This window comes from Beta vulgaris, chromosome 2 (genome assembly GCF_026745355.1).
Source record: "Beta vulgaris subsp. vulgaris cultivar EL10 chromosome 2, EL10.2, whole genome shotgun sequence".
NCBI lineage: Eukaryota > Viridiplantae > Streptophyta > Magnoliopsida > Caryophyllales > Amaranthaceae > Beta > Beta vulgaris.
Genome location: NC_079203.1, coordinates 45,670,181 through 45,732,151, shown reverse-complemented (window position 1 = coordinate 45,732,151; position 61,971 = coordinate 45,670,181). Strand labels below are relative to the sequence as shown.

At 35.1% G+C, this 61,971-nt stretch overlaps 5 protein-coding genes across 10 annotated transcripts; 3 read left to right on the top strand and 2 right to left on the bottom strand.

Moving 5' to 3' along the window:
* Positions 1–6,164: 6,164 nt before the first annotated feature.
* Positions 6,165–17,049, top strand: LOC104885240 (uncharacterized). Of its 2 annotated transcripts, XM_010669945.4 has the most exons (12): positions 6,165–6,462; positions 6,571–6,623; positions 6,723–6,756; positions 13,191–13,289; positions 13,386–13,534; positions 13,831–13,869; positions 13,953–14,045; positions 14,155–14,253; positions 14,631–14,732; positions 15,629–15,718; positions 15,830–15,895; positions 16,748–17,049. In XM_010669945.4, exons 1-12 carry the CDS (start codon positions 6,381–6,383, stop codon positions 16,799–16,801), a joined length of 960 nt encoding a protein of 319 aa, XP_010668247.2. In that variant the 5' UTR covers positions 6,165–6,380; the 3' UTR covers positions 16,802–17,049. The 2 variants fall into 2 exon arrangements, with proteins under 2 accessions (XP_010668247.2, XP_048495700.2); XM_048639743.2 differs by lacking the exons at positions 6,165–6,462; positions 6,571–6,623; positions 6,723–6,756 and adding an exon at positions 7,330–8,617.
* A 1,102-nt stretch (positions 17,050–18,151) lies between these two features.
* On the bottom strand, positions 18,152–28,093 carry LOC104885248 (protein NRT1/ PTR FAMILY 1.2). Of its 3 annotated transcripts, none has more exons than XM_048639764.1 (5): positions 27,957–28,093; positions 22,209–22,326; positions 21,855–22,072; positions 19,998–20,539; positions 18,152–19,253 (listed from the first exon to the last, which is right to left on the bottom strand). In XM_048639764.1, exons 1-5 carry the CDS (start codon positions 27,966–27,968, stop codon positions 18,380–18,382), a joined length of 1,764 nt encoding a protein of 587 aa, XP_048495721.1. In that variant the 5' UTR covers positions 27,969–28,093; the 3' UTR covers positions 18,152–18,379. The 3 variants fall into 3 exon arrangements, with proteins under 3 accessions (XP_048495721.1, XP_048495722.1, XP_048495723.1); XM_048639765.1 differs by having other exon boundaries at positions 19,998–20,514; positions 21,998–22,072; XM_048639766.1 differs by lacking the exon at positions 27,957–28,093 and having other exon boundaries at positions 21,998–22,072; positions 22,209–22,223.
* Positions 28,094–28,385: 292 nt separating this feature from the next.
* Positions 28,386–31,419, top strand: LOC104885270 (VAN3-binding protein). Of its 3 annotated transcripts, none has more exons than XM_048639787.1 (8): positions 28,386–28,525; positions 28,702–29,153; positions 29,806–29,874; positions 29,966–30,338; positions 30,544–30,708; positions 30,788–30,837; positions 30,978–31,035; positions 31,132–31,419. In XM_048639787.1, exons 1-8 carry the CDS (start codon positions 28,519–28,521, stop codon positions 31,323–31,325), a joined length of 1,368 nt encoding a protein of 455 aa, XP_048495744.1. In that variant the 5' UTR covers positions 28,386–28,518; the 3' UTR covers positions 31,326–31,419. The 3 variants fall into 3 exon arrangements, with proteins under 3 accessions (XP_048495744.1, XP_019102753.2, XP_048495743.1); XM_019247208.2 differs by lacking the exon at positions 28,386–28,525 and having other exon boundaries at positions 28,668–28,973; positions 29,088–29,153; XM_048639786.1 differs by lacking the exon at positions 28,386–28,525 and having other exon boundaries at positions 28,668–29,153.
* Positions 31,267–36,797, bottom strand: LOC104885259 (putative lactoylglutathione lyase). The gene is made up of 9 exons (XM_010669960.4): positions 36,516–36,797; positions 35,233–35,437; positions 35,025–35,149; positions 34,800–34,864; positions 34,081–34,293; positions 33,916–33,963; positions 32,872–32,979; positions 32,620–32,760; positions 31,267–31,601 (listed from the first exon to the last, which is right to left on the bottom strand). The coding sequence occupies exons 1-9, from the start codon at positions 36,673–36,675 to the stop codon at positions 31,560–31,562; spliced, it is 1,107 nt and encodes a 368-aa protein (XP_010668262.2). The 5' UTR covers positions 36,676–36,797; the 3' UTR covers positions 31,267–31,559.
* A 16,882-nt stretch (positions 36,798–53,679) lies between these two features.
* LOC104885290 (aquaporin TIP4-1) lies at positions 53,680–56,544 on the top strand. Its single transcript, XM_010669986.4, has 3 exons — positions 53,680–53,934; positions 54,453–54,694; positions 56,129–56,544. Exons 1-3 carry the CDS (start codon positions 53,808–53,810, stop codon positions 56,501–56,503), a joined length of 744 nt encoding a protein of 247 aa, XP_010668288.1. The 5' UTR covers positions 53,680–53,807; the 3' UTR covers positions 56,504–56,544.
* Positions 56,545–61,971: the final 5,427 nt, after the last annotated feature.

Sequence of the window (61,971 nt, the reverse complement as noted above, 5' to 3'; positions counted from 1 at the left end):
GTAACACATATAAAAAGGATACATTTTACTAGTAACACATACATTCAATATATGTGTGACCCACGTACACCGAGTATACGTGTATCATCTCTCACCATAAATAAGACGATATCCTAAAATATGTTTCCTAACAAAATGACAAACATGTTCCGTCACAGCATTTGACACCCGAAGAAAAACAACCAACTACCGAAAAACCATGGCATCGAAGCATGCACCACAGAATAAAATGCAAAAACAGCATGCACCAATAAGATATAAAGAAGAAGTTGAATCTAAAGCTCGCGGAACTCGTGCACAAAAGAAACACAAAACCACTTTGAAGTTCGATACAAACTCGCGGCACTCGCGGAACAACGTCCACGGTCCATCCATACTCAACTCTGATAAAATGTTTAAAAGGCTACAACAGAGACTTCAGGGACATTGATACACCTGTTCACCGAATAGACTATACGAAAACTGTTTTATAATTCCTCCGTTTTTTTCTACTTGCAACGGTTTGATTTTTACACTATTCACCAACTCTACTTCGTTTATGTTTGGTGATTTATAGTTAAGGAAAAACATATTCATGTGGGATCTTGTTAGATTCGTCTGAATGTATATCTTCCGAATATATACTTTTTATAATTTTTATTTATCGGTAATTAAATTTATTGATGATTGAAATTATACATTGGCAAGCGTGAAAGTCAAACTGTTGCAAGTAAAAAGAAATAAAGAAAGTATAATTTAGGGCCCTATGCTCAATGAAATTATAAGAATTGAAAATTTTTAGTGAAGAGGAAAAGACGAAAGAGTAATTATGGTTTCTTTTAAGAATAGGAAGAGACTAAGTAAAACATTAGATTATAATTAACCTCTTTTAATCTACATCTAATATTACACTCGATAAATTTAAAAAAAAACATTTAATTAGAATTAGTTTTTTTTTATATTTATTTTGAGCGAACAACTAACCTCATATTTTGGGGTCCTGGGCAGTTGTTCATCCTGCACATGACATTAGCCGCCTCTGTACGACCCAATACTAATAAAATACTAAAAGATAATTATTATGTTGAGTTGGATTCCATTACCACAACCCTCAACAAGTCTTTATCAATGGTGGGTAGTCTACCCGATGGATAGACAATTTTTTTTCCAAAAACTTCATATATTGGCTCTGTTTAGGGGAAGCACCTTTTTAAAATTTGAATGTCAACTAATTTTACTAAAATAATTTATTAACTTAACCAACTAATTTTGTCAAATAGTTAAGCTAACCAGCTATCTTATCTGTTCCACCACCTTATTAGATTCAGCTTTATGTTATCAGTTTCAGTTTATTTTCTGTTAATATTGCCAAACACAAACATTGTATTTTGGAAAAATTTCAAAAAGCTACATTTTATAACCAACTTTTTCAAAAAACTACCTTTTTAAAATTTTCTTTCAAAAAATTACCTTATATAACATATTCCTTTCAATATACTATCATGATACGTTTATATTTAATACTAATCAATAAATGACAATCGCCCTAAGTATTGTTGCCGATGGAGTAGCGAGAAAAGAAGAGCGAAACGATAGGGGAGGAAATAATAGCAATTTACGGTGAATCAATTATTAGTGATTAAATCCTATTTTATGGTAAAGTGGTAGTAGATTGAAACAAATTTGTTATATGAGGTAATTTTTTGAAAAAAATAATTTAAAAGGTAGTTTTTTGAAAAAAAAAATTGATTATAAAAGGTAGTTTTATTAAATTTTCTCTTGTATTTTTAGTTAAGGTAATGAAAGGTAGAGAATGGAATGAGGGAAAAAGAGAGGAAAAGAAAGGAGAGTTTTTTTTTTATATAAAGGAAAATTGTTAGAGACTATCTTTTACAATTTTTTACAGACACTTTTTTAGAAAAAAAACTACCTTATATCATGTTTTTTTTATAAAACTATCTTATAAGTGAAAAAACTTTAGAGAGCATTATCAAATTTAGAACTCCTAACCATGATTAACTATTTCCTCAAATCCATCCACTGTGAGATTTCAAAAGTACCTCCTTCATATTACCCCAACCACCCTCTCTCTTCTCTCTGACCTCATCCAACGAATTTATTCATTTGCTTGCATTCAAACTCATAAACAATGAAAAAAGCATTATATTTAATTTTGCAGCAAAAAAGATTTCATTTTAAAGCACACAAGAGGCAAACTTGGTGCAATTATGCTAGAAAATCATGTAACCCAAACTCAGTTGTATGCATTTTACCCCCAAATTAGATACTCAATTCTGAAAATAAGATGAACCCTAGGTAAGAATTACCTGATTTTGAGGGAACAATTAACCATGATTAGGAAATTCGAAATTTGGTAGTGCTTTTAAAAAAAATTACAGTTGCAATTTAGTCTTGTAAAACAAACGTGATATAATTAAGGTAGTTTTTTTTTTTAACAAAAAAGTGCTTTTAAAAGGTAGTTTATGACAATTGTACCAAAAAAATATTACTAGTTTTTATGATGCTATTTCTAATAAACTTTAGTCTATCTCTCTAATGAAAAGTTTTACTACTCATATATTGGGTTTTATCTCTCTTCAGGTGAATATGAAGACTTTATTTTTGACTTTTTTGTATGATTCTAAAACTTGATTGGTTGATCGAAATTTGTAGGGGTTGCAACATATCTGCATATGTCAGTACTTTAATTACAATCACTTGAATTAAATCCAATTCTACTTTAAAATTATAAAAGTTTGATGAGCCCTTGTACAAAGATGCATCAGACATCAATGTAAAAGACAAGGGTTTTCAGAAGTGTAAGATCTCCTCAACAATCGTGATTTTTCCATATTATTAAAATTGTATTTATTTCAATTTGATATGCAAACGTACTGTTGGTGTTGACTTCTGTTATAGATGTCATAGGACTTTAAATTAATGAACGAATATTCAGGGGTGAAACCAAAACATAATTTGCATTTTTAAAGGGGGTCAAGTATAAAAATGAATCTATTTTATTAAAAAATTTACAATTTCAACCTTAATTTTAAGATAAATATAAACGTTAGTCGAGGTCGCAACTCCCACCCGCCCTCGTGATGTTCCGCAACTTTGAATGTTGTATTCAAAAAAATAATTACTCGAGTAATTATTAGTTTTAAGTTTCTAATTAGTATATGATCATGTTTTATGAACTGACCTTGGATTTTTTTAAACAGATAGTAGCATGTTTAGGTTCTGTTTAGTATATTAGGATCACGGGATCATGTTTATCGTTGTGAATTTATATGTGGAGCATGTGAGGCTTTAGTTTTATTTACCGGAGTAGGGATGTGTGTTTACATGTTTTGTTATGTGTTATTCTTAAGAAATAACTTGAAACATTTGAAACTCATTGTTGGATTTGGGGGATGCAATGAGATGAGACAACTCGCGAGCTACTTGAAATCGACTCGGTCAAAACTCGGTTAAAGCTCGACTCGAGATGTTGGTGAGTCGAGTTGAGCAACTCGATACTCAACTCGAAAACTCGTGAAAAGCTTGAATACCTAATTATCAATAGCAAAATACCTAAATTCAACATTTTTCTACCTTATTGTTGCTTGTAACATGAGATACTTGCAAGCTACTCGAAATCTACTCGGTCAAAGCCCGACTAGGTCAATGCTCGATCAAAACTCGACTCGAGTGAGCTTGACTCAACTCAAACTCGACTCGAAATGCTAACGAGTCGAGTCGAGCTAGCTCAAACTCGAAATCAACTCGTATCATTGCCACCCCTAGTTGGATCTTCTTAAGCAAGCATATGACGGGAGTTCCCAATTGTTGTATTTTGTCTTCTAATTGTAAAGTACAACAGAGGTGCCACGTGACGTGTATACATTTTTATGCACGCCTTTTAATATATTTGTATAGATATAGATTGTTAATAGTTGGTAACACCTTTCATCTTTCATACAAGTTGATTAAAATTAAAGCTCTTTCATTTTTTTTGTATTTCTAAACTAATAATAAATGTTTCATCATACTCCCTCCATCCCAAAATATAGTTCACATTTTTCTTTTTTCATGGTAATTTATGCAAGTGGAATCTAAGAGGGTAGTAAAGATTTTTTGTTTATTTAAATAAATGTTGTATGGGAAAAGATGATTTTAAGAGAGAGAGTGGAGAATAATTGGTGAAAGAGCATTAATTGTAACATTTTGGTTGAATAAACAAAGGAAAAAACAAATTTCAAGAAGAAAATAAATGATGGAACACGGTTTTTCTAGACAAATTACGGAAAAATGTGAAACTAAATATGAAAATGGGAACTATATTTTGGAACACCCAAAATGAAAATGAGAACTATATTTTGGGACGGAGAAAGAACGTGATTAGAGTTGGTAAACAAGTGACATCGAATCTTGTCAAGTTTCGCAACAATGTTAAATCCCTCTCTAACTCAGTTGGTTTATTAAATGGGTCAACTACCATCAACACCAACTCAATTCATTTATTGAATGAGTCGTCCAACTCATTAATTAAGCGCAAAGTGACATAATCACACATGCATAAACTAAACCAAATCAACTTGGTAAGTTTTGTGACCTACTTGCCTACACATATATCATGCTAATTAATTAATACTCCCTCCGTCCTAAAATATAGTTCCCATTTCTTTTTACGCAGTTTCCGAGACGTATCTTTGACTTATTATATCTTCTATTTCGTATTAGTAAAAAATATAAAACATTGATATTATGAACGTACACGTTGAGAGGAATCCAACAAGACCCCACATGAATATGTTTTCTTATATACATTAATGAGAATATTTGGTCAAAGATTTTAAATGTTGACTTCCAAAATATAAATGGAAACTATATTTTGGGACGGAGGGAGTATGAACTAAACACAACAACCTAAGAACAAATCAAAACAAGAACTAAAATCCTCACTAAATATATTGACAACCCTCTTCCTATTAAACAAATTATCGTGTCTAATTCTTGTTAAAAGTTCATCCCTAAACGGTCAACTCATTCAACATATAAGGCGTGTGGCGTGTCAGATCAACCTTCAAACTGGATGAAAACTTTAAATCAAAATACACCAATTACTTTCTCGGTTTACTTTAATTGCTACATTGTGTGTTACACAATTACGCAATGTCACTTTCAAGATTTTTTTTTGAGGGAACACCTTCAAGATTTTTAAATGATACTTTAAACTCACTTAATGTACAATAAAGAGAAAAAGTGAAAATAGTACATTTTGGTAGAAGAAGTGAAAAACAAAAAAATGTTACTTTTTGGTGGGTTTAAGTACTTGAAAGTTGAAAGTTTGAATGACATGGTAATAGAGTGAAATAACCATTTTAAGAAAATGTAGCTTTATAAAAGAACCGAAAGAGTATATATTTAGTCTAAGTCGAGTTAACAAGTTGTGTCAAGGCGATCTCCACCAACTAAGTTGCCTGGCTTACACATACAATTTCAAACATAAAATAATGAAGGGAAATTCCACTTGGTACCACTGTATTTTGGATTTTTCCATTTGGTACCCAAATTTAATTTAGATTTCATATGGTACCACTGTAATACGGGCTTATCCTATACCATAACATTTCGTTAAACAAAACATTAGTTTGGGTTAAATAGGGTTAGTAGTTTGCCTTGTTTACATTCATTATGCATCGAGAATAGTTCAGCTATGTTTGGGTGTTATTTTATCTCTTATGGGTCAAAATTGATGTCGAATTGGAGAAAAAGACTAGAACGTCGTTTTACATATTAGGAAATGCCTACTTGCTATTTTTTTTTTGTTTACGAAGTTAGACCTTAAATTTAGTTGTTAAGGGCAAAAATGACTCCCAAAACCTTAATTACACAAAATTATATAAATCCCTAACCTTATTCAACCGCAAAACTAATATATTGTTCATTACAATGTTACGATATAAAATAAGTCTAAACTACATTGATACTGTTTGAAATAAAAAAATAGATATCAAATGAAAAAGCGCAGAATACAGTAGTATCAAGTGAAATTTCCCGATGAGTAAATCACCAATGGCTGAATCCAAGTATCCAATTATCCAACAACCTCGTGGTGTCCCCTCAAAAAAAACAACCTCGTGGTGGCTCGTGGTACCTCGTGTCACAAATGGAACAAATATAATCTGCAAAAATAATTGAGTATGAGTTTAAGACCATAATTCATAATACTACTAATTGAAGATTTAGCAATTAGCATGCTTCTGTTCTACCAACTTCCTTAAATTTCATTTTTCGAAAATCTCCCTCTTCTTCTTCTTCCCTGCTTATTAGTTATACTTTTATTCAAATATGCTAAAACTTGAAGGGAAAAAAAGCTCGTCTAATTAGAGATTTTCCCACGTTTACAACTCCAAAAAATGCTGTCTTTCTCTCTCCTCTTCATACTAGGCATCATACTCTCAATTTTTTACACCCTCTTCAAATTTTTCAGGGCTGATGGTATTCTAATTTTACAAACACTTGATTTTTTTTAATTATTATTATTATTATTATGGAAAATTTCTTGCTTTTTGAATTTCCCACTAATTTTTTTGTGTTATTTTGAAGGGGATTTTACTCTACTCTCGAAGAAACTTAAACGCGAGGAATTTGAAAACAGGGTATTTTTTTTTTTTTGGTTAATTGGCTTCTTTTTTCAACAATTTTATTGCACATTTGTAATTTCTTGAATATTAATTTTAGTTTTTCATTATATGTAGGTTGTTTGGATTAGTGGAGCCAGCCGTGGAATCGGTATTTATTTCCTCACCTTTCTTTTTTTACACTCTTATTTCATTGCTGTTAAGACTACATCTTCTACTACTGCTCACACTAATGACTCAGCACCACAAAAGATATTATTAGTGTCCAGCTCAGATTAGTAGTTTGTTATAGCTACAAATAATTCTGTTAGCAATCAGTTAACAGAAATTTAGTTTGTTATAGTTAGTTAACAAACTTGTTTTACAAGCAACAACTCTTAGCTTCTATTCTATAAATACTAGAAGCTACATTCTCATTGTATTCATTCACAAATAATGAAAGCTGAATACTAAACTTTCTCTCTCTATTCTTTTCTATTCTTCTGAATATGATCTGATTAACATGCATCAATTAACATGGTATCAGAGCAACTGAACCACGATCCTGACGCTTCCTGGTTTGCAATTCTGAACTTCTCTCTCTAAAATTCATTCTCTAAATTCTGAAATTCTTCTCTGAAATTCTTGATTGATCATTACTCAAATTGTCTGAAATCTGCAAATGCTCATATAATCTTTCTCTGATTGAACCTTAAATGTTTCTGATGATCATTCCTCTCTGAAAATCACAAAATTGATTCTGAAATTCTTGTCTGATTACTCTTATTTGATTGATTTGTCTTGTTTCTGAAATCTCTAAATCCTCATATCTCTGAAATTGTCATTCTGAAAATCATTCTGAAAATCTATCTAAACCTCTGAATTTCTGATCAAAATGCCTGAAACAATCAACACTTCATCTAGTAACAATCTTGAATTAACTCAAGATCCTACTAGTGTGTATTTTCTTCATCCATCTGATAACACTTCAGTTCAATTGGTTTCTCCTACATTTGATGGCACTGGTTATGCTGACTGGAAAAGAATGATGATCATTAGCTTATCAGCTAAAAATAAAACATGTTTTGTTGATGGAAGCCTTGATAAACCTACTGAAGTTAAAACACTCAAAGCATGGCAACGATGCAATAACATGGTTACAGGATGGATTTTACGATCTCTAGATGCTATGACTGCTAAGAGTGTTTTACATCTAATGACTGCTAGAGAGATCTGGAAAGATCTTGAAGAAAGATTTGGCCAATCTTCTACTGCTCAACTATATTCAATTCAACAAGATCTAGCAACTATTTCTCAAGAAAATGATGATGTTGGTGTCTTCTTTACTAAGATGAAAGTTTTATGGGATGAACTGGATAATTCTAACCCCTTACCTTGCTGTGAATGTACTGGTTGCACTTGTAATTTGACTCAAAAGTTCCTCAAGATCCAACAGGATCAGAGGTTAGTGCAATTTTTAATGAAACTAAAAGAAGGATATCAGCAAGTTAGAACCAATATCCTCATGATGCCACAACTTCCACCCTTATCTCAAGCCTACAGATTAGTTCTTCAAGAACAAAGGCATAAAGAGCTGAGTTCTCTTCATACTTCTTCCTCTGAACCAATGGCTTTTGCTGCAGACAGACAAAACTTCTCTATGACTCGAAACAATTACAAACAACCAAATTTTTCCAACTCTGGCTTTCATTCTTCTAAACCTCCTTATTCTTCTGGAAACAAACCTGTTATTGGCAACAAAAGAGGCTCTTATTACTACTGTTCTCACTGTAAAATTCCAGGACATAGCCTTGAAAGGTGCTTTAAAGTCCATGGATATCCAGCTGACTATAAACCACCTCAGAAAAGGTTTGCTGCTGCTATTCAAGGAGAAGATCTTACTGATGATCTTCCATCTTCTTCTTCAGAAGTAATTCAACCTGTCTTGACTATGGATCAATATCAGAAACTCCTTGATATGCTGGGCCAATCAGGAACTCAGAAACAAGATCTCAGCAAAGAACCTGGTGATGGTAAGACTAATGTTTGTTTTGCAAGCAAATTTTGTCTAACTACTCAATACAAATCAGGTTGGGTTCTTGATAGTGGTGCAACAGACCACATTTGCCATGATCTTTCTCTTTTTCATTCTTACAAAGTCATTGATAATCCTGACAACACTATTACAGTACCTGATGGCAGAAAGATACAGATCACTCATATTGGCACTATCATCCTCAATGATATTATTACACTCTCCAAGTGTTATATGTTCCTGGCTTTCATTTCAATCTTATTTCTGTGCCTAAGCTGTGTCATGACTTCTCTGGTATTGTTACCTTCTCTGCTAATCAATGCACTCTACAGGGCCCTTCTTTGACAAGGCCAATAGCTCTTGGTAAGCTGTACTCAGGTCTTTACTATGTTCAAGATCCTTCTTCCACCTCTGATGATATTGCTGCTGTTGCACCTGATGCTGCTGTTGTTAATACATGTGAAACATCACAACCTGGTTTCATGACATGTATTCCTACCTCTCTTACTTCTTCCTATACTGTTGATGATATCAAACTCTGGCACTTGAGGCTAGGCCATATGCCATTTTCACAAATGGCTGTTCTGTTTCCAGAATTCAACTTCAAGCTTGTTAGTGATTCATTGTGTCAAATTTGTCCTAAGGCTAGACAAACTAGATTGACTTTTCATTCTAGTATTTCTACTACTTGTAAGCCTTTTCAACTCATTCATGTTGATACTTGGGGACCTTATGTTCATCCTACTAATAATGGCTGCAGATTCTTTCTTACTCTTGTTGATGATTACACAAGAACCACTTGGGTTCATCTAATCAAATTTAAATCTGATGCTGTGGATATTATCATCAATTTTGCTGCTTATGTGAAGACTCAGTTTCAATCTACAATTCAAACTATTAGAACTGATAATGCTAAAGAATTATGTGAAGGTTCTATTCTTCAGTTTTACACAACAAATGGTATTATTCATCAGAGAAGTTGTGCTGATTCACCTCAACAGAATGGCATTGTTGAGAGGAAGCACAGACATTTGCTAGAAACTGCTCGAGCTCTTTTCTTTCAAGCCAAATTGCCATTTCATTTGTGGGGAGAATGTTTTTATGTGCTGCTTATCTCATAAACAGAATGCCACTTTCATCTCTTAACAAGTTTTCTCCACATCAGAAGTTGTATGGTGTTGTTCCTGACAAATCACACTTCAGAAGCTTTGGTTGTTTATGCTTTGCTTCTACATTGAAATCTGGCAGATCAAAGTTTGATTCCAGAGCTGATACTTGTGTATTCCTGGGTTATCCTCCTAATCAGAAAGCATATAAGTTATATCATCTGGCTACCAAGAAAATAATTATATCTAGGGATGTTGTTTTCCATGAACAACATTTCCCATTTCATATGTCTCCCTCTCCTTCTAATTCTACTTCTTCTTTTCAATTCTTTCTTCCCACAATAAATCATGACTACATCTTTTCTGATCCATTTGTCTTGCTCATGATCCACACAACAACAACAACACTACTTCTCCACCTTCTCCTTCTTCTTCTACTCTATTCTTTCTTCAGATTCACCTCTTTCACCTTCTCTTCTCCTCCTACTGCTGATCAGTCTTTCACTTCTCCTGCTACCCTCCATAATTTATCTATCACCCCTTCTGTCCAACCTAGACACACTTCAGATCTCACCACCCACCTTCTTACTTAAATGACTATGTTTGCAATACTACTTCTTCTTTCTCTTCTCATTGGTGTAACTTAATAAGTTATAATTCTCTTCCTTCTGCTCACAAAGTTCTTCTTTCTCACACTTCTTCTCTCATTGAACCACTACTTATTCTCAGGCTGCCAAAGATCCTCTTTGGCTTGCAGCAATGGACAAAGAATTGCAGGCTTTGGCTTCCAACAATACCTGGGACATTGTTCACCTTCCTCCTGGTAAAACTCCTATTGGCTGTAAGTGGGTGTTCAAGATCAAACTCAAATCCACAGGAGAGATTGAAAGATATAAGGCACGATTAGTTGCTAAAGGTTATACACAGCAACATGGCATTGATTTCCAGGAAACTTTTTCACCAGTTGTAAAACTATCTACTGTGAGATGTGTTGTTGCATTGGCAGCTTACAGAGGCTGGAAACTTTATCAACTTGATGTTAATAATGCCTTCCTTCATGGTGATCTCCATGAGGAAGTGTATATGAAACTCCCAGAAGGCTATCCTAATCCCAAGAATCAAGTTTGCAAACTCAAAAAGTCCTTATATGGCTTGAAACAAGCCTCAAGGCAGTGGTTTGCTAAGCTAACCTTTGAGCTTACTCAACAAGGTTTTCAGCAATCAAAGAATGATATTCTTTGTTTTTAAAGTCTAATGGCTCTCTCTTCACTATCCTAGCTGTTTATGTAGATGACATTATCTTAACTGGGAGTGATTCATCTACCATTCTTCACATCAAGCAACATTTAGACAGAGTCTTCAGCATCAAAGACCTGGGCATTCTCAGTTTCTTCCTAGGGATTGAAGTTTCCTATCTTTCACAAGGCATTGCTCTTACTCAAAGTAAGTTCACCAAGGAACTCCTGTCTACTTGTGATCTTGACATAACCAAGCCTGCAGTTACTCCTCTACCTATTAACCTTAAACTTGCTGCTACTGATGGTGTTCCCTTGGATGATCCCACAACATTCAGATGCCTAGTTGGGAAGCTTAATTTCCTTACACATACTAGGCCTGACTTGGCTTACTGTGTTCAGACTCTTTCTCAGTTTATGAACTCTCCTACTTCAGCTCATATGCTTGCCTTGACTCATGTGCTACGCTACATCAATCACACTGCTGGTCAAGGCATTCTCATGAAAGGTGCTGACAAACTCACTCTTCAAGCCTTCACAGACTCAGATTGGGGAGCTTGCCCTGACTCAAGAAGGTCTATTTCAGGCTATGTTGTTCTATTTGGTTCTTCTCCTATCAGTTGGAAGTCCAAGAAACAGGCAACAGTATCCAAGTCCTCTTCAGAGGCTGAATATAGAGCCATGGCACATGCTACTGCAGAAGTTACTTGGTTGATCAGGCTCTTGGATGAGCTGGGTGTTTCTCATTTGCAGCCTGTTGCTATTCATTGTGACAATCAGTCTGCTTTACACATTGCAAGGAACCCTGTGTTCCATGAACGCACAAAGCATATAGACATTGATTGCCACTTCACACGCGAGAAGCTCATGGAAGGCTTAATCTCTTTAACCTATCTTCCTACTAGTGCTCAACTAGCAGATGTTTTTACCAAGATTATTCCTTCAGCTCAGTTTAATCAGTTGCTGTCCAAGCTTGGCATGTTTACTCCTATGCCTAGCTTGAGGGGGGATGTTAAGACTACATCTTCTACTACTGCTCACACTAATGACTCAGCACCACAAAAGATATTATTAGTGTCCAGCTCAGATTAGTAGTTTGTTATAGCTACAAATAATTCTGTTAGCAATCAGTTAACAGAAATTTAGTTTGTTATAGTTAGTTAACAAACTTGTTTTACAAGCAACAACTCTTAGCTTCTATTCTATAAATACTAGAAGCTACATTCTCATTGTATTCATTCACAAATAATGAAAGCTGAATACTAAACTTTCTCTCTCTATTCTTTTCTATTCACTCTGAATATGATCTGATTAACACTGCATCAAATAACAATTGCATATTTGGATTGATTGTTGTTTCGTTAAAATTAAGTTTTGATACTCATTGGGTATCCGGGTTCGAGGGAGAGGTGGTAGCTTAATGGAGTACCATCCTGAATTCCATGACACTGTCGAAGGTTTAAATCTTTATCCTATCAATATGTTGGAGAATTCACTTGTGGTGTTTAGCCTTGTAAGTGCACTCTGCAAGCTAGTAGCCTAGCAGGGGTTGGTCTTCGGACCAATTATCTCTCCTAATTAAAAAAAATTGGGTATATGGGTTCATATCTTTAGATTGTGATACTTAATTTGGATAACAAATAAATCCTGTAAAGAATAATGTACTCTCATTTTTATTTTCATTAGCTAAAATATGCCTTGAATTATCTAAGCACACGTCTCTAGATGTAATGTAATTGACATATTGTTAGTGATACGATGTGAAAAATATAGCCACTACTCCACCAACTCAACCTTGTATTGCTGCACATTGAATAAAAATTGATTGATTTTTCATTTCAGTGCGCTCATATATAGTTTTAGACAAGTTAATGTAGAAAGTTTGTGAATTGTAATATTGTATTCCCTTCGTCCAAAATTTATTGTTAGATCATCTCAATATTTTAGTAAATAATTTACCATGATTATACAAGAAAATCCTTACACAATAGTAATTTTTCTTTTGTTTAGTCTTTTATAATCATTATCTGTAGTATTTTTGTTCTTGGAACAAATATTTACTCTATTTTTCCAGACATTCCAAAAATAGAAGTAAAATTTTATTGCTTAGGTTAGGTTCTAGTGAATTTATGGCTTCTCCATTAATTGCTTCTATGTGATATTAGTGATCAAAGAGGAAACTAGAATAATGAGCATGGCTTTGACTAACATCTCCAATTTGAATGTGAAGGGGAAGCTCAAGCCAAGTATTTTGCGAGCTTAGGGGCCAAGATCATATTGTCTGCTAGAAATGAAGCTGAATTGGAGCGAGTTAGAAATGAACTTATTGGTATACTCTTAACTTGATACGTCATTTCGAACCATCTTTAATGGACTTTTACTTATTCTCTATGTTCTACTATCAATAATTTTCATTTGATTCTAGGTAAATATGCTTCAAGTGAAGTCAAGATTTTACCCCTTGACTTGGCATCTGGAGAAGAATCTCTTAGGGAGGCTGTCGAAAGAGCTGAAGCCTTCTTCCCTGGTGTTGGTGTTGATTATATGATCCACAATGCGGCATATGAACGTCCTGTATGTGAATTGCTAAATTTGATGCTAGCTATTTTATAGTCTTGTTGTGTTCAATTCAATTGATTTTGTCTTGTCTGAACTTATACGACTATTTTGTCTACTGATGAGTTATCTAAACTGAACACTACCTCCATCTCCGCTCTCTAGATGCTTATGAAACTGAAGTCGATCACATGAATGAATATGAAACTTGGTTGCTACTTGCTTTGGAGGATTAAACAAACTAATATATTCGATTTATCAAATTATCAGCAATGAGATCTTGTTCTAACCAATTATTGGTTAAATTTTTGCAGAAATCTACAGCTCTAGATGTTTCTGAAGAAAGTCTTAAGGTATTTGCTAGTTTATTTTCTCAAATAAGTGCCATCTACACGCATTCCTTTGATAGATAACCTAACCATAAGTTTGCTAATAGGCTACGTTCGATGTAAATGTTTTGGGGCCAATAACTCTGAGCAAGCTGCTTGCACCTTATATGGTGAAGAGAGGGAGGGGTCATTTTGTGGTGGTACGAGCCTCAACCAGTTTATTTCCAATATCTCTAGTTGCAGTATGTCTTTTTATTAGATTTCTCTTAAGTGGTTTGTGTTTGACTCTATAACTGATTTTATGTCTAGATGAGTAGTACTGCAGGGAAGGTACCTTCACCAAGTAAAGCAGTGTATTCCGCTTCTAAATTTGCCTTGCATGGATACTTCCACTGCTTGCGCTCAGAGGTACTCTTTTCTTCCTTTCTTGGCCTAAAACCTTCTCTTATCAAACCGTCTGACATAAGCATCATTTAATTAGACCAGGTATTAGTTACACAGAGCGCATCAAAAGTTATGCAAAAAGTTGTCTTTTTGTTAATACATGGCAAGTTTTACGCAATTTGCATAACTATTAATGTTTTTTTGTGTAACTAATAGACCGTCTGACACAAAATATTGTGAAACTGAGTTACACACTTTCAGGAGTCTTGCAGCCCCAAGAACTTGTTTCCTGTTTCTTCCTTTTTCTTGGCATCTGTTTTTTCACTGATTGGTTGATTATCATTGTGCATACACACTCAGTTTTCTTGAGATCTTGAACTTGGCTTGTTTTGCACGTACAGCTCTTTCAGAAAGGAATTAGGGTCACTGTTGTTTGTCCTGGACCAACAGCCCCCCCAAAAAATGGTCAAGTAGGGAGCACAGCGCAAGCAAAGACCTCCAAGGTTAGTGCTATTATTAATTCTGTTATGCATTTAGTACTGTCCTATGCATTGAGAAATCTTGTTGTTATGCAATAGGTTGGCAACTACATTAGCAAGTTGATGTTATTGCTACTATGCTAGGAAATGAGCTTGGTTATTTTGTAGGGGTGAAGCAAATATCCTACCGAGGTGCTTGATGTGTGAACTTATACTTCTATTTGCTCTTCTGACTGTGTATATACACAATTTGTTAGTGTAATGCGTAATGATCGTTCTTAGTTAGTTGAAAGTGAAACCTTGTATACATGATGCTTGTGTTTCCATTGCCACGATCATTAATTAGTCACTCTTCTCCCCTCGCCGTTATGGTGTATGAATTGGGTTACTTAACGCCTTATGCGCTACTGCCCTTACCCCTTTTAGTTTTAATGCAATGATGGTACATTCCTTGTATTTCTTTTACAGCCCTTGTGGTAGTCGGTAATATATTGTGGTTATGATAGTAAATTTTTATGCAATTTTATAAGAAAAGAAGTCTCATGCCAATGTCCATGGCTATAGAACTTCATCCCAAGCATATGTTTTCCTTCTCAAATTTCTATTACTATGCAAGAACACCTCTAAAGTGGTAGTGAATGATAATGAAAATTTATGATGAAAAACAAGTACTTCATGATGGACAAGCATTACCATGCACATTTGCATGAGACTTTCTTCATGATTTACATGCAGGTTTGTTATAATTACTACTGCTATTACAACTAGCTACTAAACGAGCCATTAGTGTATTGATGATACATTCATCTATCTCTAATCCGCGTTCCATTTACGGCAGCACCTTGGTTGTATTTATCGATTTTTCATATGATATAATATGTTGATATTCTGATTTGGAATTCTTTTTCTTTTCTAAACAGCTGCAGAAGAGTGTTTCTGGAGAAAGGTGTGCACAGTTGATAGCAATTGCTGCTAGTAACGGTTTGAAGGAAGTATGGATATGTTATCAAGTAAGTCCCTCCTAAGTAGAGAATCATCTAAATTCATCCAACATATTCATGATTGTTCATTTAATTGGCACTTCTTCGCAATGGATGCTAAATTTCCGTTTACATTGTCAGCCCGCGCTTGCTGTGATGTATGTGGCCCAGTACATGCCAACAATTTGCTATTGGCTCATGGATAAGGTATTGTATTCCTCTTCTTTTGTAATTGGTTTCCCCTTTGAACCTAGAAAAGTATGCCTGCATTGTCTTTTCTGTTTGGATTTAGTTGCTTGCTCATCGTCTTTCAGTAAATCAAAGCTGTGAGCCTTGCATGTCAGAAGTTTATCTTTGAGTGTGAGCCTTGCGTGTCAAGAAGTTTTTGTCGAGATTAATCGCTAATGATCACAACACTCGGAATAATAATTTTCTTTGAACTTGTTATGCATTTGGATGAGAGGTCATGAAGAAAAGTGAATACTAACCCCCTCACCATCCATGCACCATTGTTACCCAAATACACTTCTATACATCTGGTCAACGACCCCTATCACTCCATTTGAACCACTCTTCCGTAGTTTTTTTTGTTAGCTGCAACATGTGCAAACACCGTTATTAGATTTTGCACGATGAGTATGATTTGCGACAACCTTCCCTTCCCCTTCCCTCCCCATCCGTCCACTGTTATTATCCAAATACACTATTATGTTGTTGGATGTGCTCAGCAGTCAGCAGTCCTTCACCCCACCTTATCCACATACAAGATCTTGCACGATATGTCTGATTTGCAACAACCTCCTCTCCTACTTGTGTCATAAAGATTATGTTTGCCTAGATAAATGTCAGTAGGTCAGCTTGTTAATTGTTATGCACTTATCATAATACATATCTTATAAATAATTTTCGACAGTTATAGTTGAACTGCTTTTATTTTACTACGTTCATTTGATTATTTCTCTCTCATTTCCTGACCCTCATTTCTCATACTCTTTCTTCCCACCTATCTTCGTGTTATCTTTCTCTATTGTTTACTGATTTGATCATTATCGATGCAAGATTGGCGGGAAACGAGTTGAAGAAGCTGCACAAGACAAGCCAAAGAGGATGTGAAATCATTTGATTGAATCTTCGCATTGCCTATTAGTGTAGCTTTGAGAAACGTTATGGAGTAATCTGTGAATTGACTCTGCTTCTTATGATTACCTCAGTGCTGGACATGATCAGTTTCTGCAACGGGGAAACTACATTGTGTTTGTATTTGGTAGTTTAAGATGTGCACTTCTACTTGGTTGTACAAACGCTACGATGAAAACTTGGATGATAGAATTGAATCTCAAAATAAAACCGTTAACGCCAAACTTCTTTGTACTTTTACAAATATCTAGGAAGAACCGATTCGAGGAACACGATAGAGAGCAGTAGTAGAACATACACAAGGCTAAATTCTAATTTATTATAGTTGTTAATTGAACTTTCAATGACCTGATTAAATGTTTATACTTATGAAATAAGGTTTGAATCCGTTGAGTATTCAACTTTGTTAGACTTTCAATAGGACTTAATTAAACTTGAACTTCAATCGATTTCATGATGAACGCTCATGTTATTTGTCGTTCGTATTTACAATATATCGTCCGTATTTATACGGCAATTTTTCTTTTTTCTCCCCCTACTTCTTCTTCCACAACCTAACCACCACTACCCATCCCCTTGCCAACCAACCCACCCCTGCTAGCCCTAGTCGACCCCCCTCCGCCAGCCGACCCCCACCCTGCTAGCCTACAGCCTCCCAACCCAGCACTAACCCTAAGTGTTGTTGGTTCACTTCCCTGCCAGCCACCCCACCCCCGCAAGCCACTAGCCACCCCCACCCCCCTCCGCCCCACCATCACCTTGACGCCTCCTTCCTCTCCCCCTTCCCACCACCCCCTCGCCCCTCTCCTCTACCTTTGTCTCTGCAGTCCCCCCACCCCGCAACCGCCCAACACCCCAACCCCCACAACCGCCCAACCCTCACAACCCCCCTCTCCGCGTACTTCCCCTGCATCCCCCACCTTTTCTTCTTCTCCCTCTTTCTCCAATATTGTGAAAATTCGAAAATTTTCTTTTTTTTCACTTTCAATGGTGGAACCAGAATGAAATTTCGTTTCCACGAAGGTGAAACCGAAACATTTTTTCAGTTCTACCAAGGTAGAATTAAAAAAAATCCGATTCCTCATTGGTTAAACCAAATATTTTATTTTTGCAACCACGGTGGAACCAAAAAAAATGGTCGTTTCCATTATGGTGGAATAAAAAATCGATTAGGTTCATGCTAAAAAAATAATTAAATTTTAATAATTTTGAAAAAACATACAAATTTCGTATAAAAATACGAACAATATTTAGTAAATACGGACGACATTTAGTAAATCCCAAATTATTGTTTATCAACATGAAAATATAACCTAAATCTCACAATTTAAAATGAAAATTTACCTTTTAAAGAGTGTAGATTAAACACTAATATATTTATACAACACATGTATATCAACATATATAGAAGTGTACGCTATATTTGACCTTAGCACTAAATCACAATCAATTCATTTTCATCTGTTATGTGAAAGGGTCTCAAGCTTATAGGAGGTCACAACTCTCATTAATTCTCATGTGAGAGGAGATGGGCCTAAAATTTCTATCTAACCATCATTCATTTACAATCTCCTCGTCATCCCAAAATCTGTTCTGCTCGCCTAAAGACGGGCCATAAGCTCTACTGCAGAGAAGATAGTAAAAGAAATTCACTATGCTCAAACCAGCAAGGAACCAATAATAGTAATCAAAATGAGCCTTGTTTATGTTGCTTGATACCCAACTCTCTTTTCCATCTCTGCTCGTAATGCTGTCGATGCTACTCATGATCAAACTTGCAATCAGACTTGCCACAGACATGCCCACACCATAAAGATTTGTTGCCACACTCGCCATGCTCTTTGGAAATTCTGAATAGAAAAATTCATTTTGCCCAACTGCAAAAAGAGCCTCAGCCATGCCAGAAACCATATGATGAATCAGCAACCAGTAAGCTGACATGTCCGTCACCCCTTTTGGATCATCTGAAAATCCTTCCTTAATAGCTGTCTCACGCCGGACACCCTCTATTATGGCACACACAACCATTGACATGGACGAGAGAATGAGGCCAATCCCCATACGTTTTCTGACACTCAGTCGAGCTGGCTTTCCCATTATTCTTGCGGCTAAAGGTATAATAATGCGATCATAAGTGCCAATCCATAATAATATTGAGATGATTGTGAATGTTGCGAAGGAGCCAGCTGGAACTTCAAAGTATGAGATGATGTGACGATCCATAGATCCTGCTTGTAGGACAGGAAATGTAGTCTGGCTGATAGTTACTGACATCACAACTCCTGTTGACCACATTGGAATCACCTTTATGAGGGCTTTCAGCTCTTCCACCTGATCAATGGTACATAGTCTCCAAGGATCAGAAGCATTTCCATCTGGTGTAAGTTCCTCCTGTGCATTTCCAACAATGCAAGCCTTATTTAAGAACCTAGGAAGTAGAACAGTCTCAGTGAAAAATGTATCTCAATTTCCCAGAGTAAGAAGCGGAAATAATAGAAAGTTGAGCTTCAGGGCAGTTATGACTTGTGAATATTCAGATATTTTTGTAGTTTATCTTTTTCCGGATAAGTTTAATTTTGTTGACGGGTCATAAATAAACTTCTAAACTATAAGATTTAAGAATATGTAGGCAATATTAACCCCACTAACATATACAACTTGTTTGGTAGGTGGTAATAAATGGTGGTAATGAGAATATTATTATAGGTCAATATGGTAGGTAAAATCTCATCCCAATGTCCATGATGATCTTTGTGCATCCTAAATATCCCTTTTTATATATAAATTTTCATCACCATCCAATCCAATTTAAAGGTTGTATTGAGTGATACTAGAGATTCTAAAAAGAAGTATATGTATGGGGTTGAAGTTTCATTACCATGGACATTAGCATGGAATTCTTTACACAATTACAAATGAATTAATTACATTTTACCACTTCTTATTACCGGCTACCAAAGGAGCCCAGAGAATTAGCACCTCCCATGTCCCATGTGAACTCAGAGAAAATTTGAAATTCCACGGAAATGTAACAACACCTCATTGCAATTTCTTTTTCTTCATATAGTTCCCATCGCATCAGCTTACACCCAAAATAAACAAACCCTTAACTCGTTAAATTCCTTATTTTGGATAACAGAAGTTCTTAAATGAATATGAGAGGGATGGATACCTAAGTTTGTCACTCGGCCTAGTTGGTCTTGAGCCCTTCTTCGGATAGTACACTTCGTCTGCGCTTTCTGATAAATGCAAACTTCTCTTTCTCCATGAAGCAATCAAAACTTGAGCAAATGATACAAAGGACCCTGCCTTGGCCTTCAACTTGACGTAGAAGGGAGAAGCCAAGAAGAACGAAAGAGAAGACAGCAACATGAGCATGACTGGAACTCCAAAACCAACTTTCCACCCAAATTGTTCTTGAATATACACCACCAAAGTCAAAGCAACCACAACTGCAGCAGAGGCAGCAAAATAATACCAGTTGAAGAACCTCTCCAAAATGCCTGCATTTCCAAGATCATCTCTCGTGAGCAATTGATCAGCACCAAACGCTAAGGAAGATGACCTGATACCACCAGCTCCAATTGACATAAGAGCGAACGAAGATGCTAGAAGTGTAAATTGGAATATATTCCAGGACGTGCACTCAGAACCAGACTCATCACATGGCCTTGCACCAGGGATAATAGCTGTCAACCAAAGAAGAATCATGCCCTGCAATATTTAGCATTGTCCTTTATTTTCTGTAGTGTTTGCAAGCTAGAAGTTTGGTTGTAAATGGGTCTAATAACAATCAATCTAGACCTCATTAAATTCAAGGTATACTGTCTAGAAAAATAACTGCAGTGGCCTAGGGGGTATATACTGTAGAAGTTTGTATTTGAAAAACTCAATTTGGCAAACTTCTGGTTAGCTAAATAAGAGATAGGAGGGCTGTGGGTCCTATACCGAATGAAGCTATGAAAATTCCCCTGCAATACTCAAGGAACCAAACTTTAGCCAAATAGCCATAGTCTTTGACACTTTGTAATTTCAAAGCAGAAAAGAGAGATATTCAGACATTTGTTAAGGACGCCAAGTTTTCTTTTGTGTATACAACTAGAAAAGAGTGTGTAAAGCTTTCATAAGAATTTGCTAATAGAAGCATCTTCTTTACTTTTGATAATGCCACTAGCAAGATTAAGTTCATGGAGAATTGTGAAAGGAGATAACAGAGATTAGAAGTCCTGACTGACAACTTCCTCACATAATGTTTTCCTTTTTCTCTAGGAAGAGGGAGGGGAAGGATGGACTTTAACAGGGAGACGCATGATTAATTAATAGGCCAACAAAAATGGGGTTTGAACCCAATTGCCTGCAATTCGCACAATCCTTATAACCTTTACCATGTAATTTAGCAGATATCCCAGATTATATGAGCAATGCTGATTGCTGATAGCAAATTAATGTGTAAGATACCATAATCAACTACTTGCGTGCTTTGAAACACTTGTTACCAACGTTGAGAGCGACCTTTAAGTCATTGACAGCCTAAAAGGGATTGATATGAAATGAAGGAAAACTTTACCTCCAAACTCCAACTCTTTCCATTGTCAGGAAAGGGGGAGAGGGGGGCGGGGGATGGATATATCAACTACAAAAAATCTTATACGAGACAGACGTACAATAATCTATCGTTAATACAGGATAAAAATTTTATTTCAAGGAGTGGATCCTACAATAGTACTATTCATATAAATAAATAATAATGTCTTACAAGAAATTATTATTATCAGTCCTCCACACTGTAAGTTGTTAATGAACTTCACTTTGAACTATTTTGGTCCAAAAAAAGACACATTTTTCTTACAAATGCATCTTATGGGCAATAGATAATTCTAATACACTTCTATACCCTTCTTTGCTTATCTATTAGGCAGAAAGAAAATTCAATAATTCTTTCCTGATCCTTCTTTTAATGTTCTTACAAAAATACTGAAACAACATTTAAACAAAATATAAAAGCAAACAAAGGAAAGAAGAAGAATACCAGAAAACTAATAATGGAACCAAATCCAATCATCCAAAATCGACCCACAAAAGAATCAGCAAGAAAAGCACCAATAACAGGGGTCAAATTGGTGGCAGCACTCAAGAAGAAGATAAAATTAGACCCAGTTGCCAATTCCATACCATATCCTCCCATCAAATACAATATCATATTGGGCAAAAGCCCATAACTTGCAGCTTTCTCAAATGCCTCATTTGCTGCAACATCAAAAAATTTACCCGACAAAATTCAGAAAAATCAACTTGCGCATTTTATCAAACAGCTGGTGTGCTAACCCAAAAAAAACTGGGCAATTTAACAGAACCAAGAAATCAAGAATGATTTGGGCATTACCTAAAATGAAAGGGAGGGTCCTTAAGCCACCCTTGGAAGTGCCCAAGAGAGGTTCCCTCATCATGCTGCGATCTGAAATGAAATCCTCCATTGAAGTTTTTGCATTGAGCTGCTGCACCTACATATTACAACAATGGTGACAATGTTTTTTCTTTATCAGCACAAACAAGGATGGTGACAATGTTGAAGTAGCTTGTATAGTTCAAGGTGCACGAGGTCCTCGAGTTGTTTTGGGGGAAACAAATTGTGGATTAGTCATACACCCATATGGTTGGACAATAGGTCATATATTCGAATTTTCCCTTATTTTCTTTGTATTTTGCACTGTATTCATCACTTATATGGATCAAAAAATAATACATGGTTGAATTTTTAGTTTTTAGTTTTTGAAGTTAGTTTGCCTTTCTTTTTTTTTAGAATTTAGTTTGGAGAATTAGAATAATAAATTGTATAATGTTGCTAAATCATTAATGTTTGCCATATGAAATTTGTAATGATTATAGTATATCTTTTCTTATACTCCCTCCGTCCCAAAATATAGTTTCCATTTCTCTTTTTTCACGGTAATTTATGCGAGTAGAATCTAAAAGGGATAGTAAAGATTTTTTGTTTATTTAAATAAATGTTGTATGGGAAAAGATGATTTTAAGAGAGAGAGTGGAGAATAATTGGTGAAAGAGCATTAATTATAACATTTTGGTTGAATAAACAAAGGAAAAAACAAATTTCAAGAAGAAAATAAATGATGGGACACAGTTTTTCTAGACAAATTACGGAAAAATGTGGAACTAAATATAGAAATGGGAACTATATTTTGGGACACCAAAAATAGAAATGGGAACTATATTTTGGGACGGAGGGAGTAATATAATATGAGGATGACTAAAGGGAGGCTCATTGAATATATTTGTGAGAGCGTTATGTGACAATTTGATCTTGTTTGAAAATGATATTCCTCACTTAAGGAGTTAAGGTGCATTCTCTTCATTAGAATTGAACTTATTACACTTGATTAGACGTAGAGAGTTGTGCGTTCACTCACCTTATCAGATTGAACTTATCAGAAGTTATTCAAACTTATTTCATGAAGTGTTAGAATTTAATTGAACTTATTAAACTTGAAACTTATTTTCTTAATAAGGTGAATAGAAAACACATTTGGTTAACCTTGAAACTTATTTTCTTAATAAGGTGAATAGAAAACACATTTGGTTAACCTTGAAACTAGCTTATAATTACATCTTATTCAACCCTATCAACCTTGAAACTTGGTTTTTTTAAGGTGAAGAAAATGCAATGTAACACCTCAACAATTCAAAATGCGGATCTAATAATATTAGGTAGGACGACGCTGAAAACATATGAAAGATATTTAGGGAAAAACAAGATATACTTTTTTTTTTATAGATATGAGTATTACAAGATATACTTTTTTTTTATTTAGGGGAAAACAAGATATACTTAATGACATTTTAAGAAAGATATTTGTTATATATGACTTGAAATCTTGTGAATGACATAGCCTAACTTTGAATGCACATATCTCTCAATCTATAAATGGTTTTAATGTGATTCAAATTGGAGGTGATAGCTTGTTCAAAGAGCTTTCCAGATAGGTCATATGCCCAATTCCACTGAGAAACGAGAAAGTTACGCCAGTTTTACGAAGCACTATCGAGAGCAGACCGCGACTCGCGGTTTGCGAGATACGTGTGTAAATTAGTTTTTCTTATTTAGGGTTTTGTGCGGAGTATATTCTAGGGTATTTTGTGCAGGGTTCCTTATGATATAAAAGGACCTCTTGGTGCTCATTATTGACACACAACTTATGAAACACTTTTAGCCTTTAGAATTTAGGACTCCTTTCTCCATTATAGTGAAGAAACTCTAATCCCCCACCTGTGGACGTAGGTCAGATTTGAGTGAACCACGTAAATCCTTGTGTTCTTTGTTTGTTCATCTTTATAGTTTTCTCACCTTTATTATTTTATTGATTTTCTGTTCCGCATTAATCAAACTACAACACCAATTTCCTAACAATATTTATTGAAACCATCTTTTTTCAATTTTCAATATTTCAGTTGGCCATTTTATTGGAAAAATCATAAGATCCTAAAGGTTGTCCTTGCTAACAACCCCGTTCATATAGGAATGCTAGAGAATCAAAATGTATTCCTTCATTATAGATTTACAGCCATTATGTTGGTATGACAATTGATTTTGAGTCTTGTGTCAAGTGTGAACTACAACTTGAAGAATAGATAAGCTCCAAAATTTTGTAATAATTGATATAATTTTCAAATGAAACAACTTTATTGTAAAACACTAAAACCGTCTCACTATTTATTTTTAAGGGGTCGTTATTTGTTTTTATTTCATTTCAAATTATCTCTTTACTCTAAATAATAAAATAAGATGGTTTTTTATAGACGAACTACAATTTTATAATTTCTATAAAAAATTCATTAGATTGTAAAAATTTATATGTAACAGCATGATGATGGTCAGACAATTGAAACCCCATCGGAGTTTCTTTGGTGAACAACCAATGTATCCACCGTCGATAGTAATGACTAATTCTCTCGCTCCGGATGCTTCATTTAAAGGTAAAGAACTGGCCAAAAATCATTTTCCATTTCCAAAGGTTGAGGGTCGAACATCTAATCATCAGAGTTATATGTGACAAGAACTTTTTTTTCATGATTATTTTCTCATCTGCTCGCTCCCCCTTCCACATTGTCTTCTCCCTGCATGCGTTTCTATCCTTAATTTGAATAATTGGTGCTTTTTTTTTTTTTTTGAAAGAGTGCTTAATTGTTATGTTTTCTGATTTTGGAATCTTCATCCATTTTTCTTATGACATTAAGTTGGTGGAATATAGAACCATGCCATGGTCTAGGTTACTTCAGCCCTTCAGGTCATAAAGCAAATTTGGAAAGGCTTTTCCAAACTTGGGCTACCCATACGCAAACAATAGTTAGGACCTATGAAAATGAACGACCATAGCTAGAAAAATCATTGTCAATGTTTTCTACATTTTGTTTTATTAGGAGGGATCAGTGTCCTAAAGAAACTCTTGTCAGGTTACTAGTCTGCTAGACACACCAACTCATAGTTTAGGTAACTAAGACTTAACGACCCATAACACAACATACCTAAAGGTTCACTGCTACTATAAGTGAAATCTTCAACATATTATTGGAATGAGGATTTGAGTACTTGGCAAAACCCTAAGATTCAGGATAATCTACTGAGCTACCACCTTTTTCTTTTGAGATAAGGATTCAAACACTACTGGTTAATGTTTCTTACATATTAATGTGTAATTGGCACTTCTATCAATCCTTTCAAATTATTTTCTAAGCAGCCCTTTAAAATTATTGTAGAGGTCAAATTTTTTACTTTAAGATGACAATATTATGAATTGAGATTCAAGATAAAGAATGCTACATCTATTCAAGGACATCAAGGTTTAATCACTCACTGAAACTAGGCAACCTAAATTTAAAAAATTCTGCTGCTGAATTAATTTAATTACTCATTAATATCTATATATCTAAGGTATTTACACCTGATTACTTGAATAAAATTAAGTAATTGACTCGCTAAGTATATAAATTTTTTTGACCTAATTAAGACTAGTTTTATACACTTCTATGGAACAATTAAGTGATGAAAGACCAAGATCACTTGCGCATCCCTTAAAATAAGATCATTTGCGCATACTAATACAACGTAAAACCCACACGGGTCATCAAGAAAAGCATATTGCAACGTAATCATTCGGTTTGCCACTTCCAAGTAGTTGGAGTATATTTGATACATGTAATAGCATTAAGACATTTTGTCATTTGTCATTTGTCAATTGTCAATTGTTTTTTTTTTTTTTTTTTTTGCATTACGCTGGCCTTACGATGATTAATTGTATGCAGGGAACGTAAGTACATAACGAAACATGGTCATCCTACCTACGGCCTATCTTACTGTTAAATTGGATAGGAGTTACTAATGTCAGTGTTACAATTTCACTACATAGTAATTTTGTCATTTTCCTAGACCACCCTATAAGTAGATAGCGGATAATTGTTGTAGTAACTGTTAGCTGTAAACTAGTAGTTGACTAGTTGTTAGTTGTCAACGTTTAAATTAGTTGTTTAAATATAGTCTCGTCTCACATATATATTGATACTTGTAATAGTCGTAAGTATTTTACATTCCTTCACATCAATATTAGTTGCTATGCTTTGAGTTTCACATTTATCAACACATAATCTTTAAATCTTAATATTTCTAATAATCTAGTAAAAATTACCGAAAACTGATATTTTATATGTATACATTGAGATAAATTCAATAAAATCTTACATAATAGTCTGTTCTAAACTGAAAAAATTCCAATGAAAATCAATACTATATAAAGTGTGCAAAAGTCAAAGTGATGAATATAATAAAAGGCGTAAATATCAACTTCTTACATAACTTAGATGATATAAAAAAGAAGCCATAACATTCTGAAATAGTGTATTGGCAATCATATCCAGATGTTGGGAGTAATAGTATCCACCAAGCAACATCCAGATTTAAAGAAGCAATTTTGTTTTGTCTTGTAAGAGACCACCTACTTTTAAATTAAAATTAGGTAACGGTAAGCCCAATAATAAAAAGAGAATTAGTCCAATAACGACTAGTTTAATTTCTTCTGTGACTAGTTTAATCCATGTAATAAATAGGTCTACTTTAATATTAAAATTAGACCGTATCTTTTAATAATTTTTGTTAGGGTAAAGCTTAGCATTGGAAAGTTGAATGCACTGGGGCTTGGCACCATTACGGCTTAATTAAGCTTCGAAGAGCGATGATTAAAGCACAAAATTGCGATTTGTTGCGCCTGCTTTTCGGGTTTGCTGAATTTAAGGACCTCACATCTTTTTTTACCCACTAAGACTTTGTTTATTCAATAATCATGTTTAATAAAATTGTTCCCGTGAAGCTACTTTGTATTTGGAGTATACTTGAGCATGAAACAAATGATTTACTTCACCTTTATCTATTTTAATTACACTACCAATTGTCCGTATTTTGAAGGCACTGGTCCACAATTTTGATAACATAAACTTTATTTGTTTCGCAATTAATTTAACATTTTTTTAAAAAAATAGATAAGAAAAAATCATTTGGGTTGCCCATGCATAGGACCCCCACCCACAAATCCATTAATTTAACACTTTTTTAAAAAAAAATTAGTAAGAAGAATTTCTCTAGGCTATCCCCACACAAGGTCCCCACCCATAGGCCCATTACAAGCCAGACATCCCCCAATCCTCCTCCTCCTTAAATCCCAAGCAAATGATTGGGGTAGGAATTGAACCCCAAACCTTGCTAGGGAAGATGAGAAAGCTCACCACTTGAGTCAACCCCAATTCCTAAACGGCAAACAATGTTGTTACCCGCATTAATTTAACACTTACTAAAACTAATTGTTCCACAACTTAATATTTGTATATTTACCTAATTTCGGGTTTTTTTTTCCTCCCTATCTCTCTCATACCACATAGTGCCACTCTCACTTACTACCTCTCCACTTAATTTTGTTTAAACTTATAACGAAACTAATATAATCATAGAATAATTAGTTAAGTACTCAGATAGTCAGATAATATAAAACAGAGAAAAACATTCCAAGCAAATAAATATTAGAGCATAAGTCTAATCCAACGAATGACAAATAGCTAAGTTCATAGAACATACCTCATTCTTCATTCTTTATGCAGTTTGTACAGTGACGCTTTAACGCCATGCACTAACTCTAACCCAACGAATCACAAAACCAGACGTGCACAAACCAGGTCAAATGAGCGAGACAAAAGAATTCCAGAATCCAAAACCTGCAAAAGCATAAAAATTTATCAAACTAAACATAGCAGTTGCATAGAACTTCGTACACACCATTTACCATTAACATATGAAGAAAAGAGGGGCCCTCAAATTGTTACTTTAATCAACGATAATGGTAACAATGAAGGCCCCTTAGTCATCAAGTATCTCGCCGCTCAAGACTTGAAAACAGGCCTTTTGCTCTTTCACTAGTGAAAAGCATGCTCAAAGTAAACTCTTATCACTGAATAATGAATATAGTCTCTGGAAAAAGTTGATCAATCTTTAATTCTGTCTTTTCAACTAGATATAGAATAACGTTATATAATTACACTTCTTTACCTTCACTATTAGAGCTCGTAGAATCAGCATATATATCAAACTCCCCTTGTAAAACTCTTCATCTTGCTATAGTTACAAATACTGGTCAGCTACTATGAAAGGTAACACTCTTCACCTTTTCCGCGGCAAGGGTTTGATTCTTGCTGGTGTAATTAGGGCCGTCTGAAAGGGGATTGCAGTAAATTTACATTACCAAATTTATTAACACAATCAAAGTATGTTAGGCAAAGTTCACGCTTCTTCATGTATCTTATGATTTCTTCTTCTGTTGGTGCAGAGATAAGTATGGATGGCATAAGAAGTGTGGCAATGAAACTAATGAACATAGACGAAAATCGTCCTGCTAATTGGCTCCCGACGTCTGTCCCTCCACCTGAAACTCCAACAGAGTCCATGGAGTTCTTGGCGAGATCATGGAGTGTTTCAGCCACAGAGCTCTCCAAGGCTCTCTCGACCACCCATAACATGCCGAGAGAGCCTGAGAAGACAGCATTTGAATTTCTTACTGACGAACTGAATCTGAATGTCAAAGATAACATGCTGTCAAAGGTAAATAATCATCTTACCCAGAATAGTTCGATAAAAGAACATCAGTATGTAGGACTTTTAAGTTTTAACAAAAGCTCCAGTCAGTTGCTTGTTAATATTGTTCTCGTCTTGCAGCAAGTAGAACCCCCGCAAAGTGGAGATAGTCCTCCAATTTCTCCAAGAGTGAGTGATGAGACGAAGGTATCGTTTTCAGTCCTAATCATGTTATTTCTTCCAAGTTATCATGACAAGAAATGAGAACTCTGTTTATTGTAGGCAAACAGTGTAGACACTATAGCATATAACATCAAAGAGGGCATGTAAACTTGCCCTCAAAGATCAAAAATTAAACTTGCCCTCATAATCTAACAAGGCAAAATTTTACTCACCCTGAACTTTGCCACACTAGGACCGCTTTACTAGCTTTATAGGGTAAACGTCTCAAAGTCACCATCCTTGTTAATTCAAGGAAGGCAACATCATTTCTTCACTTATGTAATTATTTCTTGTGGTGAGAGCTGGGCCACATGTTAGGTACTAAACTCCTTATAGGTTACAGTCATGACTCCTTTAAGTGTGTCACGTAAGAGTCCTTTAAGCGTGTCACGTAAGAGAGGTTGAAAGCTTCTAAGAATGATGAACATGTTGCCTTAGACATTGTATTTTAATTTGATAACCATGCTTAATTCGTTTTTATTTACAAAACTTCCTCGGTCTATCATGATCTAGTCTGAAATTGAGAAATCCCTTGTCATGTAAAAACAAATGCTCTAGTTTAGAATTTGAAGGCGATATAGACCTTTCTGCTTTTTGGTTACTCGGACTATTTCTGACTTGGGTCTGACTTGGCTAGGAACTCTTCCTACTTCATCAAGCACTTCACCCCGATTTCCTATCCAATCAACAGCTACTGAGAAATGGGGTAACTCCTTCCCATTCCTGATATTAATTTAAAATTCCTATTTTCACAAAGATAAAAGTTGAGAAGGAAAAAACATGACAAATTTCTGCAGCTATGCAAAAGCATAATAAAAGGGAGAACAATGGGGAGACGGATGAAGGATCAAAAGGAGAGAAAGAAGCATGAATCAAGAACTCACAATGCACAGCTACATGCTGCAGTGTCAGTAGCAGGTGTAGCTGCCGCTGTTGCAGCATTAACAGCCTCAAATGCAACACCAATCGAAATGTCATCTTTACAACCAAAAGCACTATCGAAAGAAACTACTGCTCTTGCATCTGCTGCTGCCCTTGTAGCATCACACTGCATTGAGATTGCAGAGGAATTGGGGGCTGATCATCATCAGATCCTATCAGCAGTTAATTCTGCAATCAATGCAAGGAGTAATGGTGATATCATGACCTTAACAGCAGGAGCAGCTACTGGTATTGTAATTTTGAAGCGAGATAATCTAATGTGATTTAGTTGAGCTAAAGGAAAACCTCACTATTATAAAAACAGAACTTTTATTGATAACTGCTTTTTTCAAAATGTATTAATAAATTCCTTTGTATTTTAAACACTAAACAAGAAGATTCCATTGAGAAAATGGTTTACAAACTGATACTAGCACCTACTCACATCGTGCAGCACTTAGAGGTGCTGCAACTCTGAAGGCTAGATTACAGAAGGGGTATGGAGCAGCAGGTCTCGCTCTAAATGAGGACCAGTCTGAAGATGGCGGAGAATCTAACTCAATTACCGCAATGAACTTTACGATGCAGGGAGGGGAACTTCTAAAGCGTACAAGAAAAGGTAATGACACAACTAATTCAAAGATGAACATAAATGCTGGTGATAATTAGGCTGACCTTTTGCCAATATTTCACACCAGGTGATTTACATTGGAAGCAAGTCTCATTCAGCATCAATTCAACATTGCAGGTAGAACTTACTAATACAATTTTTTATATTATTACTGCAAGAACAGGAAAGGCAATACAGTGTATTACTTCTCCACTTGAGAGAATTTCTGAACTAAACATGACCAATGAGTGGATAACTAAATCATTTGTGTTAAGCAGATAGTTGTTAAACTCAAAAGCAGGCATATGGCAGGGGCATTCACAAAAAAGAAGAAATGTAAGCAATATATTTCCTCCTTCCTTGATTAGCATGTGCTATGAGCAATGTTTTGCTCACCTTCATCTTGCTTAACTAAAGAAATTGGTCCTACAGTTATAGTATCTGGAGTATACCCTGATATTCCAGCATGGCCTGGGAGAGAGAGAGAAGACAGCAGCGACCAGAAGTCTTACTTTGGGATACAAACAGCTGATAGGGTTATAGAATTTGAATGTAAAAACAAAGGCGAAAAACAAATGTGGACTGATGGAATTCAAAATCTGCTGAATTGTCGCATTAGCATTTAATTAGTAGTTACTGTAAGAGTTAAATTACAGGTTGGCTGGTGTAAAAGATGGTATTTCTCTGATGAATGCAAAATGAAAACAGATTTATGATCAACTCCCTTGTCACTTACAAATAAACTTATTTTACAACATACAACAGTCTTTGGCGTGATGCTGAAATGGAAATCTCCAAGCATCAGCATCTGGGAACAGTCCTGTTCGACGATAGAAAAGTATGGGTGTAGCAGGCCTTGGTCACTCAAGCTCCTTGAGAAAATCAATATTATCAACAAATACCTGTCGCAAATTAGCAATCAACATCACCGAGGTTGTTCATAGTTCATACACAACGTAAATAGGCCTTAAGCATTTAGAAAATAAAAGCTAAAACCACATTAGATGAGCCAAAAATGCCACTAAATGAACCTCATACTAATAATACTTTGTCGGTCCTATTTTATGTGATAAGGTTTCTGTTTGGATGAAATCACCTTTAATTGGAAAGATGTTAAATACATTGAGCAGACTTTTTACATTGGCTAAAGAGCTATTTGGAAAACAAAATTCCTCAAAGAGCTGCAACATACTTTTTGCATCAGCAATATTGCTTTATTTCCAGTTAGGGATGGATATTTGGGGGAAGGGTAGAGTACTGAAAAGAGGAAAAATAAGATAGTTGTAGAAGTGATGGAGTGAAGGTTTATTAACTTCTCTAGTGATAACTACAGCTTAAAGAACTTGTTTTAAAAATAACCCTGGACAAACCCTGGAGGACTATCCAGTTTTTACTCTACTGTTGTAAAAGAATCAGAAATTAACAGTTCCACAAGGACATCCAATAATTTCCCTGAACCATCAAGTTGCCACTAGAAGCCAAATCACGAAGTTTCTAAGCTGTAAACGAAAAGATTAAATCATTCATTTCACTTTTTTGTACATAACTAAGAGCATGTTTGGTTCAACATTTTTTGGGCTCTAAGAAACGGAATCAAAGACCTAGTTACCTACTCCCTTTCTTCTTGTTTGCTTCAAGCCTTCAACCCTTCCTCAATCCATTACCATTACTTGGTGGTAATATATTCCCCTTACTTTGTTACCTTCCCTTCCCCCTCAAGTAACAAAATCCATTTGTTAGTGATGGTTTCCTTTCCCTTTCCCTTTCCATTCCAAAGTTCGAACCAAACACCCAATAAACGCAACAAGTTTTGTTACCATTTCACTCCTCTATTTGATTTCATTCCCTTTCCACTCCATGACTTGAACCAAACATGCTCTAAGAATCAAGTTGTTTCATATAAGAGATATCAGATCATACCGCCTTCCAGCCATCAGGATCCAGGCAAGCAGTTATCTTCGTATTTAATCCAGGCAAGGGACCAGGATCAAGTATAATTTTCCCTCCACTGCGTTTCACTACTTCAGCTGTTTTATAAACATTGTCTGTTCCAACAGCGATCTGACAGCACGAGATGAGTCACATTAGGTAACTATAGATAGTAAAAGTCAAGCAAGCTATACAAGTGACAGATGTAATCCTTCAACCCAAACTTCATTAATGAAGTTTTACCTGTCCATAACCATTTCCTTTGTCATACTCACTGACTCCATAATTGTATGTTAGCTCTATCACAGCATTGTTATCCTCTGGACCATAACCCATTATAGCTGTTGTACACTGAAGATAAACATCTTCAAGTAAGACATAATATTTGACCAATAAACCAATCAATAATCTTAAAAAGCAATACACCATAATGAATTGATGACATATTAAGAAGAATGTGAAGTCTTTAAAAGTAGATCACTAACTCACTAAGAGCCACTATTCCCATTAGCTGGATCCTAAGAAGTCTGAACTTGCCCCCCAGAATCTGAGATTAGGCTCTATTCTTTTCATGTGTATAAATCTTATTAATTATATCTAGGTCCAAATAATTTTATATTAGTTCCCAAAAGGATACCCATGTTCAAATGTTCAACACACAACTAGACTAAGTTCAGATAAGTTCCATCAACTTCCTATATGTTCAAATAAGTGAACTTCAAATGGAAAGATTACATCGTTAATCTGTATACATATTTGATATTAAGTTCCAGGCCATTAGAATAAGCCAAAAAGTTAGCATATGCCTAACAAGTGGAACTAATTCTGCAACACCTACACCAATGTCAACATGGCCCAAATGCTTTTGAAGGGACTCTTACGGTCTTACCCTAGGTGGGATCAGAGGAAGTCTATTTATGCAGCCTTAACCCTGTGATAGCAGAGAGGTCATTCCAAGTTAAGACTCAAAAACCTGAAAGCATCCACAAGAGCTACAAAGAAGTACATGTGCTGGTCACAAGTATTAGCCCACATGTCACAAGTCATCAAACAAACACTGATTGCAGGCTCACTTCTTTGCGCAAGAGACCAAAACTCTAGAGACACGAGAGACAGCAGAACCAGCTTTCTTATTCTCATTTTCAAACGATATTTGGCCGTGAAGCCACTTATTAACAGATACACACCAACCCTCACTCCAAAGTGGCTAAAGGAAATCTCTCCCATCTAAATTATTACCTAATGTGAAAGCTTGAGCTCTAAGATTCTATACAATATTGTTGTTACCTTGTACTCAGGATTATCCATCTTGCGGAGTAGTTCCATGCCATAAGCCTTCAATTCCAAAACAGCGCACAAGAAGAATTAAACAATCAGTTATTTAGCAGATAAGACACCACCCCATGGTCACAAAGACAACCATGCATCTCATGTTGCATAGAACGAAATTACCTTCTTATAAAAACTAATGGCCTGATCAAGATCTCCAACTCTAAGCATCACCTTGCAAAGGGGCTCTGATGTAAGTGCCCTTTCCAAAAGCTTAAACTGGTAACCATCTGGATCTTCTATAAAAGCAATTACAGAACTTTCACCTTTGACTGGACTTGGTTCCCTTATAACCTTTCCGCCCTTTGCCTTCACAAGATCTACTGTTTTAGCAACCTACATCAGAGAATTATTCTTAATAACTGGCCATATTCTCATAACCTCCAAGAATCCATAACCAAAGACAGGAGTCTCAGGTTGAATAAAGTGACCTTCTAGTCCAAAAGGTCTGAAATTAGAAGGAAGTTCAAAGGGTATTCTTGTATCTAGATCCATAGGAAGATGTACAAGCAGAAAAAGTCGTAATGGGATAATATAAAAGGTTAACCCAAAAACTTTGTAAAAGATAGAGGTAGAAAAAAGATTGTGAACTCTCCAACAAGCAAATTAACTTTCATGTAGATTTTTTCGTATGATGACTGTATCTGAAATCCTCAATGGCTAAACTTATCCAAAACAAGGTCTAATTTATCCATGACTAGTATTTATATCTACTACAATATACAGCGCATCAGTGTGACACTAAAAATAGTTTCTACTCTTCTGAGATATAAAGAAATTCCAGAGTACATGGTTAGCTCTAATATTAGCAGACAAGTGTTAAGATATCCAAGGAAACTCACATCCGCAACAGCAACACCAAAGTGACCAAAACCAGTCCCAATGTCATATTTGTTGACTCCATAGTCTGCAACCATTGTATTAATTGCAAAACCTTATCATGCAAGATGCACTTTGTACAGAACAGAAAGGAATAACTGTATGGAGGCAAAGAAAAGTCGACTAGAATGATAGGTGTACGTGTGCATGGTTTTGGAAACAGACAGAGAGAAAGCCAGGTAGCTTACTGTATGTTAATTCAACCGTAAAATGCGACTCCTCAGGTCCATATCCAAGAAAGGCATTTGAATATTTCTCTTCTGGAATGTCTCTTTTTCGTAATATCTTCATGCCTAAGCACTCCGTATAGAATCTACAATCTTCCCAAACTAATTAGACATCTGCTTACACAATAAGCAAAACTCAAAGCTGCCGATATTAAAATTGAAAATTTACTTTATAGTCTTATCTAAATCCCCGACACGATAAACAACATGAAGTAGTCTCCTCTTGTCATTTTTGGTCCATTCTAGAGCAGTTTCCTCGCTAACAGTGGGCATTGCTTGAGCTACATTTCCAACAGTACCAGTATCCAAAACATTTCCTTCTGGACTTGAGAGTGTGGATTCCTTAAAACCAAACATTTGCGGCTGTGAGACAACTGTGGAAAGCGAAATTCATATTAGTGTAAACTTGAAATTAACTTCACCTGATCAATATCATTCCCCATATTTTTTATTAATTCCCTCCAAAACAAGAAACTATGAAAAAGTACACAAACATAAAGCATCCTGAACCGGAAGCCAAGCAGCAAAGGTGCAAATTTTGAAGTGTTGGCAAGAGAAGTCATAGTTAGAAGTTCACGTCCAAATAAGGGCATCCCCGTTGAGAGAGATCTGATGGTGGCTAAGCAGTTCAGCACCAATACTGGATTAAGCCTACTTAAGCCTGAACATCCACTTCATGTCAGCAAGATAAGCGAGACGTGACAATGTACCATTAAGCTGAATCAAGCCATTAAAAGTTTACAACTTCAAGCAAATATAGGGCCCCATAGGAAGAAGCTAATAACACTTGGCAGCATCACATCAGGTGATCAAACCAAAAAATTTAACCAGAATCTATATGCAAACTGTCCTGCAATTGTCGATGCAATGCTTCGGGGAATAAAGGGAAAAGAATGCACAGGTCGATATCATTCGAGAACAAACCCATCCTGGATAGACTTGACACTTTATAGCCTTCTACATGGGTTTCCTTGCAATTCCTTCTTAGATATTGCAACAACATCCATTTCCCATGGAATAATGAACCACTTCCCATAGTTTCTTTGAATACTGTGACTTATAGCGTTCAAATTGAATAATAAAGTTAGCAGACTTTGTTTTCAATATAAGGGCAAGATTTTGGAATTTTAATCAAACTGAGACAGTAGAATAAACTAACAATGACACAAACAAGGTACTCAATTGTTCAACTGTGAACAAGCAAATGTGAAATGAGTTTGCTTCACTATCTTCTGAATCATGTAGAATTCCAATTACCTCATTAATTTACAGAATCAATGTCTACTAGTACAAACCTAACTACAAATCAAGATAACATATATATATAACACAAACTAAATTCATATATTTGTACAATTTTCAACACGAAATTCATATATTCGACACTGAAAGAATTGCACTGAAAGAATTCATATAAGAAAGAAGAAGAAGAAGAACGAAGTGGTTAATTACCAGTACCAATCTGGATGAGTGAGAGGCGACGAGAGAGATTGGAGGAGAAAGAAGAAACGATTCGAGTATGAGAAGCGAAAATTCTCCTGTTGGCGAATGTTGAAGAGAGAGAAAATTGAAGCGAAGGCGCGAGTGAGAATGGAGATGACGACGACGCCATTGCCGCAGAATTACTACTACTATGTTTTTCTCTCTCCTCCAAATTCTTGGCGAGTTGGCGCTATCTTCTCTTTTTGATTTTCTATGGGTTTTTATGTTTAGCGCAAATGACACACCTTCCAAGAAAAATTTACGCACCAGACACGCTCGTAAATCGTAATTCATGTTAGACAACATTATAAGACAATTTATATTATAATACTACTCCTGCCGTCATAAAATATAGTTTTCATTTTCATTTTGTATGTCTCAAAATATAGTTCTCATTTTCATATTTAAAAAAACTAATATGAACTCGGTATATACTAATTAGTGTGCACCCAATCTATATCACGTGAGTTTAGGATAGTGTATATTGATATGATATAGTGTATGTTAAAATAATATAGTGTATGTTAAAATGATATAGTATACGTTAAAATGATATAGTGTATGTTAAAATGATATAGTGTACCTATGTATAATATAGTATATCTATTTTTGATATAGTGTATGTATCTATTTTTGATATAGTGTATGTTTCTAAAATGCGTTTAAGTAAATATTTTCCTATAGGATGTAGTGTTCCTATAGGATATCGTGTACCTCTGTATGATATAGTGTGTGTAGTTATGATATAGTGTATCTATCTTTGATATAGTGTACTTATGTATCATATAGTGTATCTATTTTTGATATAGTGTATTTATTTTTGGTAATTAAAAGTGAGTACTTCTTAACCGGTCACGTGCTTGGGCCTGGTCCGCACTATTTTTAGTGTGAACCGGGTCCATGCAAGACGGATTGTTTCATATTTAGTTTTACATTTTTCCGCAATTTGTCTGGAAAATTGTGTCCCATCATTTATTTGCTTCTTGAATTTTTGTTTTTCCCTTTGTTTATTCAACCAAAATATTACAATTAATGCTCTTTCACCCATTAGCCTCCTCTCTCTTTTTCTCTCTCTCAAACCCTAGCCTCCCCTACCCCTTCTTCATCAATTAGGGGCTGCCATGGATGTTTTCATCCATGGTGAGCCCCTTTTGCCCTTTTATTTTCAGTTTTTAGTTCATTTTCTTGTTTTGTTCAATAAATTAGTCTCTCTTAATGAGATTTTCTCAAACCCTGTTATGGGTTTTTAGTTTCTGTTTTGGAAATATCCTTCTCCCCTATGGGAATTGTGAGTATGGTTCTTTTGTTTTTAGGTATGAGAAATTATTCTCATTGGTTGAAGTTCGAGACTCAACATGAAGGTATTGGAATCTCGGATGCGGTCAACCTGACTCGATCAAGAATGTTCTTCCCAAACTATATCAGAATGATAGACTTCATCATCAAAAGCTGATTGATTCAACAAATACAAGAGGGTTGTGTTGTATTGTTCGATCTGGTTCATTGTAGCTTCTTCGAAGACGAATTTGATTTAGTCTTGTTTAATTGTATCTTGATTTACTTTAATACCTATTGTAGATGTCGTTTGGCCTTCAATTAATGAAATTTCTCTTTCAAAAAAAAAATGCTCTTTCACCCATTATTCTTTATTCTTTTCCTAAAATCATCTTTTCCCATACAATATTTATTTAAATAAACAAATTCTTTTTACTATCCTTCTTAGATTTTACTTGCATATATTACCGTGAAAAAAGGAAAATGAAAACTATATTTTGGGACGAAGGGAGTATCTTTTATGCTAAAATCAAGTTTTTCGAAGCGTCATGTTTACGACAGTCTACCAGTTTTATTCTAAATTTTTTAAATTACATTAGCATTCCGCCGTAATATAACGAAATGGTAAAAGAAACTTGAAGTCGTTGAAAAATGTGAACTTGTCGTAAATTTTTTAAATCTCGTAGTTCTTCAATGGAGGAAATGGAAAGGATGAGAGAGAAAGTGAAAGATGATAGGGAGTGGAAAAAGAGAGGAGGAATGGAGGGGGAATGGAAAGGGAATGAGTGAGGAATGGGGAATGGAGGGGAAAGAGAAGGAAAGACCCTTATAATAATAATAATAATAATAATAATAATAATAATAATAATAATAATAAACAGTACTAAGGGGTGTTCACTAGTGTAGGACCAGACCGAAACCTGCTGGACCAGTTGAACGGAATCTGGAAAAAAATTTGGACCTGGACCGGACCGAAAAATCTGAAAAATCCGATCATGTTCGGTCTGGTCTTAATGACGATTTTTTCCGGTGCATTTAAATTTTGGATTCGTTGGACTGGAATTTTTCTAACAATTTTTTTATTTAAACATATTTATAAATTAGATACATTAAAATTTAATAATTCTAATAACAATATTGTTAATGGTGATATATAGTAGGTTTTTAACTTTCTAACATTCTATCTTTAAAACTTTTTTAATATATAAACAATTTTTACTAAAACATCAGAAATTTCGGTCCACTGGTCTAGACCAGAATTTTTCGGGTTTGGACTGTGATGGTTCGGAAACCCGAAATTGGGATTTTCTCTCCACCAAGGACCGTACAATACCAGAATTTTTAGTCTAGTCCGTTCCAAATTCGGTCCTATCCGGTCTAGATTCCGGTATGACCTTAGTCTTTGCACAACCCTACCACTAGTAGCAGCAACAAAAACAATAACAACAGTTAGTTTTAAATATAAGCATGATCCGATCGTAATTTATCTCATATGATCTAAGTTTATTTTTTCTAATATGATATAATCTAAACTTTTTTTTCTAAATATTATATAATATGAAATAAATAAAAATAAAGTGAACTAAACATAATATGAGGAAAAGAAAAGTTTCGATCTACTTCTAAATATAAGACGCGCTGATTTGATCATAACATCTCTTACATGAAAAATAAATTTATAGATTATACTATTAGATTTGTCAAAACATACTTTAATTTGTAGTAATCTTATCTTATACTTTTCATCAAAATAATAATTGGGTGTAATGACGGTTAATTTTGCCCTCAAATATTATGTACACTTTTTAAAAAGTATCAGATTTTTTTATGTTATCTTTGATGGCGTATCTCTTTCTTATTAGTTTAACTAGTGTATACTAGCATGTTTTGCACGCTATGCGTGCGTGTCCTGTTAACTTTTTTGAGTTTCCTCTTACTTGCCATATATATTAAATAATTTTTTTTCCTCTTACTTGCCATATATATTGAACAAGTTAATAGCGAAATTGAATTTGAAATTTCAATTAAATTAAATTAAGGAGAATGATTTCCTTTTCTTACCTATGTGTGAAATACTCTATTAAAAAATTAAAATGACAATATAACTTGATTGACACTTACAAGAAAAAAATAAAATTTGAATTTTATATTAATAATTATACTCATAATATTCAAAACCTAAATGTTGATCATTCTTTAGTAATCTCTATTATGTAAATCAAACTCTTTTTCGACGATTGAACCTGATACACAAATTTTTTTCACTTTATTTGAGTACAAACTTTTTTCTACTGTATATTTCTTTCTCTCGATAATATATTTAAATAATGATGAATAAATAACTAAAAAAAAACAATAAAGCATTAATTTAAGAAAAATATAGTTAAAAAATTAATAATTATTATAATTGTATTTTCAAATCAATTTTTTTGTAACACTGATTAATAACTAATTGAGAAAATCAAAAAAGTTAACAGGACACGCACGCATAGCGTGCAAAACATGCTAGTAGTATAGTATTTGATCCCAAGACCTCAATAAAATATACTAAAGTCTTAATCACTAGACCAAATAACATCTAGTGTTACCATCTTAAATTATTAGTTATAAATGAAATTTTTTCTTACCTGAGACGTAACTCGGGTATAATAACTAATTTAACTTTTTAAGAGAGGACATTATCTTCCCTTTCAATTACATATCTGTAATTACCTGCTACTGGTAACATATAATGCTTTTGCAGATAATGAAACCGAGTAATAGAGGAAGAAGGGAGAAGAGGAAGACGTGTGAAGGAAACTGTGCAAATTGTGTAACTTCTAATGGAGTGAATTAGTTTTTTTTTTCTTGGAAGGAAGGAGTGGAAACTGTCGTATTTTATTTCTTTGAGTGATGTAATTTTTTTTTCTTTTTTAATTAATGTTGAATGTGTTGCAGTTACTGTTTAATTTAGGAGGGGTAAAATGGGGTTTCCTTCATTTTGGTGTCCCCCATGTCTTCCTATATAGAATAGAGATATATGTGTCAGATTATAGGTTGAAAGCACAAGAAGTCGCAATACAAATTTATTGCTCAAGGATTTTCTTCAAACAAAAAGAATGAAAAGTCAAATTTTCTTCACATCCATACCTATTAATGTTCAAAAAAGAATTTGGCAGTCATTTAGAAGTTTCAATGAGTTACTTTTAGCTAGAGGGTATTTACTTATAGCTTTTGCCTTTATTCATTTAATTGACTTTTTTTTATGTTATCATATGATTAAAGGTGTTTAATAAATGGTTTTCTCAGTATGCGAATATTAAAAATGTTGGGTATACAACGTAAGTCCTACACAAGAGAGATAAAGGAGTTACCTAGTTTATAAGAGTTCATCAATTACATTAGCATGACCGGAGCCTTATGGGAAGGAGCCCAAAAATAAATCTGTATTGCCTTGGCACAAAGCGAACAATATCATACTAATTATGAAATTGTAAGTGGATTCGTGAGCCCTACAATGGTGGACCCCACAGTTCGGCTGGGAGAATGTACATACGATGGTGGACCCCATGGTTGGCCTGCTGGAGGCTGGAGCACGTAGGGGGTAGCGTGGGTGCAAGTCTTGGTAGTATTATGTATGGTTCTCAAAGATGGGTGACGCAGTTAATGCATGAACATGCAGTTGTAAAGCAAGAATATGTCAGTGGTGCAACCTAGAATCATGCATGGAGTGGAAATATGTTGGTTGCCGACATACTTCGAAGACATGGTGCATCATATCTAAGGAGATGTGGAAGACTCTAAGTGTGACGTCGCAGTGGGAAATATGTGCTTGGTGCCTTGTGTGTTGTGTCGAAAGTCTTCCTCATATTGTGGAGGGGAGGCTTGTGGTCCTTGGTCTCAGGGAGGATAATTGGGTATATATATATACATCTCAAGTTCCACATCGGAGAGATAAAATAAATGAGTTTCCTACTTTATATGAGTTCACCAACTAAGTTAGTATGAGGTATTTTGGGAAAGAGCCCCAATTCGTGCGGGCTTGCATTGGCCAAAAATGAACAATATCATACTAATTGTGGAGTTGTAGGTGGATTGGTAGACCCTTCAACAAAGCGCGAGCTTTTTGCCTTTTTCTTCCTTTTACATTAACAACTAACTAATACCAACAAGAACTTTTTCATTTACTCCTGACTTTTTATGTCTATCATACGATTAAATAGTCAGAAATATAAAGTGTTTAGTAAATGATTTTCTTAGGCTATGTTTAGTTCACCTGAAATTTTCTGATCTGAACTTATTTTTTCTGATATGATCTGATATGATCTGATCTGAACTGATCTGATCTGATTTACAAGATCTTATCTTTTAGATTTTTCTTATTAATGTATAAGAAAAAATATAGTCATGTGTGGTCTTGTTTGATTCATCTCAATGAGTACTTTCTTAATATTCAATTATTATAATTTTTCCTAATATGTAATGAAATATATTTAATAGTAATAATGATTTTTAAATATAAGCATGATATGAACTGATCTGATCTGAACTTATTTTTTTCTGATCTGATCTGATCTGATCTGATTAGATCTGAAATAAGCAAAAATAAGGTGAACTGAACATAGCCTTAGTATGCAAATCTTAAAAGCCACGAGCTTTTGCATGCCTTTTTCTTCATTTTGCATTGACAACCCACACCGACTATTGAAATTTTCAAACATATTATTAAATAGTCATTAATCAAATAACAAACATATATAGCCGGTAAAGGCAATCGAACAATCAGATAGCAACTAATAGCCAACATCCAATTGTATCACAAGAATAGATAGCAATGGGTCATGGACCCGACCGGACACGCCAGGACCCGTCCCATTTACAAGGGTATGTGTCTATACTTTTTAGATGCAACAGGTTGAGTCGAGTTTAACTTGAATAGTATGAGTTTGGATCCGGGTTCACATATGTTAGACACAGATCGGTCCAGACCCGACTCGCATACCCATACATATATGAGAAAAGAATTTTAATCTAAACTCTAAGGTTTTAAGAGTTGTGATTTTGTGAGCTTATTAGTTTTGTGACTTGTGATTAGGTTTAAAACTTAGCTTCTAACTTTGTAAGTTGTAACATTTTAAGATTATGTTAGTTATTTTTTAAAATTTTGTTTTGGATAATGTTTTATCCACATATGTAGATTTTATATATTAGGGTAAAACAATATACATATATAAAAAAAATATGATGAAACTAAAAACTAAGGACCCGATTAGGCCCTATGAACCCGCTACATCCAACATATTTGGGTATGAGTTTGAAAATTCAAGACCTAACGAGTTTGTGACGAGTCTAAGTTTATAACAACAAACCGGCTTGGATCTAGGTGGACCTGATCCAAACCTGACTCATTGTCATTTTTTCTTTTTGATAGGGATTCATTGCCATCTTTAATCATAGGTCACAAGTCACAACTCACACACCATATATAAGTGCCCAACATACAATTGTACGTATTTCTCTCACACACCATAATGGCCAGTACGTTATTCATTATAATCATGTTTTCGTGATCCGTCGATCTTGTCATAGCGGAAACTAGCCTGATAGGCAGATCTGTAAAGAAGTGATTAGGGTTTAATGACTTGCCTTTCTATTCATCTCAAATGTGTATATATAGTACAGAAAAGATGTGAAACTAAGGAAACTATTGTAACAAGAATAACAAGAAACCCTATACATAAGGAAACTAATATTTACACAATATTATACACAATATTTCCTTAACACCCCCCCTCAAGTTGAGCAGGGGAGGGATCGAGAATGCCCAACTTGGAGAGTAAGAGATCAAACTGAGAGCGGCCAAGAGCCTTAGTGAAAATATCTGCAAGTTGGGTCTTGGTGGGGACATATGAAGGAAGAATGAGCTCATCCCGAATGGCATCACGAACAAAGTGACAATCAACCTCAATGTGTTTTGTGCGTTCATGAAAAACTGGATTGTTGGCAATGTGAAGTGCAGACTGGCTATCGCAGAAGAGAGGAATAGCCTTGGGATGATGAACCCCTAAGCTTAACAATAGAGCCTTCAACCACTTTAACTCGCAAGTGATAGAAGCCATGGAGCGATATTCGGCCTCAGCAGAAGAGCGGGAAACAGTATGTTGCTTTTTCGTTTTCCAAGAGATAGGAGAGTGTCCCAAAAAAACAAGCCAGCCAGATAGGGAGCGATGAGTGAGAGGACACGCCGCCCAATCAGAGTCACACCAACCCTGAAGAGAAAGATCACTGTCAGAACGAAGAAGAATACCCTGACCAGGAGTACCCTTCAAATACCGAACCACGCGCAAGGCAGCCTCCCAATGTTCCTGGCGAGGTTCCTGCATGAACTGAGAAAGCACATGAACTGAATAGGCTAGATCAGGACGAGTCACTGCCAAATAAATCAAACGGCCGACAAGACGGCGATATGCCGCAGCATCCGAGAGCAAAGAACCACGAGCCTGCGCGAGATGATGATTTTGTTCAATAGGCGTACCAGAAGGCTTAGAACCCAATAAGCCAGCCTCAGAAATAATATCCAAAGTGTACTTGCGCTGACAAAGAAAAATACCAGAGGAACTACGAGCCACCTCAATACCAAGAAAGTACTTCAAAACCCCCAAATCCTTCATTTTAAAACAATCGCTCAAATATGCCTTGAAAGTAGAGAGTGCAGCGGAATCATTACCAGAGATAATAAGATCGTCAACATATACGAGCACATTGAGCTGAACAGAATGATGAGTATAGGTGAAGAGAGAGTAGTCTGAGTAGGACTGAAGAAAACCGAAATCCTTCAAGGCAGTAACGAGCTTAGCAAACCAACAACGAGGTGCCTGTTTGAGACCATAAAGAGATTTGCGGAGACGACAAACAAGATTCGGATTCGAAGAGGCAAAACCAGGAGGAAGTTTCATGTAAACCTCCTCATCCAAGTCACCATGAAGAAAGGCGTTGTGAACATCCATCTGATGAAGTTCCTAATTTTTGGAGGCAGCAATAGCAAGAAAGGTACGCACGGTGGTCATTTTGGCAACAGGTGCAAATGTCTCTGTGTAATCAATACCAGCCTCCTGATGATTCCCTAAAACAACCAGACGAGACTTAAGGCGCTCAACATCACCATTAGACAAATACTTGGTACGGTAAACCCACTGACAGCCCAACGCCCGTTTCCCGGGAGGCAATTCCTCCAAGGACCAAGTACCATTATCCTCCAAGGCCTGAATCTCTGCCTGCATAGACTGTTTCCATTCCTCACTCCGCAAAGCTTCTTTATAAGACCTCGGTTCAGTAGTAGATACAAGAGCTGCAACAAACTTCAAATAATTTGCAGAAAAATTTGAACAATTTATATAGTGAGCTAAAGGATAAGGAGTACCTGAGGAAGATGACGAAACAGGAGTAGAGGAAGATGGACAATCCGATACAACAGCATTAGTGACAAAATCCTTTAAGAGGATCGAAGGTAATTTGGGCCGAAGGCCACGACCCAAAGCAGGGGAGTCCGAGTGATCGACAAGAGAAGAAGAGGGATCAAGGGAAGAAGTGGGCCGCGCATCAGCAAGAGGAGAGGAGCTGGGCGGATCCTCTGGGCCAGGAGTAGAGAGACGGGGCCCAGAAGACATAGGTGACGCGGACCGAGAGAGAGGAGAGGAGGTAGGAGAATGCGGTTGGGCCGGAGAAGAGGGACGGGGCCCAGGAGAGTTCGGTAGAGAAATGGGAGAAGTGGGCTGAGAGATTGATGGGGCCGCAGGCAATATTATGGAATTTGGTGGAGTGGATTGGACAAGGGAGGGCTCATTTGGCAAATTGGTGGAGATTGGAGAATTTTGTGGTGGAGGAATAGTGTTTGGCAAATTATTTTGTGGTGGAGGAACAGTGTTTGGCAAAGTTGTGGAGAGTGAAGGAGCAGAATCAAGAGATAGGGGATAGTCATCATCAAAATCCGGGTGAATAGGACCGGCACATGGAACCAAAGTGGAGGGATCAATATTGACATCATCAGGGGATTGAAAAGGGTACACATCCTCAAAAAATTTAACATCACGGGAAACAAAAAACTCCTTAGTGTCAAGATCAAACAATCGCCAACCTTTCTTACCAAACGGGTAACCCACAAACACACATTTTCGACTCCTACTGGCAAACTTGTCCCCCTTAGTTTTATGATTATGAGCAAAACAAAGACAACCAAAAGTGCGAATGGCATCATAAGCAGGAGAAAAGCCAAACAAAACATCAAAGGGAGATTTATTGTGGAGAAGAGCAGAGGGAGTACGATTTATTAAGTGAGCAACAGCAAGAATACTTTCCCCCCAAAAGTAAATAGGGAGATGAGCCTGAAAACGTAAAGCACGACCAACATTAAGAATATGTTGGTGTTTTCGTTCAACCCGACCATTTTGTTGTGGAGTAGCAGTACAGGAGGTTTGGCAAAAGATGCCAGATGAAGAAAAAAAATCAAGCAAACAATTGAATTCAGTGCCATTGTCACTTTGAACAACTTTAATGGTTTGAGAAAATTGTCGATCAACCATAGCAACAAAGTTCATAAACATAGGAAAAACCTCAGTCTTATCTGTCATCAAGTAAACCCAAACAGCCCTAGAAAAATCATCAACAATAGTCAAAAATGGCCCCACAGGAAGAAACATGTCTGTAGGGACCCCACAAATCACAATGAACTTTTTCAAATATCCGACTAGCTTTATTGTCACTTAAAGGAAACCTATCTCGAGAATGTTTAGCACGGAAACAAATTTCACATGCTTTATGTAAACTACCCTTATGACCACACAAAGGAGGAAGTAACTTCACCACTTTCTCAGAAGGATGACCCATACGACGATGCCACAACTCAAAGGCAGTAGAGACACTATGAACGGAAATCGAAGGATCAGGAACACCACTGTTGAAGTAGTAAAGTCCATCTTCTCTACGACCCGTTCCAATCAGCTCCCTCATGTGGTCCTGTATAGCACACATAGAAGAGTTAAATTGAACAAAACACTGCAAATCATTAGTCAGTTGTGCAACAGAAAGTAAACTACAACTGAATTGAGGAACAAAGAGAACATTAGTCAAAGTGATAGAAGGAGACAAACGAACTGAACCCTTTTTAGTGGCGACAGCAGTATTACCATTAGGAAGACCAACCGAGCAAGCAGGAATAGAAACCAAATCAAACATAAAAGAACTCTCACCCGTGACATGGTGAGTGGCACCACTGTCAATAATCCAAGAGGAAGAAGAAAACTCACCACTTAACCTGTCATCAGCAACTTTAGTGGAACCAAAAATACCCGCAAGAGCCTTCCATTGGTCAGGAGTGAAAAGAGCACTGGAAGAGGACGAAGTAGAGGCACTAGGGGAGACGACATCCCCGACAACAGCAGTGGCGTGAGCAGCCACGGAACCACGACCGCGACCCGCGGAGGGTTTGGTGGACTTAGAAACTAAACCTTCGGGATACCCAACCAGTTCAAAACACTTAGAAACATCATGACCGGGCTTTTTACAATGAGTACAAACATGAAGAGTCCAACAGCGTGAAACTTCGTGCCCCACCTTATGACAGTGGGTGCACGTAGGGCGATCAGCAGAACCGCGGCCACGGCCCGCTGAACCGGCAGACGGAGACGGACCGCGCACAGCAAACCCCAGCACATCCGGCGGTTTGTCATCAGTGGGTGATTTGGCCGTGCGTACGCGCTCTTCTTGGACCACAAGCTGATACGCACGGTCAAGGGTGGGTAAAGGGTCGTTGATAGTAATTGGGTTCGAATACGGCCATAGTAATCAGAATAGAGACCCATCAAAAAATCATGGAGGCGTTGATTTTCCCGACGGGAAGCATGTAATGAACCGGCCAAACATGGTGAAGCACAGGTGCAAGAAATTAAAGGTTCATGCCACAAAACATTTAATTTGCCATAATAGGTTGAGACACTCATGGTTTTAGTTTGTTCACACTTAGCAATAGCAGATTTTAATTGATGAATTCGTGGTCCGTTAATGGTAGAAAAACGAGTCTTTAAATGACTCCATAATTAATGGGCTTCACGAAACTTAGTTAACGTACCTTTTACTTCAACATCAATCGTGTTGAGAAGCCACGAGACCACCATAGCATTCACAGTAACCCAATCGGCTTCGGTGAACGGAGAAATTGGACCGGTGAGACTACCGTCGACGAAACAAAACTTCCGTCGTGCCTCGAGGGCGAGCTGGACGTCGGACGACCAGTCGTCATAATTGTCAGAGCGGAGACGAGTCGGCGTGATGAAGTCACCTGGACGATCACCAGTACCGAGAAAAAAAGGGTTTGAGATGTCGAGACGGGGAACAGAAGATTCCGGCGGCTTGTTATTGTCGCCGGCCATGAGAAAAAAAATTGGGAGAAAAAAAAAATTATGGCTCCGATACCATGTAAAGAAGTGATTAGGGTTTAATGACTTGCCTTTATATTCATCTCAAATGTGTATATATAGTACAGAAAAGATGTGAAACTAATGAAACTACTGTAACAAGAATAACAAGAAACCCTATACATAAGGAAACTAATATTTACACAATATTATACACAATATTTCCTTAACAAGATCCCACTAGGCGACCAGTTAAACAATTTCCCCTTCATAAGAAAGGCAACACGACGACGATGGTCGTACTTACGTGGTTGCCAGCTTTTATTTGCAATAATTCACACCAACACAGCTATAAGCCTAACTTTATATTGCAACTCCTCCATAATGCAACTTGGACTACACAAGTTCAAAGGAAATTATCATGCACTGACCAATGACTTATGATCATGTTCCTTGAATATGCACGTTCCAACTTTTTGAAATCTGGTGCATGAATGATGGAGGTCTTTTGTCCACAAAATCACAATATAGAAGAATAATTAATTCATCGTTTTCAATAAACCCTAATATATAAATGCTACGTGTTGAATTTTCAATGACTCTATATGATTCATGTAGTCATTTTTTTAAATTTGTTATATTTTTTTTCATGAACCTAGACTAGCGCCTGAGCATACTATTAGGCTTTAGGCATCAACATAATCCTAACACATACTTCCTCCGTTTCTAAATAAGTGTAACATAGAGAAGTGACACATAGACCAAGGCATCTAGAGAGAGAAAGTTGGGGACCGCACTTAAAAGAAATATTAGGCAACTTAATAAAACACTAATCTAATTAACCAACAACTTTCTGCCCCACCATCTTCCACCTGCCACATGTCACCCACCATTACGTCACCACGACCACCGCCACCACCATCGGAAAACCTCTCCCCAAAACCTGCCCACCGGAAATCACCCTCCCTACCTGCCCATAGGAAAACCACCCTCCCCCAAACCTTCCCACCGGCCATCGACAACAACACCTCCACCACCGGTCACCACCACCACTACAGAAAAATTCAAAAACAACCACCACCACCAGAAAAACCGCCTTCCCCCAAATATGGCCATCGAAAACCACATAAGATTTCTCCACCATTTCCACCGACATCCATAGTTTCTCCCTACCACCACCATCGTACCAACACATCATGTCACAACTCACAAACCCCACCACCGTTCAAAAATCGAAATCATAACCTTTCACCACCGTCGGCATCTTAATTCTACCTCTTCCCATCACCACCATCACATTAACACACCAACCCTACCATCGTCCAGGAATCTGGTGTGTGGTGGTGTCGAAATCCTAGGTCTAAAACTAGTAGAGATGAAGAAAGGAGTGATGGAGGAGGTGAGAGAAGGTGAGGAGGAGGAGTTAGAGGAAACGAAGGAGGAGGTGAAAGAAGGGCCTAGTGGTGTTCGGACGCATCTGGTGGTGTGGTGGTGCCAAGGTGGTATTGGGTCGCATTAGGTGGGTTGGTGGTGTCGAGGTAGTAGTGGTGGCGTTGGGTTGCATCTGGTGTTGAGTTGGTGGTGGTGTCGGGTTAGTAGTGACAGTGGTGGTCTCAAAGAGGAGAGAGAGGGGTAGGTTGAGTTGAGGAGAGAGAGAGAGAGATGGGTGGTGGCTGAGAGAAAGGGTGGGTTTGGGTTGAGGGGAGGAGAGAGGGGTGGGTTAATGTTGTTTTGGTTGGTAGAGAGGTGGGTTAATTAAGTTGTTAGGAAAAATAAGTAATGACAATTCTGTAAATAAAAGGGGAAAAACTTTTCATTTTGAGCTATGTTGCACTTATTATGACATTTCCTTAAATGAGAAATGTTGCACCTATTTAGAAACGGAGAAAGTTTAAAGTTTTGGCACCTTGAGAATGGAAAGAGTGTAAAAAGTTTTCACCACAAAATACCCTTAATAGAGAGTCGAACTCGTGACCTATAAGCCACAAGTTCGAATTCTTATTATTATCAACCAAGACCGTCTTGTTATACTACGTCTAGAGTAACTTACTGGTAAAGCCAAAAAAAGTAGCTTTCTTAATTTGAATTTTTCAGATTAATTAATTCTATCTAGAATTCCAAGCTTGATTGGGTCAGATTAGATTAGGTGAATAGGTGATGAATTGAATCCATTTTTTTCAAAAAAATAATTTTATTTCGAATTGAATAAAATTTTGGTAAAATCCAACGACCAGATATGATATAAGATACCTATTGATAACATTTTGAAGTGATGAAGTCCTTAACTTTGTCATCACCTTGTGACGGAGAATCAGAGATTAAACACCTTCCTTCTTAGCATGTTAAAATGTGTTGTAATTTTAAAACTGGAAATAAGTTGAAAAAAAAGAACACACATAAAATCGTCACTATTTATAGGTTAAATGTGAGTAATAAAGTTTACCAAAGCAAATACTTCCTATAATTTGACAAAGACGTTTGTTTCCTTAGACCTTTTGGGTGCAATTCTTGGATTGAATTAGTATGATGATTTGATAGGACGCAAAGCACATTAGTTGGAGAAGGTATGATTTTGTTTAACACAAAGCTCCTTAAGTGGTCGTCAGTCGTTGACTTGTTAAAGCCAGCACATATAAAGGATCGGAGAATCATTATGTTGGAATAAAATTTCAAATAATTTACTCCATACATGGCAAGTATGAGACGTCAAGAATCATTGATATTGACATAAACTCTAACTAAGTAGCTAAAGGATTAGCCTTTTGTGCACGCGATGCGTGCGAGGATACATCCAAATGAATCATGATGGGTTAGTTTGGGTTATTTTTATTTTGAGCAATAAAACTTGTGCACTTTCTGTCTGGTTTAATTTAGGAAGACTTTTTTAAAAAAAATCTTGCTTGTTAACCAGGAACATTTGGTCCATATACTTATTTGCCACATAAATCGGTGAAGAGTAATTTTTCTCCTTTTCTAAATGTTCACACTTTGACTTTCAATTATATTTGAAATGAAATTTTAAAATTTTCATACACAATCTGTTTTTGCATGAAATGGTCATTTTAATTTTTCTCCTTTTCAAAATTTTAACACTTTGAGTTTCAATTATATTTGAAATGAAATTTTAAGTTTTTCATAACAATCTGATTTCGTATGAAATGAGCATTTTAAATTTTTCTCCTTTTCTAAATTTTAACACTTTGAGTTCAATTATATGTGAAATGAAATTTTAAAATTTTCATACAAAATCGGATTTCGTATGAAATGGTTTTCGCAAATTAATGTAATTTTTTTTTTCTGAAAATGGATTTTTGCGAAAGTTGTTCGCAAAAAGGTTTGATATTGTTTTGTACTTTTTCAAAAATTTATTTCTGAACATGGATATTTTGCAAAAGTTTTGGGCAAAAATTTATATTGGAAGTTTTTTAAAAAAGAACTAAATGCGTCATAAATGAATCAAATTTCATACACATCTTGTTTTCTGATTTTATATGAAAATGAATCAAATTTAAGTTTAATTATATAAAAGCCCTCTTCAACTAATTGTTAGTATCTCCATTTTTTCAACTACATAGCAGTCGACTAATGTGAAATAGCTTTGAAGATTAAAAGAATTATGTACCTGTTTGAAAGTTCACAAATCGCCGATGGACGAATGTGTGATATCACTGTCAAAATCTTATGTTTTTCTCAGATTTGTGTTTATAAGTAATTTTTGTGAGTATGTAATTGTGAATGGTTATTGAGAACAATGATTTGTAAGTGAATTTTGTGAATGTTTTTGTATGTATTGACGTCCTAGTATATTAGTTTTGCTTGTAAGTAAATTTTTAGTTTTTGTAAAGTTTCCTGATCATTTGAATGATTTGCGTGATTTTTATAACGTGATTTTCTCAATTCCATGAGTGATTTGTAAAGTTTTCTCATATAAGTGATTTCTGAGTGATTGTTGAAAATTAATTTCCGATGGCTTTGTTTGACCCCCATGTTGGTATTGTGATTCCTTTTGTAATTTAGAAAGGGAAGGAGGGCATAATAGTCAGTTCAAAAGAGGACAACGTTGCTCCCCCCTTCCCTTATATAATAGAGATATAGAAAATGCCCTACTAAGCATGCTCTATCATTGGAAAAAATATAAGTTTTAATAAAGTTAGTGTTTAGAAATGACTAATATAGGTACGTAATATGTCGATGCAATAAAGAGAATTTTTAACAAGTTGAAGGAAGTAAAGAAAATCTCAACTTGTCAAAGCTGAGAATTGCTTTCAATTATAATATATTCAATCTAAGAATAATGTACGCATTGCTTGACAAGTTGACATTAATAACATTCTTTAAAATGGTATTGTTTTAGGAATTCATGACCAAATCATGAGTTGATCGATGTGCTACTACTGTTTTATTGCTTAATCTTTTCATTTTTAGTTTGAATAGTTGCATATATCATTTTTCATCAGTGTTTAAGTTAAATGAAAAAAAAAGTTTCATAATTAATAAGCAACATAAGTGATCAATTTTGTTTTTACTCTGTATACTATTAGAAATAAACTTGAAAATAACATCTATATATAAATATCCTGCGTGCCTGTTTTTTTAGAAAAATTTAATTCAGCATATTATTGAATTTGATATACACGTAACTTAATTTGTGGCCTCTAAAACACATGTTTATTTATTAAAATCTCCAGTTACACATTCGTTAAAATTATATTAAAAGTTATGTTCGCAAAATATACATTATAACAAATCTGAAAAAAGGCACAATATATATTTTTCCTACATTAATGAGATGATATGGTCAAAGTCTATAATTTTTTACCACAAAATAGAAAATGGAGCAATAAATTGATGATGATGGAGTATCTTCTAAAATACAATAATTTCAACCCTCTTAAATTGAACTAAAATAAGATAGGACAAACTTTGCAATCAAAGCAACCCAACCAGCTCATAATTTAACATGAATTAGATTCCGTTTATTCTAATTTATTTTCACTCATTTTAAAAAAAAAAAACAAGTTTATATAAGTTCTAATTAATTTAGATAAATTTTAATAAGTTTTAATCATTTCATATAACTTTTTAAAAAATTTCCTGCTAGAAAAAAAAACTTTTTTAAAAATTTAATACTGGACAAACAAAAATTCTACAAGTTTCAATTAACTAATATGATTCAAGATAGAAGTTACGATATCTAATAAGTTAAGATATATTCTAATAATATCTAACAACTTCAATTAAGTTAAGTGCTAAAAATATATAATAACTTCAAATAAGCTTAATTACACAAAAATAGATAAGTCAAAATAAGATGAATATTGATTCCATGTTAATCTAATGCCAAAACCATAGGGGGTGGCATAAAAAAACAAAAATTGTCAGGCATAATAAACTGTATACTAGTACTATATCATTATCAGAAATGACGACCCAAGGACAAAGGAATCTCCACCCTTTTCGTTCCACCCTTACTTTACTCATTCTCACTGAAATTATAAATAGATACACCTATTAAACTAAGGCATTTGCATCTACTTTTGCCCAAGTTTATGTATAGTAGAAAGAAAAGGTGTGCAAAAATACTCCAACCTCAATCAACATGACAAAAATAGCATTAGGAACAAGCCGAGAGGCAACACAACCAGAATGCATCAAAGCCCTTGTTGTTGAATTCATTTGTACCTTCCTCTTTGTTTTCGCCGGCGTCGGATCAGCCATGGCCGCCGGTATGGTGTTCTTACTTCTTATGCTGCTTGTTTTTCTTTTCCCTTATAACATTTATTGATTTGTTGGCTTTGTGTATTATATTTGACCAATAAATCAAGAAAAAATGATTAGACATACTATTTATGTAACTTTTTAATGGTTACATTATTATTATTATATTACATGTGAGAGATTAGCCATCTCAATGGTTAGATTTGTGATCTCCAACTGCAAAATTCAAAAGATTAACATTTTATCATTTCATTAATGAGTCGGCTAGTGAACATTTTATTAATGATCAAAGATGTGTATTAGAGTTTGTACAAGATTAATTGTAGCTACTAAGTAGAGGAAGTGTCATTTTGAGACATTGATTCGAAGTAACCCTTCTTTGCTTAAATAAACTATTGGAGAGACTATAAGAACTTCACAAGTAAATTTATGAAAATATCAATTACTAGTCAATGAAGTGATCAACTTATTTGCACAAGTTTATTGTGAATAATCTATCTTGTACTCACCTTTATAAATCTTACAGATAAAGCGGGAGCAACTACTCTAGTAGGGTTATTGTTTGTGGGGACGACACATGCATTTGTTGTAGCAGTGATGATTGCCGCAGGATTTAACATCTCCGGTGGACACTTGAACCCTGCTGTCACCCTTGGCCTGGCAATGGGTGGTCATATCACACTTATTAGATCTTTACTTTATTGGATTATCCAATGTTTTGCTTCCGCTCTTGCTTGTCTCTCTCTTAACTATGTCACCGGTGGACTGGTAATTTTTTCTTCAATATTCTTTATGTTACCGCATTATTACTATATCATATGCAAATTGATTATAAATCTATAACATGATGTGGATCTCGGTGCACAATAATTTATTGTGAATCGGTGCATTCAATTTTTCTTTGTTTAATTGATGAGAACGTATTGTGTCGGCCTCGTCCGACCATAATCTTGGTCGGACGACTTGCAAGTGGTTCCAATTTTTTTTTTAGGTAGTATTCATTTTTTTTCAGGTGGTTCCAATTTTTTTTTAGGTGGTGCATTTTTTTTGTTTAATTGATTCCCTGATAATATCATACTAGAATTAGAGTTGTTGTGTCGCACCCACCTAAAAGGCTACAAAAGGTGGTACCTATTCGAAATTGAATCATGATAAATTTGGAGGTGTTGTGTCGCCATGTTATGATCACAAATCTCGAAAATGAGATCTAGTTGATTCGGTTCTAAAATACAATTCAGGCTCCAAGTTTAGCATAATTAGCCTTACTAGTGTGTACTTAAAATGCTCAATAAGAAGGTTTAGTCGTTGTTTATAAATGGAGGAGATTGATAATAATATGAGTTTCTCACTTCGATCAAGTTGGGATATAAAAGTATACTTCTATATACTTATTTAAAGAGTAAGCGAGTCCTTCCTAAATAAGTAAAATTTTTCATGAAAATTTGTACTTCTCCTACCTAATGAAATAACACTTCATTGACAATGAAAATTTTGAGGAAAATGTACTTGCTGCATTCAACCAAAAATCTTGCACGACTATACAAATATGTATGAACTTGAAATCTAGGCATAAACTTTTTTACAAAACAAAATTGATTTTTTCCTCAATCATTCTTACTTGCTTCAAGCCTTCAACATCAAGTTTATTGTACATTTGGGTAAACCTAAAATTAAGGACACTCAACAAAAAATTTCGATGTCTAACATAAGATCACTAAATTCTAGTGTAGTTTAAGAGGCTAATTCCTTTAATCTAATCTCCGAGTTATATCAATATATATTCCCTTATAGTTTAAAGTCTAAAGTTGTTTTAGCTGCAATTTTTATCCAATTATTCTATAGATCATAGATATATTATTATTTTACTTCTGTTTCAAATTACTCGCTACACTTTGACTTTCACGTTTGCCGATGTACTATTTTGACTATTAATATCTTTAATTATGTATTAGAGTAAAGTATAAAAAATTTGATTTTCTGAAAATATATATTAAGCCGAACCTAACAACATATTACATTATAACATTTGATTTTATCTAATAATAAATAATGCATGGTCAAATCTCATTAATGAATAGTATAATTTTCAAAGTATAGCAAATAATTCGAAACGGAGGGATGTATAATAAGATTAGGAATCTCCTAAAAATTCAAATAAGTAGAGTATTGATTAACTTTTGATGTTATTGGTAACACATGCAGACAACTCCTATACACTGTCTTCCAAAAGGGGTGGACCCACTACAAGGATTGGTAATGGAGGTAATTTTGACATTCTCTCTCCTATTCACAATTTACACCACCATTGTGGACCCGAAGAAGGGCCCACTTCAAACCCAAGGCATCTTCTTGACTGGGCTTGTGGTTGGGGCTAATATATTTGCTGGTGGGCTTTTCTCTGGAGCATCAATGAACCCGGCTAGGTCTTTTGGACCTGCTCTTATTAGCTGGAACTGGGCCGATCACTGGATTTACTGGGTTGGCCCACTCATCGGTGGTGGCCTTGGTGGGCTCATTTGTGACAACTTCTTCATGTTCAAATCTCATGTTCCTCTTTCAAGAGATGAGGATTTTTAATGTCATAATTATGCTAATAAAATGTTATTATTTGCACTTAACTAAGCTTTTGTACGTGCAAATTGTTTGATGTAATGTTTGCCATTTAGTTGAGGTTTAGATCGAATGTTGCACTCTAAAAGGTACCGCTGCATGACATTGTGCGTCTTATACTCTTATGTTACCCACTGAAATATTTATATATGTTTATGGTTAAACTAAATGTTATTTCAATAAAACACTACATGAGGAGGGGTGAATTTCACGTGTAGAAATAAACATATTGTTTGCGGAATTATAAAACTAAAACAACAAAAGGAGCTAAAGTAACACAAGAGATTTTTACGAGGAAAACCTTCTTGGACCTAACAAGAAGAAACAACCTTGACCACTACAGATTTTAAACTCAACTTTTTTACTAATTAGGCCAAACAACTTTGTTACAACCTAAATTTACTCACGGGCCACAACTTAAGTCCCTAAACTCAAGTTCGTGAATAACTAGCCTTTAACATCTGTTCATTTCAACTTTACTCGAAGTTATCTCAGTTTAACGTGATTCACTCAAAACTTCTCTTATATAGGACTTTGTTCAAAATTCACTCACTCCAAAACAAAATTACAATGATCAATAAACTTTGCGGAATAGAGTAAGAAGACAAAGAACAAATGTCCTATAAGAGAATGAAGGTACTGACACTTTAATTAGTTAAAGTCACTTACTCAGTCAGACACAAATTAGAGCTTAATTAGATTTAAGTTATGTATTTATAGCAGTCATTAAAATAAACATGGGATTAAAACATGTGTTTGTGAGTTAAAACATTTTTCACATGATGTTCCTTAACTTAAGGAACATGTTCCATGAACACTACAAACTCCACGATCAATTGGAATGTGTGTAACAAATTGATACTGCTTTCTAAATTCTAGCATTTACTTGTGCAACAATCTCTTAAATTCGGTATCCAATTAAAAACTATTTTAATTAATAAAATCAGAATTTTTTGTCAAATAATATCTTAAAAAAGATTTTCTTTTTACCAAAAAAGGATTTTATTTTTTAAATAAAGATAAAAGATTTTCCTTTAAAATCATATTTTAACCATATAAAATTATTTTTCTAAAATTTAGCCTTTATAATCTCAACATTAATTAACCATACATTGCACCCTATTTCACACGCCTAGGTACTTTGACTCCTCTGAGTTCCTTTAAACTTAGATTAATAGTACCAGAATAAGGAACAAACATATATTCTGTTTTTAACTTAGCCATTCTTCTTTATTATAACTTACTCGTTCCTTACATAGGAACTAAAAGATAAAAGCTTGGTTTTGATTCTTTTGCTCCAATGCATCTCCAGTATCAGTTCCTTGACCATCTTCACTTAGTCTTCAAAATCCAACTTGATTTCTTCCTTAGACTTAGTATTCTCTTTGCTCAATGCAATGATACATTGCAAATTTCATTCACTTTACAATTTGTTAGATTATTATAACTTAGTTTGCATCTTTAATTGTTTCTTTGTCATTATTAAAACCAAGGTTCAACACTAAAATTTCTCACATATATAGACGATCTGACCATGTAATTGATAAAGACCAAACTAATTACATTCTATGTACAAAGTTTAGTCAATATAGAATTATACCTTGTGTGTTCTGATAGAGCATGGTTCTAGTAGACCATATGCCAACCCAAGTCCGTTTAAGAAAATGAAATATATAATGGCCTTATTTCGTGAAAAAAGAGGTCAGATTGGACATAAACTAGAGATTTCGACTAAAATTGGATAATAGAATTGTACTATACTAATCAAATCCTCCATTATTAGGTTTTACTTTTAGTAAAAAGAGAATAGAATAAGATTTTTGGACTCAAACTTCTAATTTTGAAAAAGCTAGTAGGAGAAGCTTTTTGTTGAAAGAGGAATTGAGAATATTAAGCTAAAATGAGAATTAAGATAAAATAAATTATTTCTTAACTATTTACCAAATACTCTTATACAATTAGTTAGTCATATGCTCATATCTGCTGATATAATTATCTAGTCAAATCCACTTATACAATAAGTTAACCAAGTAACAACTATTCTAAAATTATCAAACATAGTCTTCAAACCTGTTATCTGCTGGTCAACCCACATATAGGTACTTCAATATGTCAAACTGGTTTCATAGTTAATCTAAGAAGATTAATTTTATAATCATCTTAAATACCATATGCAAGCCAATCAACACCACATTCACTATTATAATTACAATGGACACTTATCATCATTATTGAGAATTTTGTATTTAACCATTGTATCGGACGGATCCAGGATTTTAGGTTTTGGGATCCCTCATCAATGCATCAACTATACTTGCTAATTAGGAGTAGGTAACACGTCTAATACACCTCAAATAATTTTATTGCAACAATGAAGAATGATGAGAAAATTTAAATTTGACGTCAGCAAATTTAACATTAATATTGATTCACTAATATATTAAAAGATATTGTATTATATACTTATTAGGAATAAAATTGAAGCTGAATAATAACTATATTCGGACATTATTTTTTAAAAAAGTTAAAAGTAATTATGCTATAATGATAAGTAGTGACAATAATTGAATCTTTTAAAAAACCACAAGAATGGAAGCAACAAGAAATAGAAAAATGAAAGAACAATTTTTTTTAAATGAACACAGAATTGGGGGAATAAAGGAAGTAAGGAAAAAAAGAGAAAGGAAAAAAATGGAACAAAGCTTTCAGGCTTTCAGCCACGGCCTCGAACCTGCGACGTCATGTCCACTATGAAGATTTTCAAGCACATACAAAACCACTTAACCAAGGTGTTCATCATTAAATATCCTTGTAAGAATCTAGTTTTATCTTAAAACAACGTACATGTAAAGGCCCAAAACATAAATTTTTATTTTACGGTTTTTTCATCAAATATTCATGACAAAGAAATTTATTCACCAAATACCCCCACTTTTTGCAAAATTCACCAAATATCATTGACCTTTTAAAAAATTTACCAGATACCCTTATTGTTAATGAACGTTAATGTTCTGTTAGGTTATTTACAAGTTTACCCTCAAGTTGTGGCGCCATTATGATTGTGTTGGTGAGATAACTTGACATAAAACTTCTTCCATAAAAAACCACGCCCTTTCAACTCCCCCTTCTTGCTCAATTGTTCATGCGTCTTGAAGCATCAAATGGTCCCTGAAAATCTGCTGCAACCTTAGCTTGAAGATTTGTTAACAAAAAGCTGCGAAATTTGAAGACAAAGAGGACTGCACAACATCTTGAAGTGGGTGTTCTTCAAAGGACCCAAAAAACACGATTTTGAAATTTCAACTACAAATATTACAACTACAAACATGAGCACTTCAACTTTTATTGTTGCATTTACTAGTTTTTGTTGTTGCTTCAGTTTCTTCTTCAAGTGTTTCAGCTACTCTTCCTTCATCATCTTGTTCTTCTCTGAACTTCCTCCCTCATCTCTGCATAGTGGAGAATCATGTTGGTTACTCAGATCATGCTCCACATTCCCTTTGCACCATCTGGAATTGTTGCATGTATCACTCTTGTAATACAATCGCTGAGGATTTGTTGTTGTTTCAGAGCTTCGTATTGCAATTTTCTTCTACAAGTACAATAGGAGTTAGGTACTCTTATGTATAAAGATTGTGTAGATGAACAGTTTGAGTAACTCGTGGCAAACCTCCTTAGAATTGCAATAACAAAAGGGTGAGGAAAGGGTATCAGATCCATGTATTTATAAAGGCAGATGCAACATAAAACTAACGGCTAGTTTTTTAAACTGGAAAAATAATCGTTACACGTAATTAAAAAATAAGGGTATCTGGTGCATTACTATTTTACTTAGGGGTATATGGTGAATATATATTTATTACTAACAGATCACTAACGTCCGTTAGCCAAATGGGCATTTTGGGTAATTTTTTGAAATGTCAGGGGTATCTGGTGAATTTTGTTAGTGGTCAAGGGTGTCTGGTGAATTTTGTAAAAAGTGGGGGTATTTGGTGGATAAATTTTTTTTGTCAGGGATATTTGGTGAATAAATTTTTTTATTAGGGGTATTTGGTGAAATAGCCGTTTATTTTATTTTATTGTTGGGGGACCTGGCCACTCAAGACCCTTATTGGACCCGCCTCTAAATGTATCCTTTATGGCTCAAACAATTATGTACTACCTCCGTCACATAGTATAGTTCTTGTTTCTCGATCATTTTTCATGTAAATTAAGTAAAGCCAAACATATACAGATTGTTTGGCAATCGACTGTTGGTTGTTGGCTTTTGGTTGGTTTAGTTGGCTTGTTTGGCTGGAAGCATTGACTGTATGTATTGGCTTTTTAAGTTGGCTGTTTAAGCCTGCTGTTTGCAAAAATGTTTGGCAAAATTAGTTGTGGCTGTTGGCTATTTATTAGAGAGTTTGTGGGCAAATAAGCCAAAAGTTAATCCAAAAAGCTGCTCCAGGCAGTTTTTTCATTTTGGCTTAGAAGCCAACTTTTCAGCCAATAACCAAACACTCTTTTTAGCTGTTTGATCAAATTGAAAAGCAAAAAGCTAATGAAAAAACTATTTACCAAACATGGCCATAATGATTTGTAGTAATGTAAAGTACTTGTATTGAAAAGTTTATGATATTTTTCCTTTTTTTTTTTCTCTAAGGCTCTGTTCTCAGTTCAATTTAGTTCAGACAAATTTAGTTCACTTCAGTTAGTTTCCTCTCATAGTTTTCATTCATTTCAGTTCAATTCATTTGATCAATTCAGTTCAGTTTAGACAAATTCAGTTCTATCATTTATTCCAAAAGAATAGAACCTACCAAAGAAAACAACATTCACTAGAACATTTGGTAAATTGTGTAGATTATTTAAGCCAATAAAATATACTTAATTGAACAAAAATTACCAATAAGATCACTACAAAGTAATTAGCTAAAAGTAGAAATAATTGGAATAGAATTTATTTTTGGAACACCGTAAAAGAAAAACAAAAACTGTATTGTTTTTTAGTGTTTGTACCCGGTTCACCCTTCGGGCTACATCCGGATCGAGGCCAAGTTCGGGGTGGTTAGGTTCCATTCCTTTCCCAAGGGTGTTGCGGGGATTCGAACACGGGTCCGTCCTACCAAAGCCAGTCCCATCACCACTGAGCCAACACTTACTTGATACAAAAACTGTATTGTGAGATGGAGTCATGGAGAAGTATTAAATAATCAAGCAACTTTAAATACCTTTTCAACTTAATTTACTTTTCCAAAATTTCCCTATATTTTTAGAAATTGTGGGACAGTGGGAGAAATATATTGTAAGGAGAGATGGTTTTCAACTCTAAAGAACTGAAAACCCCAGACATGAAATTTGATATCATGACTAATGACATCAAATTTTTACCACTAAATCAAACCTCTATTTGGTTTCTCTTTTGACACAAAGTATCAAAATTTAAAACTTGCAGT

Excerpts from the sequence above, each read along its gene's own strand:
- LOC104885240 (XM_048639743.2), top strand. The coding sequence starts at position 7,480 with ATGCCTGAAACAATCAACACTTCATCTAGTAACAATCTTGAATTAACT. Across the intron at positions 13,290-13,385 it reads AGTTAGAAATGAACTTATTG|GTAAATATGCTTCAAGTGAA; the intron begins GTATACTCTTAA and ends ATTTGATTCTAG. Across the intron at positions 13,870-13,952 it reads TTTCTGAAGAAAGTCTTAAG|GCTACGTTCGATGTAAATGT; the intron begins GTATTTGCTAGT and ends GTTTGCTAATAG.
- LOC104885248 (XM_048639764.1), bottom strand. Across the intron at positions 22,073-22,208 it reads GACCCTCCCTTTCATTTTAG|CAAATGAGGCATTTGAGAAA; the intron begins GTAATGCCCAAA and ends TTGATGTTGCAG. Across the intron at positions 20,540-21,854 it reads GTTCCATTATTAGTTTTCTG|GGCATGATTCTTCTTTGGTT; the intron begins GTATTCTTCTTC and ends TAAATATTGCAG.
- LOC104885270 (XM_048639786.1), top strand. The coding sequence starts at position 28,668 with ATGTATCTTATGATTTCTTCTTCTGTTGGTGCAGAGATAAGTATGGAT. Across the intron at positions 29,154-29,805 it reads GAGTGAGTGATGAGACGAAG|GAACTCTTCCTACTTCATCA; the intron begins GTATCGTTTTCA and ends TGACTTGGCTAG. Across the intron at positions 31,036-31,131 it reads ATTCACAAAAAAGAAGAAAT|TTATAGTATCTGGAGTATAC; the intron begins GTAAGCAATATA and ends TTGGTCCTACAG.
- LOC104885259 (XM_010669960.4), bottom strand. The coding sequence starts at position 36,675 with ATGGCGTCGTCGTCATCTCCATTCTCACTCGCGCCTTCGCTTCAATTT. Across the intron at positions 33,964-34,080 it reads CCATTAGTTTTTATAAGAAG|GCTTATGGCATGGAACTACT; the intron begins GTAATTTCGTTC and ends TTGGAATTGAAG. Across the intron at positions 31,602-32,619 it reads ATCCTGATGGCTGGAAGGCG|GTATTTGTTGATAATATTGA; the intron begins GTATGATCTGAT and ends AATTTGCGACAG.
- LOC104885290 (XM_010669986.4), top strand. The coding sequence starts at position 53,808 with ATGACAAAAATAGCATTAGGAACAAGCCGAGAGGCAACACAACCAGAA. Across the intron at positions 53,935-54,452 it reads CGGATCAGCCATGGCCGCCG|ATAAAGCGGGAGCAACTACT; the intron begins GTATGGTGTTCT and ends TAAATCTTACAG. Across the intron at positions 54,695-56,128 it reads ACTATGTCACCGGTGGACTG|ACAACTCCTATACACTGTCT; the intron begins GTAATTTTTTCT and ends TAACACATGCAG.